General features: G+C 42.7%; 1 protein-coding gene and 1 non-coding gene across 5 annotated transcripts; both read left to right on the forward strand.

Annotated features, from left to right (window-relative positions):
* Positions 1 to 7238: 7238 nt before the first annotated feature.
* Positions 7239 to 14784, forward strand: LOC147340365 (melanoma-associated antigen D4). Of its 4 annotated transcripts, none has more exons than XM_086388739.1 (13): positions 7239 to 7292; positions 8220 to 8460; positions 8863 to 9696; positions 10064 to 10270; positions 10380 to 10443; positions 10684 to 10763; positions 11164 to 11255; positions 11908 to 11987; positions 12076 to 12118; positions 12529 to 12591; positions 13536 to 13650; positions 13963 to 14405; positions 14578 to 14784. In XM_086388739.1, the coding sequence occupies exons 2-12, from the start codon at positions 8251 to 8253 to the stop codon at positions 14395 to 14397; spliced, it is 2223 nt and encodes a 740-aa protein (XP_086244865.1). In that variant the 5' UTR covers positions 7239 to 7292; positions 8220 to 8250; the 3' UTR covers positions 14398 to 14405; positions 14578 to 14784. The 4 variants fall into 4 exon arrangements, with proteins under 4 accessions (XP_086244865.1, XP_086244863.1, XP_086244864.1 ...); XM_086388737.1 differs by having other exon boundaries at positions 13963 to 14393; XM_086388738.1 differs by having other exon boundaries at positions 8250 to 8460.
* LOC147340366 (small nucleolar RNA SNORA11) lies at positions 13163 to 13289 on the forward strand. Its single transcript, XR_015159976.1, has one exon. It is a non-coding gene; the product is annotated as a small nucleolar RNA SNORA11 (small nucleolar RNA).
* Positions 14785 to 72089: the final 57305 nt, after the last annotated feature.

Consider the following 72089-nt stretch of genomic DNA (forward strand, 5'->3'; position numbering starts at 1 on the left):
CTTCTACACTTTCCCATATTTACTTTCTTTTGCTATTTCAGTTTTAATTGTATTTGGGTTTGCTCTTGTTAATATATATTAAACTTGACTTAATTCTGACTTTAAAAATTACAAGCATTTTGTGCTATAAATTGGCTTTTAAAGACTGCTTTAAATGCATCCTACAAATTTTAGTAAGTTGTACTTTACCTTTCATTAAATTCTAATTACTTTCTAAACTTCTTTTTTCTTTCACCCATATGTTATTGAAGAGTATGCTATGTCATTTGCAAATATTTGGGGAATTTTGCAGATACATTCCTGTTATTTACATCTAATTTAATTTCATTGTTCTTCAGGAAAACCCTTTAGGTGATATTAATCCTTTTATTTGTAAGATGTATTTATGGCCCAGAATATTGTCTATCATGGTAAATTTTCATGTACATATGAAAACAATATTTTGTTGTTGTTGTTGTTCTTGGGGATTGTGTCCTTAAAATAGAGCGCAGTATGGAGGTTCCTTAAAAAATAAAATTGAACTACCACATGATCCAGCAATCCAAGTCATAGGCATAAATCCAGAGAAAAACATAATTTGAAAAGATACATGCACCCCAATGTCCATTGTAGCACTATTTACAATAGCCAGGACATGGAAGCAACCTAAATGTCCATCAACAGAGAAATGGATAAAGAAGATGTGGTACATACATACAATGGAATATTATTTAGCCTTTAAAAAAGAACAAAATAATGCCATTTACAGCAACATGGATGAGCCTAGAAATTATCATACTGAGTGAAGTAAGAAAAAGACAAATATCATGATATGGCTTATATGTGGAATCTATAAAAAGGTAAGACAATGAACTTATCTACAAAACTGAATAGAGTTACATATGTAGAAAATAAACTTATAGTTACTGGGGGGAGGTAAGGAGAAGAGGGATAAATTGGAAGATTGAGATTGACACATACATACTACTATATATAAAATAGATAGCTAATAAGGATCTATTGTTTAGGAAAGTCTACTCAATACTCTATAATGGCCTAATGAGGAAAGAATCTAGTAGATATATGTACTTGTATAACAGAGTCACTTTGCTGTACACCTGAAATTAACACAACATTGTAAATAAATTATACTCCAATAAAATTTAAATATATATATAAATTAGATTAATTTGAGTGACAGCATTTTCAAGTATTCTATACACTTACTGATTTTTTTGTCAACTTGTTCAACTGGGGAGAGAAAAGACTTAAAATCTCTGACCCTAATTGTGGATTTTCCTTTCTTTCATATATTTCTAAATTCCATTCATAGATGTATAAACATCTAGAATTTTTATGCCCTCTTGATGAATTGGCCTTATGGTAAAGAATCCGCCTGCAATGCAGGAGACCTGGGTTCAATACCTGGGTTGGGAAGATCCCCTGGAAGAAGGCATGGCAACCTACTCCAGTATTCTTGCCTGGAGAATTCCCATGGATAGAGGAGCCTGGCAGGCTACAGTCCATGGGGTCACAGAGTCGGACATGACTGAGCGACTAAGAACAGCACAGGCAATCATAAATATAGATGATCTTCTTATAAATCTTCTTATCCTTGGCATATATTTTATTATGAATTCTGCTTTATCTGATATTAATATATCCATTACAGCCCTGTTTTGATTTTTAGTAGCCTGATATATCTTTTCCCGTACTTTTATTTTTAACCTATATGTACCTTTACATTTAAAATGGGATTCATATAGCAGCATATAGCTGGAACTTTTTAAAATCCAATTTTCATGCTCCATATTGTATGTTATTAGAGAAATACAAATTTAAAAAATGAGATACCATTACACACCCATCAGGATGGCCAAAATCCAGAACACTGGCAATACCAAATGCCTGCAAAGATGTGTATCAACAGGAACTCTCCTTTCATTGTTGGTGGGAGTTCAAAACCGTACAACCACTTGGGAAGACAGTTTGAGAGTTTCTTACAAAATTAAACCTATTCTAACCCTGTAATCCAGCAGCCATGCTCCTTGGTATTTACCCAAATGAGCTGAAAATTTGTGTCCACAAAAAAACCTGCATATGAATGTTTACAGCACTTTTATTATTAATTGCCATAACTTCTGAAGCAACCAGGATGTACTTCAGTAGGCAAATGGATGAACAAACTGTGACACATCCAGATAATGGAATATAATTCAGCACTAAAAAGAAATGAGCTATCAAGCCCTAAAAAGACACTCAAGAAGCTTAAATATATTACCCAGTGAAAGAAACCAATCTGAAAATGGTACATACTGTATGATTCCAACTATATGACATTCTGGAAAAGGCAAACCTATGCAGATAAGTTTTTAAAAAACAGTGCTTGCTAGCACTTAGGAGAGAGTAGGGGATAACTATGTGGAGCACAGAGGATTTGGGAGGCAGTGAAATTAATCTGTGTGATATTATAATAGTGGCTACATATTGTTCAAACCCATGGTAAGGATAATAGTGATTCCTAATGTAAACTGTGGACTTTGGGTGATAATGATATGTCAGTATAGGTTCATTGATTGTAAGAAGTACACCCCTCTGGTGCAGGATGTTGATAGTGGGGAGGCTCTGTCTCTGTTGGGGCAGGAGGTATATGGGATGGCTCTGTAACTTCTGCTCAATTTTGATACGAACCTAAAACTGCTTTTAAAAATAAAGTCAATTAAAAGAAAAAGGAATCCAATTTCTCAACCTCTAAATTTAATTGGTATGTTTAGACAATTTGTATTTTGTTATTGATATGGTTGGATTTAAAGCTGCCATGTTTTTTTCTATTTGGTCATCTGTTGTTTCATTTTATCTCTTTAAAACATTTTAAATTAAATGAGCATTTCATGATTTCATTATCTCCCATGTAGGTTCACTAGCCATAATTCTTTCAATAGGTACATTAGTGTTTACATTTGATGCTTCTTTAGTATATCACAATCTGCATCCAAATAATATTATACCACTTCACAAGTAGATTTAGAATCTTATGTACACCCCGCCACCCCAGTCTTTGTGCTATTATTTCCCAAGAAATTAATTTCACATGACTTTTTATAAGAGTCTGACAGCAATGCAGGAGACCTGGGTTTGATCCCTGGGTCGAGAAGATCCCCTGGAGAAGGAAATGGTAACCCACTCCAGTATTCTTGCCTGGAGAATCCCATGGACACAGGAAACTGGCAGGCTACAGCCTATGGGGTTGCAAGAGTCGGACACAACTGAGTGACTAAGCGCATATATACACAGTAATAATGTATTGTTATGAATTTTTGTTTTACATCATCAATAATAGATTATTCTTAATTGTAAAAATTAATTGATTATATCTACTTTAATATCTACCATTATAGTATTGTTTACTCATTTGTGTAGACCATATTTCCATTTACAGTCATTTTTCTTGTGCATGAAGGACATCCTGTAACATCTCCTGTGGGCAAATCTATTGGTGATTAATTATTTCAGCTTGAGTATGTGTAAAACCTTTTATTTCAACATCATTTTTAAATAGATATTCATTGAGTATAAAATTCTGAGTGGATGTTTATTGTTTTATTGTTTTAAAAATGGTATGCCACTTTCTTCTGACTTATGTTGTTCCTTCTGAAGTGTCCTCTAATACTTGTCTTTGGTCTTCTTAATGAGCCTATACTTTTCTCATTTTATACTTGTCTAGGAATAAAGGTAAAACCTAAACCTTGGGGAAAGGAGATGAAAAAATATCATGAATGCTTATCGTGCATTAACTGTACATAGTGTTGACTTTAAAAAATTGCACAATGTAAAAGTTGTACATTAACTTTTATTTGGGGCAAGTTTTATTTGAGGACCATAGCCCAGGAGATAGCACCTCAGATAGCTCTGAGAAACTGCTCCAAAGAGATAGGGGGAGAAGGTCGATATACATGATTTTGGTGAAAGGGGATTTCATATAATCAAGTACTTATCTTTACAAAAGTTTTCTGCTGGTCATGAGGAGCTGATGTCAGATGAAGAGATTTAGTGCTTTTCTAGATACGAGAAGATGCAAGGATTGGTCTCATAAAATTAACTTGTGAAAATGCCTAACTATCTGAAGACCTGTTCTAGGAGTTGCAAGGGACAATTTACAGTTGACAATAGCAATTTGGATACAATATTAAAAGCATAACAATCACTGAAAAAAACTAAAAGTCAGGATGGATACTTAAACTGCCAGATATTACAAAGAATCTGATTTGCTCTGTCAACTAAATATCTATAAATCAAAAATGTTATAAAGCTTACATCATGGCTTCATGTACCACACAGAATAAGGGGTTCTCAAGATAATGGAAATTAACAAAGTCACACCAAGGAATGCATGGGGAACAAGCATTGCCATCTCTCTTGTACAACTCATAATTGTTTCTCATCAGTATGATGGAACGACAAACACTCTGGTTTCTGGATGTTTCTATTCTTGCCCCTCTACTAGTCTCTCCACTTTTCTTCAAAAAATTCTTTCTTAAAAAGTGACCATTGAAACCCAATATGACAAACCCCTGCTGAGAAATCTTGAATGGGTGTTTATTACCTTAGATGAGAAATATGATTGTCTGTCCCTGGGGGAACAGACAAGTAAAATGTCACACATGCACACTATGTGTTATTCCTGCGGGTCACGTAGACAGAATTAGACTATGCATAGCAGAGTGGATACATCTTAAAAGCATAGTTCACAGTTAAAACATTTGAACGTAAGAAAAATTTATCATGCTTCTGGCCACGATGAATTAACAGGAATCTGATTTGCTCTGCCACCTAAACATCTATAAATCAAAAATGTTATAAAGCTTTACATCATGGCACCATGAGCCACACAGGATAAGGGGTCCCCAACATAAGGGAAATTAACAAGGTGATCCCCTGGGTTGTCCGATATCCCCCAACCCCAACTTCTTGCCTGGATAGAGTTCCCAGGCTGCAGCACAGAAAGACTGAACACAAACAGAGCTCAATGAGTGAAGGAGACAGAGTTGAGAATTCCAAGAGGCCAATGTGACTAGAATATTCTGGGAGTAATGGAGGGGTGAGAGCTGCACAGAGAGGTAGTGCTGGAGAGCTGCAGAGGTCTCCCACCTGGGTGCAGTGTATGACAAAAGGGCAGCGGTGGTAGTTGACTTCCCTTTTCTGGAGTGAGTAGCTGTGTGCATCGTGGTGCCATGTACTGAGATTGTGAAGACAGGAGTTTTAAAAACAAGAGAGATGGGGGGGAATGTGAGTGTGTGGGAGGGGTGGCTATCCCAATACCACAGTGAGACAGACTCACTGTGAGGAGTCCTTGAGACACCCACGTGGAGATGTCAAGTAGTATAATGTTCAATGTCAATTACATCTCCATTAAAAAAAGAAGAAAGAAAAAATAAGAGTAAAAATAAAATAAAACAAGTGTAAAAGTCCACTATGGATTTTGTTTTTTAAAAAAAAAAAAAACAGTTTCAAAATGAGAAGGGAACACGGCATTTTCTATTAGCGCACAGCGGCTCGTCAAGACTTTCACTTCTAAGGTCTGGTCACGTCGTACAGAAACGTGTTACACAAGAAGGGCTGAGAGACACAAGCAGCTAGCTGACAGGGAAGGTTGCTATGCAACAGCTGAGGAAAGCCATCCAGCCAGGCAGAACTGATGTTGGTCACTGGAGAGTAAAAGCTCTGGTCCTAGCAACAGCTTCCATTCAGACACAGGGGTCCTAGAGAGGCTGATATAAAAACGAATATAAAAGTCCACTATGTTAGTTTGTTTAAAAAAAAAAAAAAAGAGGTGCAATTTGAAATGGGAGCATAGGACTTTCTTCAGTGATTCTGGAGCACGTGAGCCCTTGGGTGGGACCCCAGTAAGTTCTCTTTTTGCTTCCCATTTTGCATATTGAGAAACCAGGCTCAGAGATGTCCAGTGACCCGAGTGGGCTCACACAGCTAGTGACAGACTGACCCAGCACTCCGTCCCTGGAATTTGGAAGTCCAGCCGAGAGCTTCTATCCACAAGACCACAGCTGCCCCAGGCCCCAGCCATGGAAGGAACCAGGCCAAACATTTACTCTGAATCAGGGCTTGCCATGACTCAGACACACAAGTGCCTGATTGTCCTGGCCGCTCCAGCAGGCACCAGGAAGGCCTCAGGGACAGCCCATTTGTGCCACTCACAGCGAAGGGGCCTGACAGTCAGAGCGGGGAGTGGGCTCCAAGGAACAATTCGCACACCTGGATGGACCCACACAGAGCAGGCAAGGGGTGGGCCTGGGGCCCCCTACCTGCTCCCCCTGGGATGCAGAGCATGAGCTTACGTCTCAGAGAGCGGAAACCCAGTTTGTTGGGACAGATGTTCACAGGGCAGGGGAGGTGGAGTGGATCTGCTGGTCCAACTGAAGAGGGGAGGGTGCCTCGATCCCCGGGGCCAGTGCTAATGGAACACGGGTTTTGGAGTCAGGAAGACCCGAGCCCAAATGCTGCATTTTCACCTCACTGGCTCTGTGGCCTTGTCGAGTGAGTTCAGGGCAATGCGTCTGTCTGTGCCTCAGCTTCCTGATCTGTAAAATGGGGATGCTGACATCCACTACCCAGGGCTACTGTGAGAGGAAGATAATGCCCAGCACACACAAGCTGCCCGAAGAGTGGTTGGGGAAGCGGATGTTCCCAGTGTGTCTGGGGGCTCTAGACACGGATAGTGGAGAACACACAGGGAACTGGTGTCCTCTCGCCATTTCCATTTCTCCTGTTGCAGTTACCGACCGGGCTAGAGACCTCTGTATTGGTGACCTAGGGGTCATTCATGCTGGGGAAGCAGGGCTCAGTGTACTCCAGACCACACCGGAGGAGCTTAGAGGCAAGCGGGAGGGCAGGGCTGAGAAGCATTGTGCAAAGGTGGGGGGACTGAGGGTATGTGATGGATGGGTTGGAACCGCAACACAGGGCGTGCGTGCCCGCGTCCCCGGTCGGTGTCGCGGGGGCGGAGGGGTTGACGGTGAGGGGAATCTGGCGGGAGGGAGAAAACGCCCCCACCCCACCCCGCCCACCCACTGGCGGAACCGCATGCGCACAGGGGACCTGGTGGAAAAGGCTTTTGTTGGGAGAGCGGGCCGGCTGGAGGGGTCCGCGCATGCGCAGGCTGCCCAGCCGCGGGGGGTGGGGGGTGCCGGGAGAAAAGGGGCGGGGTGGTGGGAGCTGCTGTGCTGGCAGCAGTAGGCGAGGGCGCGGCTGCGGGGTTCCTGGTGCTGAGGACGGACGCCATTGGAGCCCCAGGGAAGGTAAGGATCCAGCCCTAGACAGGACCGGGAGAGGGCAAGTGGAACCGGGTACGCTGTGCCCTTCCTCCCCACCCCACCCCCGCCCCCGGATGTGAACAAAGCCCAAGCACGCAGTACTTGAACCCCGTTAGACCCGTGGTCAACAAAGGAGCCGCCCCCTACCATGACCACCAGACCCAGGCTCCCCGACTCGAGCCCTGCTTAACACCGGAGCCCACCATCTGAACACCTTTAACAGACGCGTGTGCTCCGTGCTGAGCTGCCTTAGCGCGGAGGCCCCACCCCCACTCCAACCATTCTGAGATCGGTGCAACCCAACTGACCGCTTTGCCGCCTTCCCCGAGTTGCGATCCTGGCCTTTGAGACCTCCAGCGCTTCCAGTTCGAGCCTCACCTAGTCCGGGGACCGCCCCCCGACCCGCACCCCACTCCATCCATCTTGAGCCCTCCTGTATGAGCCCAGCCTAGACCTGAATCACCTGAATCCCCTCCACTGCGACTTAGAGGGTCCCTGGGATTCATTTTCCCAGAGCTTCCAGCGGTCCCCGTTGTCTGAGCCTTCTCATGTCTTCTCCTCCCCAGCATCCTGGCCGTTAAATCGAGGCGCTTTATTTCCCCTGTCTCAAAGCATCTCTTATGGGACTCTCTGGACCCAAGCCCGCCAGTCCACCCCTTGTTCCAATCCAGCCGCTGGTCTGGGGAGCCTGTGTGACCTAAACTCCCCTTTCAGTGCCGGGTCTCCTCCGACCTCCTCTGTCCTTCTCCTAGGGCTCTGTCTCTGAGGGAATCTACCCCAGCAGCCCTCACCCCCGCCCCAACCTTACACTGCCTGGGAACCCGGTGACTGCAGCCCTCCACCTCCTGAGAGATCCCGCCTCCTGCTGGATCCCGCCCCCTCCCCCTGAAGAGGCCTCCTCATCCCTCTCAGGCTGAGCCCTGTTCTCCTTGGGACCCCCAGCATGGCAGAGGGAAGCTACCGCAAGGAATCTGAAAGGTACAACGTTGAAGACATGGACGAGGGTAGTGATGAAGTCGGGGAGGAAGACATGGTTGAAGGCAACGACTATGAAGAATTTGGTGCTTTCGGAGGCTACGGCGCCCTCACCAGCTTTGACATCCGCATCCTCAGAGCCTTTGGGAGCTTGGGTCCAGGCTTTCGCATCTTAGCGGTGAGGCCCCTCCTCGGCCACCTGCTAGCCCTGGGCCTTCTCTCTTGCGACGTCAGGGAGGATGGGAGGAGGGGGCCGATGAGGGCTGGAGTTGAAGGGGGAAGGACTGCCCAGCTTGCCCCAACCTTCCCTCTCCTACTGGGAGCAGCGGGGGGAGGGGGGAGGGGGTGCCGGGGGCGGGGGGCGGGGGTCGGGGGACGGGGGCGAGGGGGCGGGCAGTGCTGGGAGGGCCTGGGGGCTGGTCGGAGGCTGGCCAACACAAGGGGAGCTATCTGTGTAGAGCTATCTGCCTTCCCCTCCCCTCCCCTGCCATGCCCTGCCCTGCCCTGCCCTCCCCTCCCCTCTCCTCCCCTCTCCTCCCTTGCTCTGCCCTGCCCTCCCTTCCCCTCCCTGGTCTTGCAGAATGAGCCCTGGGAACTGGAAAACCCAGTGCTGGCCAGAACTCTGCTGGAGGCATTTCGGATGGATCCAGAAACACTTGCCAATGAGACGGCTGCCCGTGCTGCCAACGTAGCCCGGGCCGCCGCCTCTAACCAAGCTGCTCGGGCCGCTGCCACTGCTGCCCGTGCCACCTACAATCAGGTGGTCACTAACCACCACCCGGTGGCCACACACCAGGCGTCAGGAGGCGATACCCAGCCCATGACATCTGCTGCCCAGGCTCCGGCAGCCACCCCTGAGACAAGCGTCGCTTCTCCGCACAGCTCCCGGATGCTAGTCAATAGCGAGATGGCTGCCCCTGGGGCTCCAGCAAGGTCTCCACAGCCGCAGACATCCTCCCAGGCCCAGGAGGCTGCGGCCGAGGGCCCTAGTACGGCCTGTGCTTTCCCCCAGGCCTCGCGTGCAAGTGAGATGGATGCCACCCGGCCCAAGACAGCCTTCCTGGGTCAGAACGACGCCTTTGATTTCAGCCAGCCGGCAGGTGTCAGTGGCATGGCCTTCCCACGCCCCAAGAGACCTGCCCCGGCCCAAGAGGCTGCCACAGAGGGCCCCAGTGTTGCCTCCAGGGGCACCCAGGCAGCCTCTGCCGGGGAGGGGGCGGTCACCCGGCCCAAGACGACCAAGTCCGGGAAGGCTCTCGCCAAGACTCGCTGGGTGGAGCCTCAGAATGTTGTGGCAGCAGCTGCCGCCAAGGCCAAGATGGCCACGAGCATCCCTGAGCCTGAGAGTGCAGCTGCCACTTCTCAGCAGAGTGCGGAGCCCTGGGCCAGAATGGGAGGCAAGAGGACAAAGAAGGTGAGACCTCCCTGCTTTCTCCCACCCTCCTTGCTCCCCTGCTTTCTCTGCCCTCTCAGCTCTCTGCCTCCTCCCCTCCCTTCCTCTCCCTCTTCTCCCCCCTCTCTCTTCTCTCAGCTTGTACATGTTTCTCCAAGCCAAGTTTACCAGTTTTTAGTTTTACAAGTTTACTCCACGTAGTCCCTACCCTCGGGCCTGGAGGGAGAAGCGGTTGGCTCAGTGCCTGGCACTTAGTAAGCACTGGGCACGTGTCGTCCACGTGTCATCTACTAGCCTTATTTCCAAGTACCTGGCTCTGGCTAAGATGTGTGCCAGGCGACTCAGGGAGCCTGGTCGCCCTGAGTCTCTCCTCTGTCTAATGGTACAGTCCAAGCACCTGGATGACGAATATGAGAGCAGCGAGGAGGAGAGAGAGCCTCCTGCGGTCCCACCAACCTGGAGGGCATCGCAGCCCCTGCTGACGACTGCGCGGCCTCAGATGGCCCCTCGGCCCCCCATGGCCCTGAGGTCCCAGGTACCCTCAAGGCACGTGCTGTGCTTGCCACCCCGCAATGTGACCCTTCTGCAAGAGAGGGTAAGAAGGAAGCCTGCCCTTCCCCCTATCTCCCTCCTCTCCTCCCTTGTGGGCCAGTTCTTTGAGGTCACCCACGCTTTGATCTCCCCGTGCGCTCTTCCTTCTCCAGGCAAATAAGTTGGTGAAATATCTGATGATTAAAGACTACAAGAAGATCCCCATCAAGCGCTCAGGTGGGCAGCCTGTGCCCCCTCCCTGAACTCTGTCCTTCCCCGCTCCCACCACCCTGCCCTGTGGGCCTCCCACCAGATGCCCTCTCCCCACCACACACACACAGATCAGGCCTGGCCGATGGCTCCATTGACACGGTGTGGGGTCCTGAGCGTGCTCCCCTCAGCAGGGCTGACGGAAAGGCTGTAGCTCTGTGGCTGCTGCTCAGCCCCGGTGCTTTGCCCACCCCTCCCCTCCTGCAGACATGCTGAAGGATGTCATCCGAGAATATGACGAACACTTCCCTGAGATCATTGAACGAGCAACGTACACTCTGGAAAAGGTGGGTGTGGGGCCGGGGGCAGCTCTGTGGAGCAGGAGCAGCAGGGAACCCTTGCCCGCCTCCCCCCTCTGCATCCCCTCAAGGCCCAGGGGCCGGACTGCATGCTCTGGAGGGAAGCCCTCCCTGGCCTCTGCACCTGGGAGCTTCCTCTGCAAGCCTCCTCCCCTCCTTCCTCCCGCTCGTGCTCTCTGAGCGCCTGTGGTCTCCTGAGGTGGCTCCCGTTGTCTCAGCCAGTGGCAGTGCTCCCACAGGGCACTTCGTCCATGGCCTCTCCTCTCCCTCCTCCCCCAGGGCTTGGGGTTCCCCGCCAAGAAGGAGTTCTAACAGGGAATTGAATGACCGCCTGCAGGACACCCAGCTTGGATGTTTGATCTCACATCCCGTTTTCTCCCCACTGTAGAAGTTCGGGATCCACCTGAAGGAAATTGACAAGGAAGAGCACCTGTACATTCTCGTCTGCACACGGGATTCGTCAGCCCGCCTCCTGGGAAAGTGAGAAAGCACAGGAGGCCGGTGGTCTTCCTTGGTGGTGCCTGCCCCCTCCTCTCGAGAAACGGGAAAGTAGGGCTGGGGGGCCTAGCACGGCTCCCACCCAGAGTTAGCAGTGCTGAGCAGCTAAGGGCAGGCAGGGGCAAGTAGCTTGCGGCGAGGCTTTGCGGCTCTCTGGGTTTCAGCCCTGCCCACCCTTCCCCGCCCCTGTCTTCCTGGGAAAGCAAGCTTCTTGATCGCCTCTCTCTGCTAAGGTCCCAGCCAGGGCTTGGCAGAGTGGGCCTCGGGCAGGGGGCAGGGAAAAGAGAGAGTGGGGGGCTGGGGTCTCCAATGGAGTCATGCTCCAGATGCAGTGGGCAAAGGGCAGGGAAGGTCAGGGTGTGCCTCTGGACTCCGGGTTGCCAATTGTCTGCTCCCCCGCCTAACCCCATCCTCGACAGAGCCCTGGGAAGAGGTGTTAGCATCCACGTTTGATGGATGAAGGGCCTCAGTCTCAGGCCGAGGCAGGAATTGTCTGCACCAGGTATAGCAAGCCGTACAGAGTGGGAGGAACTGCCCTGTAGCCCAGCAGTGTGGGAGAGGCTAGTTGGGTGAGCCGGCTGTGGTCACCTGGGCAAATGGCTGCTGGACAGGATCCCTCTTTCTACGCCTTCAGGACCAAGGATACTCCCAGGCTGAGTCTCCTCTTGGTGATTCTGGGTGTCATCTTCATGAACGGCAACCGCGCCAGCGAGGGTGAGTGGCTGGACAGGCAGCTGGGGGGTTGCCGGTCGTCTCACCTCCCTCCGTCTGCTAAACTCTTGTACCTCATCTCTCCTCACAGCTGTCCTCTGGGAGGCACTCCGCAAGATGGGACTGCGCCCCGGGTATGTTTGGGGTCTCTTGGCTCCCGCTCCTCAGTGTGTCCTTGGGCACAGGAGGCCCCAGGATTGCAGTGGCCTAGCGGTCTCTGTGGGGCGTGGCATCCTAGACTAGGTAGAGTGCCAAGGGTCCACCAGGGTGCGTGGGGAAATAGTCCTGAACCCCGAGCCCTCTTCTGCCCCGTGTCCCCTCTCTGTTCCCACACGAGACCTCAGAGACACCATCGGAGCTGGGGGCTCCATCCAGCCCCTCCCTGGGGCCCTGCTGACAAGTGGCTGCCTGGCCTCTGCTGCCAGCCCAGGTGTCCATGAGGACGCCTCACAGGCTAGGAGGCCCTCAGTCCTGCTGGGAGCGCTCCTGCCCAACCCAGGCACTGCCACTCTCTCTAGTCACACATTCCTTTCCTTGCACTCAGGGTGAGGCACCCATTCCTTGGCGATCTGAGGAAACTCATTACAGAGGACTTTGTGAAGCAGAAGTGAGTATCTCTGCCCCCCATTCAGGCCTTCCTCGTGTGCTGCTCTGGCTGAGGACGCCGTTCCCCGGCCCATGTCTTAACACCAGAGGGATGGGTGTCTGGTGTGAGTGTGGGTTGGGAGGATGCGAGTGTGGGGGTTGAGGGGACAATTCCAGGGAAGCCTGGGGAAAGGGGCAGTCTGTAAACACCGGGTGGGACGGTACAGCCCCCACCTCCTTCAGCACCTGCCCTGTAGGCAGTGTCCCGGCTTTACATCTCAGGGGCCTGGGACTCCGAGAGTGGAAACCTGATCACGGCCCTGACTGGAGTAAGGCCCATCTGGGCCTGGAGCCTGGCCCTGCCGATTTTCTAGCCCAGGCTCCCCCCATCATCAGTGCTCGGAGATCTCTTGTGCCCTCACAAAGGCCCCGTGTGCATGTTCATCCATCCGCCGCCCCACAAACACACGTTCACAGATGTTTGGGAGTATGCGTGGAGTCCCCTACTCTTGGTTGACTGTTTCTTCCCATACAGTCGTTTTCTAGGATGGATTCTCCCAGGGTTCAGTCAGGTCACGGACAAGCCCCATGGTGGGTTGTGCTCAGAGCATGGAGCCTGAAGAAATGGCTCCTGCTTACACCAGACCCAACAGGAATCTGGGTTATTGTGACAAGGGGCACAAAACTCGTGGCCTTCCTCTGAACAAGTACCCTACACGTGCCTCCTGTACCTCCCCATGTCTACTGGGCAGGAGCAGTGGCCTAGGGATGTGAGTCCCTCCATTTAGGAGGCAGAAACCCTGGGAGCCGGTGTGGAAGTGGGGGCAGGGGCTGCGGGGCCAGGGCAGACCTCCTGCAGCAGCTGAGCTGCAGCCTCGGGGCTGGGAAGGAACTACCTGGGAGCCACCGGAGCAGCCACAGGTGTGCCTGTCTGGGAGCAGAGGTTGGTTGTCCTCTCTCACACAGGTACTTGGAATACAAGAAGGTCCCCAATAGCAGCCCACCCGAGTATGAGTTTCTCTGGGGTCTGCGCGCCTGCCATGAGACCAGCAAGATGAGGGTGCTGAGATTCATCGCCCAGGTAAGGCAGAGCCTGTGTTCTGGCTGCATCTTCCCATACCTGGTTTGTGTCTTGGTCCCGGCCTCCTGACGCCGTTTGTCCAGTGAGGACGCCAAGGCCCAGCAAGGTTCCCAAGTCGCTGACACCAGTTCACAGGCTGTAGGGAGTGGACGGGGTGAAATCCCAGGTCTGGCACAGAATGACGGGAGCCTGATTTCAGTCGTGTGGGTCTTTAACATGATTTCACAAAGCGCTTAAGCGAGTGAAAGGCGGGAAGCGGGTGCTGAGCGAGGTAGGGTAAGTGTGCAAACGGTTGCTGTGCTTCCATCGCAGTATCAGAACCGAGACCCCCGGGAATGGAGGGCTCATTTCTTGGAGGCTGTGGATGATGCTTTCAAGACGATGGATGTGGATATGGCCGAGGAGCATGCCAGGGCCCAGATGAGGGCCCAGATGAACATCGGGGAGGAAGCTCTGATTGGACGGTGGAGCTGGGACGATATCCAGGTGGAGCTCCTGACCTGGGATGAGGACGGAGATTTTGGCGACGCCTGGTCCAGGATCCCCTTCGCTTTCTGGGCCAGATACCATCAGTACATTCTGAATAGCAACCGTGCCAACAGGAGAGGTACCTGGAGGGCTGGTGTCAGCAGTGGCACCAATGGCGCGGCCAGCGCCAGCATGCTCGATGGCCCCAGCACCAGCTCCACCATCCGGACCAGAAACGCCGCCAGAACTAGTGCCAGCTTCTTCTCCTGGATTCAGTAAGATTGGAGGTCATTACACGGGACTCTGGAGGCTGGGGTGGGGAGGGGCTGGGAGATATCAGGGGCAGGCCTGGGGTGTCCTGGGGGAACGAGGAGAGCGGGACAAGACACTCAGTCTGTGCTTGCTGTCCCTCACATGCATTGACACCTCTACTCTGGCTTTTGTGTCTCCTGGTTCCAGGCAGCCCTGAGGAGCTGCGGCAGTCCCCCGCCGAGCCAGAGTGCCTCCGCTGCCCGGTCCCCGACAGAGCACTCCAGGCCCGCTTCTCCCCGTCCATGGAAGATGGCATGCAAGATGACACACTCTATGCCCTTCCTGCTTTCATTGTGTGCTTTTCTCGTGCTGTCGTGTTTTGGGTATCTGTGTTACATTAAAGTTGTGAAATCAGTCGGTTGTTTCCTCTTTTTCCTGGGCAGGTGTGGCTCTGAGCAGCCCGAGGATCAGGCCCTCGGGGACAGGCGGGGGCTGCCTCTGCCTAAAAGACAGGCAGGTGTGGGTGGGTCCGGTGCTGGGAAGGGCAGAGATGCCCCTGAGGGGGGGGCAACCATGAGTTTCCAAAGGCTCTGGTCCCCAGCATCATGATCTCCTACACCGTGTGCCCAGTCAAACACAGGGGCGGTTCACAGGAGCAAGGGTGGGGTGGAGGGCTGTGAGCTGGTGCCACTGTCCCTCCCACCAAGGCACAGGCTCCACAGACATCCCCCAGGACCTACCTGCCCCTCCCCATCTCTGGAGTCGCTGTCCAGGATTCCTTCCCTCATCAGCCACACAATTGTAGGACCTCATGCCTCTTCCCGAGTCCTAAGGACAGCGAGGTAGGCCTCACGGTGACATCCTCACACCTCCAGCAGGTAGAGCAGAAAGCATCATAGGCAAGACAGCCTGTTTCATGGGAGAAAGCTGCAGGTAGACCTGGACAGCCCATTGCCCATGACCATGACCCGAGACTCTTTGGGAGGCTCCAGGGTACTTCTCCATGGAAGCAGGGCTCTCCCAGTGAGGCCAAGGTCAGCCTAGGTCCCTGAGTCTTCAAGGGCTGTGTGATCCCTGAGAGGGCTGAGGCTAAATTTTCATTCCCCAGGCAGACGACAGTGAGGGCAGAGACACTTTGGAACTCTGGGAAGGATTCTGTAGCAGGAAGGGGCCATCTGGGGCTTTTCTGGGTATCTCAGTGATGTCCACAGCTTGGAGGACAAGGCTCCAGGTTAAGAGGAAAGAGAGAGTAGTGTAAAGACCGCAGCCCACCTGCCCAGCCACCCATTGCTTGCCTCTTTGCCCCAAGAACAGGTTCCACTCCCTCAACCAGACCTGCATCCTGACCCAGACCCAGCTGCATCATGTTCCAGACCCAGTGGAAAGCAAAAACACCCATCACTTGGCTCAAAAATGAGTAAGAATTCCAAGCAGGCAGCAGGAGTCCACCACTAGCGCAACCCTTCTGAGTGATGGCCTGGGCCGTACCCGCAGGAGGCAGGCTCTGTGTGTACCCCTCCCTTAAAGACAGGCTTCACGTGGGTTTCTGCCTTGTTTGTTGGTGCTTTGCTGTCTGCCTCCCTGGCTGCTGGGCTGATGCCTCGCCCCGTGGACACTCTGTGATTCTGACAGAGATTCAGTCCCCTCCCAGGTGCAGGTATCCGGTTGATGGTCGGGATTTGGGGAACCCCGCTCTGGCGTGATGAATGACACTGGACTATTTCTGGCTCCCTCAACCTGGGACCTCCCAGGACCCTACTGTGCACTCAGTAGGTACCTGCCTTCTCATGGACGAGGTCGGGGCACTCACCACAAGCCGTAGGTGTGAGTGGGAGCACTGTGCACCGCAGGCACCTGAGATAAGGCAGCTCATCTGGAAAGGAGGCGAGAGCAGCTCTCAGAGGCAGGATGCTGGGGAAGTCACCGCCTCTCCGGGCCTCCAGGCTTGCGCCTCTCTCTCCTTCCAACCCCTTCCCTATGGATATCTTCACCTGGCTCCTGCCCCTCCACACCGTGCAGGGGGCAGTGCTGAGAGCCGGGTGGGGAGTGAGGAAGTGAGCAGAGAGGCAGCCTCAGGAGCAAGGAGGAAGGCGGGTCCCAGGGATCGGGGACAGACCCTGAGTCCCCCAGAAACTGACGATTGGCACCGCAGAGGTGGCCGACCTTCAACCGCAGGGCAGACATGAGACCAAGGCAGACCTCCCTGCCACCCCCAGCGTCAGCCCTTCCACGGGGTCCCCCACCACAAAGGCCACAACAGGTCTCAGCCAGTGTTTTCTGAGGACCTACTATGCGCCAGGGCCTTGGCGGAGGTGTACATGCACCTTGGCAGCTCCCACAGATTTCTCCCCAGCCCAGGCCTGTGCCCTCTGACTCCTCAGACACTTGTTGATGGACAAGCATTCACCGATTGATTCACTTGTGTCCGGTTCCTGACGATTCGCATGCAATGGCTGGCATGGCCTTGATGTCAATCACCAGATAGCCTCAAGGGAGCAGATGATCAGGCACATTCCATGGACGGGGACCCTGAGGCTCTGAGAGGGAAGACACTTGCCGTGAGTCCCACATCCAGGAAGTGGCAGTGCTGGGACTGGAACCCAGGATGCTTTGAACCCAAATGTGTGCTCTGACCACTGCAGTCTGTTGCCACTGCCTTTGAGGGAGTCACAGTGAGTGCCATGCGGGGACACCCCCACCTCTCACACCTCTCTGCAAACACCCCCCCCCCTCCTGATCGCCCAGGAGACATATACAGCATTCCAAATCCCTTCATTGAGCCAGAACCCCACCCCTCGTGGCCTCCCTGCCCCTGAGGGTCACCCTAGGCTTTTGAGGCCTGCCACTGCCCACCAACCTCCTGGCACATCCTCACTCCTGCGGCCTGGAGAGGCCAACACTTCAACATCCTGGTCAGAAATGGACTCTCACACCTGAGGGGGACACAACAGTCCCTTTCCAGGCCAGTTGCCCTAGTGTGCGGTTAAGCAAACACATTCAATTTATTTTGAGACAGTCGACTTTCCAGGGGTTAAAAATTTCGAGAAGTGAAAAGGGGTGTACATTCCCAATGAACACATGAAAGTCGAAGATGCAAAAGGCAGTGGATGCTAAGAGCTGAGGGGAGTGTGGAGCAAATGAACTCCCGTACACTGTCCAGAGAAGTCTTCATTTGTACGAGGCCCCTGGAAAACAGGAGGGATCCATCCGTTGGTTCGTGGAAAAAGCAAGAGAGTTCCAGAAAAACATCTATTTCTGCTTCATTGACTATGCCAAAGGCTTTGACTGTGTGGATCACCACAAACTGTGGAAATTCTTAAAGAGGTGGGCATACCAGACCACCTGACCTGCCTCTTGAGAAATCTGTATACAGGTCAGGAAGCAATAGTTAGAACTGGCCATGGAACAACAGACTGGTAGCAAATAGGGAAAGGAGTACGTCAAGGCTTGTATATCGTCACCCTGCTTATTTAACTTATATGCAGAGTACATCATGAGAAACGCTGGGCTGGATGAAGCACAAGCTGGAATCAAGATTGCCGGGAGAAATATCAATAACCTCAGATATGCCGATGACACCACCCTTATGGCAGAAAGCGAAGAAGAACTAAAGAGCCTCTTGATGAAAGTGAAAGAGGGGAGTGAAAAAGTTGGCCTCAAGCTCAACATTCCGAACACTAAGATCATGGCATCCGGTCCCATCACTTCATGGCAAATAGATGGGGAAACAGTGGAAACAGTGACAGACTTTATTTTGGGGGGCTCCAAAATCACTGCAGATGGCGACTGCAGCCATGAAATTAAAAGACGCTTACTCCTCGGAAGAGAAGTTATGACCAACGTAGACAGCGTATTATACAGCAGAGATATTACTTTGCCAGCAAAGGTCCATGTAGTCAAGGCTATGGTTTTTCCAGTAGTCATGTATGGATGTGAGAGGTGGACTATAAAGAAAGCTGAGCTCAGGAGAACTGATGCTTTTGAACTGTGGTGTTGGAGAAGACTCTTGAGAGTCCCTTGGACTGCAAGGAGATCCAACCAGTCCATCCTAAAGGAAATCAGTCCTGAATATTCATTGAAAGGACTAATGCTGAAGCTGAAACTCCAATCCTTGGGCCACCTGATGCGAAGAGCTGACTCATTTGAAAAGACCCCGATGCTGGGAAAGATTGAAAGCGGGAGAAGGGGACGACAGAGGATGAGATGGTTGGATGGACACCATCACCATCATGGCCACTCAATGGACATGAGTTTGAGTAAACTCCGGAAGTTGGTGATGGACAGGGAGCCCTGGTGTGCTGCAGTCCATGGGGTCTCAAAGAGTCGGACACGAGTGAGCGACTGAGCTGAACTAAGCTGAAAGCTTGAGGCTACTTGAGGCCACCTGGATGGAGGAGGCATGAGACATCAGCTCTAGGTGAAAGTGAGCCTTCTGAAAGCAAGGAAGGAAGACATTGGAAGATGAAGCTTCACTATGAGCAGTGCGCCGCTTTTAGCCAGGAATCTGAGCGAGCTGAGATCCTGACAATCGTGTACCTTTCAGGAAGGCAACATCTACAAATTAGCTTCTCTCTGAAGCTCTCTAGGACACTGTGGTGTCCTGGCGCCCAGAGTGGGGAGGCAGAGGAGGGGTCCTAGAATCAGGCCACCCTGACAAATCTCCTCTTCCTTCCTTCCCCAACACGGGGGAGGAAATGGGCCCTAGGCCCAAGGTTCGGACTGCAGGAGGGACGAGGGCAGCAAGGGCAAGAATCAGCGCAGAAGGCTGTTCCCAGGAAATGGTGTCCAACCTCAGCTGTAGTTTCACATTCTTGCCCAAAGTACACTGTGCTCTTCTGTGTGTGGGCGGGTTTCGGAAGACTGCAGAGCCTGGCGAGAGTCCCCTGCTTGCTGCCCACAAAGAGAACATTGCGTGACTGATAAAGCCCTGAAGATTTTCATTATCAGAGGTCCACGGTTTGGATGTTGCTTATTTGCAACCCGAATTCCTCCAAATACTCAAAGATTCTCTTCATCAGTTGTACTGGGGTTTCATTGTCCAGCAAAAAAATGTGTCCATTTAAATGTACAGGTCCAAGGCCTTTGATAAATCTACCATGTAACTAGCACCTCAGTCAAGAAAGAGAACATTTCCATCACCTAATAAAGTTCCCTTCTGCTCCCTCCCAGTGAATCCCTACCATCCACGTGCAGCCTTAGGCAACCACTGATCTCCTTTCTATTTCGCTTATAGGTTAGAATGCTCTTCACTAGAGCCTGTAATACACATCAATGTGCAACATATAATCTTCTCGGTCTGCCTGCTTTCCCCTCTGCCTCAACGCTTTGGAAATTCAACCATGCTGTGGCACAAATCAGCAGACTAAATTAAAATTGTTCCAATTCACAAGCTGATTATCTCTGTTGAAACGACGCAGATATCACACAATCTCCCAGAACTAGTAAGTGAATTTACCTAGAGTGCAGGATACAAGATTAGAACAAAATCAACCACATTTCTATATCCTAGCAAAGAAGTGTCGGAAAATGAAACTGAAGAGAGTGCTACCACGTACCACTCACAAATACCGGCGATTCTGCGTCGTGAATCTAACAAATGACACACGGTATTTGTATGCCGTAAACCGCAAAACAGTGAACAAAGAAATTGAAAATAGCCTAAGTAAATAGAAGAATATGCCACGATCATGGATTGGCATGTTTACCACAGAAAAGATGAATGTTCTCCCCTCAATTTATCTATAGATTTAATGCAAGTCTAATAAAACCCTGGCACCAAGTTTAGCAGGTGTAGACAAGTTGATTCTAAAGCTTATGAAAAAAGCAAAAGAAACTAAACTAACCCAAACACTGTGAAAGGAAGAATAAAATGGAAGGAGTCATATTATCTCATTTAAAACGTACTAACCCACACAGAAATTGCTTGCATTCCTGCACATTAACAATGAAAGATGAGAAATACAAATCAGGAATACAATCTCATTTACCACTGCAACGGAAAGAATAAGATACCTAGGAATAAACCTGCCTAAAAAGTCAAAGACCTGTGCTCATTAGAACTATAAGACACTGATGAAAGAAGTCAAAGAAGACACAATCAGATGGAGTGATATAGTCAGACGGGAAAGCGTCTGCCTACAATGCGGGAGACCCGAGTTCAATCCCTGGGTCGGGAAGATCTCCTGGAGAAGGAAATGGCAACCCACTCCAGTATTCTTGCCTGGAAAATGCCATGGACAGAGAAGTCTGGTAGGATACAGTCCATGGGGTCGCAAAGAGTCAGATACGACTGAGCGACTTCACTTTTTCTCATACACACACACACACAATGTTCTTGGACTGGAAGAATCAATATTGTGAAAATGACTATTTAACCCAAAGCAAGTTACTGATTCAATGAAATCCCTATCAAATTACCAATGACATTTTTCACTGATTAGAAGAAAAAATTTTACATTTTCCACAAAACATGAAAGACCCCCAAATAGCCAACAGAATCTTTAGAATGAAAAATAGAGCTAGAGCAATCAACCTTCCTGACTTCAGACTACACTACAAAGCGACAGTTATCAAGAAAGTATGGTACTGTCACTTAAACAGAAATAAAGATCAGTGGAACAGGATAGAAAGCCCAGAGATAAACCTACGCACCTATGGTCACCTAATCTTTGACAGAGAGGTGAAAATACACAATGGAGAAAAGACAGCCTCTTTAATAAGCGGTGCTCGGATAACTGCACAGCTACATGTGAAAACAGCAAAATTCTGTAAAGCAATTATCCTTCAATAAAAAATTAATTAATTCAAAAAGAATGAAATTAGAACACTCCCTAAAACCATACACAAAAATAAACTCAAAATGGATTAAAGACTTAAATGTAAGCTCAGACACTATAAACTCTTAGAGGAGCGACTTCCCTAGTGGTCCAGGGGCTAAGACTCCATGCTCCCATTGGAGTGGACCAGGGTTTGTTCCCTGGTAAGGGAACTAGATGTCACATTCCACAGCTAAGTTCCCACATGCCGCAACTAAGGCCCTGAGCAGTGGAAATAAATAAATAAATAAATATTGTTTCAAGTAAATTATAAAAAGACTCTTAGAAGCAAACATAGACAGAACTCTCTCTGACATATCACAGGGAAGATCTTTTATGACCCACCACCTAGAGTAATGAAAACAAAAACAAAAATGAACAAATGGGACCTAATTAAATCAAAAGGCAAAGGCAACCATAAACAAGACAAAGAGACAACCCACAGAACGGGAGAAAATATGTGTAAACGTGGCAACCGACCAGGGATTCATCTTTTAAATATACAAACAGCTCGTGTAGCTCAATGTATAAAAAGAGAAACAAACAATCCAATCAAAAAATGGGCCAAATACCTAAGTAAACATTTCTCCAAAGAAGACATACAGATGGCCAACAAACACAGGAAGAGATGCTGAACTTCACTAATTAGTAGAGAAATGCAAAGCAAAACAACAATGGGTGTATAACCTCATACCAGAATGACCATTATCAAAATATCTGTTGTTGCTCAATCACTCAATCATGTCTAACACTGCGACCCCATGGACTGTAGCCCACCAGGCTCCTCTGTCCACAGGATTTCCCAGGCAAGCATGCCGTAGTACATTGCCTTTTCCTTCTCCAGGGGAGCTTCCCAACCCAGGGATCAAACCCGTGTCTCATGCATTGGCAGATGGATTCTTTACCACTGTGCCACCAGGAAAGCCCTTCAAAACAACAATCAGGTATCACTTTCACACTGGTCAGGATGGCCAACATCTAAAAATCTACCGATGATAAACATTGTAGTACTGGGGAGAAAAGGACACTCTCCTACCCTGTTGATGGGAATGCAAATTGGTGCAGCCACATGGAGAACAATAGGGATGTTCCTTAAAAACTAAAAGTAGAACTACTATGAGACCCAGCACTCCCATTCCTGGGCATATACCCCCCCGAGAACAGCATGATTCCAAAAGATACATGCACCCCAGTGTTCATTGCCACAATACTTACAATAGGAACCTAAATGTCTATCGACAGAGGAATGGGTAGAGAAGAGGTGATCCATATATACAGTGAAGTATTACTCAGCCATAAAAATGAACATAACTGGGCCACTTTCAGAGACGTGGATGGACCTAGAGACTGTCGTACTGGGTGAAGAAAGTCAGAAAGAGAAAAACAGATTATCTTATAATAGCACTTATGTGTGGAATCTAGAGACATGACCAGATGAACTTATTTGCAAAGCAGAAATAGAGATACAGAGGCAGAGAACAAACATATAGATATCCACAGGGATGATTGGAAGATTGGGATTAACACATATACTCTACACTGCATAAGACAGATAACTAATGAGAACCTACTATATCACACAGGGAACTCTACTTAATTCTCTGCTGGCATAAATGTGAAGGAAATCCAAAAAAAGAGGGGATATGTATATACATATGGCAGATTCCCTTTGCTATACAGCAAACCCTAACACAAAAATTGTAAAACAACCATCCTCCAATAACAATTAATAAAAAATCTTATAAAGGGGGCTCCAAGCAAAAAATAATAATAATAATCCTTATAAAACTACAGTAAACAAAAGTCAGTGTGACAATGGTGAAGGAACAGACACACGAATAAATAAATCAGAGGGAAGACTCCAGAACTAGCTTCTTCAAATATAGCCAATTCGTTCTGGACAAAGTTGCAAAAGCGACTGAATGAAGAAAGAATTGTCTTATCAGAATATATGTGTGAAGAATGGGATGTCCATCTGAAAGAGAGCCTCATACCTTATCCTAAAACCCACTAAAAATGAATCTTAGATATAAACCAGGAGCATGAAACTGTGAGACATTTAAAAGAAAATAACACACAATCTTCAGCCTCGAGTTTGGCAACAATGTTTTAGCTATGACTCCAAAAAAAAACCAACCAACCAACCAAACAAACAAACAAAAAAAACGCCTTCCTCTGTGAAAGATAATGTCAGGAGTTTGAGAAGACAAATCACAGGCTGGGAGAATGTATTTTAAAATTACATAGCCAACAAAAGTCTTGTATCCAGAACATATAAAGAAAAGTCAAAAGTCAACAGAAAGAAAATAGTGGAAAAAATATTTGAAGAGATACTTCAATGAAAAGAATACACAGGGGCAACTGAGCACGTGAACGAACGTATGTTCAACTTCCCGGGCTCTCAGGCAAGTGCAAATTAAAACTAAGGTGAAATACCAGTCTTCCTATCTTAAAATTGCCAAAACACAACAAAACTAAGCAAAATGAACAAAGAAACAAACAAGAAAACATCAGACAATACCAAATGATGCTAAGGATGGGCAGCGAGTGGACTGGCCACAGGTTACTGGTGGGAATGCAGGGTGGCACAGGCACTGTGGACAGAGATTTATTGCTTCTCATGAAGTTAAACTTATGCTTAGCCACGTGACCAACAACTTCACCCGAAAGTATTTCCCCTAGGGAAGTTTAACGTGAGTGCACACAAACCCTGTTCAGGAATGTTATAGCAATAGCTGTGTTCATAATCAACAAAACAGAGCAACAACCCAAACAAATGTCCTTCAGCAAAGTGCATCATTTTCATTTTGGAAAGGAAAGTGAAGTCGCTCAGTCGTATCCGACTCTTTGCGACCCCATGGAGTGTAGCCAACAGGCTCCTCTGTCCATGGGATTTGCCAGGCAATAGTACTGGAGTGGCTTGCCACTTCCTTCTGCAGGGGATCTTCCCGACCCAGGGATCGAACCCAGGTCTCCCGCATTGTAGACAGACGCTTTACCGTCTGAGCCACCAGGGAAGTCCTCATTTTCATATTGTTGAATACTATTCAGCCCTAGAAAGGAAAGAACTATTGATACAGTCAACAATGTGGATGAAACTCAGTAATATTACGCTGAGTGATAGAAGCCAGCCTCAAGTTACTTTTAAATGGCTTGATACGTAGGATGGTCTTGAAAAGACAAATGTGTATTGTCACAGACAGCAAATTGGCGGTGCCTTGGTTAAGTGTGGGAGTAGAGCATGGCTGCAAAAGGATAGCACTGGGGACGTCTTGGGGGTTGCAGAAATGTTCTGTATACTGATTGTGATGGTGGTTACAAGAAGGTTCAGAAGTGCTAAAATTCCTAAAATTGGATGTCCAGAAGATGATGATGCCACCAAACATTAATTTAAAAATAAAGTTAAAGAAATAATGATAAAACAGTCCTTCAACGAACAAACAAACAAAAAGCTTTCATAATTCTCCAGCAGTGGCCTGCACCATAGAAAATACCGAATGTATTTATTTAGGATAAGTGAAAACCACGTCAAATATGAGCACAGATCAACACAAAGGAGCAAACATCTATACCCATGCTAAATATGTGGGGGGACTGGGAGGGGAATGGTTTCTAAAAGATTAAGGCAACTGAATGTTTCCAAGAGCAATAACAATGCATTATCTGGGATATAATATATGTTTTAAGAATTGTTTGGAAACAAAAGCAAATGGACAGGATCGTAAAAATAAAGGTGTTGGTGTGGGTAAAGAATCTTATTCTTTGAAAGTGAAAAGTCTACATTTAAATATATATAGCGTATTCTCTACAGGAACCACTTACATATAAAACAAAAGGAATACGTAATAAATATGTACATTAAAATGGAATACTGAGAACTACATCAGCAGTACAGAAGATGGCAAGGGAATTGGGTGAAAGGAAGAAAGGAAAAACTGAAGGAAATATGGAAAGAAAGAAGGGTAGAAGAAAGAGAGAGAAAGAAAAGGAGGAATGAAGGAAAGAAAGAAAAGAGGGAAAGAAATTGACTTGAAATAAGATGACAGATTTAAAGCCAATACTATTTCTACTTAAACTATATGTAAATATCCTGAACTTTCCAAGTAAAAGGTTGAGATTTCTAGATAGAATAGGTGCACGATTCCATAATTTGTTGTTAAATAGAAACTCATTTTAGTTTAGAGACAGAGGCAGGTTAAATGGAAAAGGGTTGGAAAAAATAGGCCATATGTAACGGTAAACTGTAAGACAAAATGAGAAGGTATGATAAAGGATAAGGTCGATTGTAGGATCAGGAGTACTAATCAGTGATAAATAAGCATATTTAATAACGGGGGGAAAGGGGCTAATTACTCAGGAAAACACAACAGTCCTCAATGCACTGGACAATTGAACTTTAAATTACATAAGGGGAAAACAGACTGAACTTGAAAGAGATCTAGATAGACAAATGCATTTAACATTTGGGACATTCAAACATTTTTTCTGAGATTTTGGTAGAGTAAGTAGGCAGAAGGCCAGTAGTTATAAAGAGAACTTTAACAACATTCTCAACTACTTAGACCTAATTATAGTACATTCCTCTCAATAGCAGCAGAAAACACATCCTCTTCAAAGGCACATGGGACGTGCACCAAGAAAGAGCCTCTCATCGGATTAGAAAACAATACTCCATCAATTAAGAAGGATTAAAGTCATGTAGAGGAAGTCCTCTGGGCACAGTGGAATCAATCGAGAAATTCATAGCAAGAAGTTTTCTAGAGAATCCCCAGACTTTGTAATTTAACAAAGATTTCAAAATAACACACGATCAGAGAGACACTAGGGAAATCTGAAAGTATTATCAACTAAAGGGAAATGTAAACACAACATATCAACTTTGGTGTGATTAAGTTAAAGCCTTGGTTAGAGAGAAATTTGCTCTTTGCGTGATTGTATTTAGAAAGAGGAAAGGGCTAACATCAAGGAACTACAAAACTGAGATGCCTCCAAAAGAAGTCAAAATTAATCTGAGAGGAAGTAGAAGGAAACAATAAAGATAGCAATGAAATGGAAAACAAAAAAGTCATAGAGAAAATACAATGGAGTCAGCAGCTGATCCATTCAAAACATTTATACAATGTGTAAACTGGATGTAGACTAATCAAGAAAAGAAAGTCACTAAGACACAAGTGGCCAGTGTAAGAAGCCACAGAATGGACATGACTTCAGAGTGCAAAAATGCTAAAATGACAGTAAGGGACTAATTAGAAAAACTGTAATAGAAAGACAACATAGAAAAAAAAAAAAAAACACAACCAATTGTTAGAAAGACACAGTTTTTCAAAGCACACTCAAGAAGACAGAGAATACCTTAGTATCCTTATATCTCTTAAAGAAATGGAATTTTTGGCTAAAATCTTCCCACAAAGGAAACTCCAGGCACAGTTGGCCTCGCTGGTCTGGTCTATGGACCATTTCAGGAAGAAATAGCACCAATTTATACAATCCTGTCAGAAAAATGAAGAGAATGTGACACTTGGCAATTCTCTCTCTGAAGCTATGATCCTTATACCAAACTATCCCTATACCAAAACCAGACCAAGACATTACAAGAAAATATAACTGCAAACCAATATTCCTCAAGAAGATAGACACAAACATTTGTAACAAAAGGTTAGTAAATAAAAAACAACAGACATAAAAGAAACTTTCTGACCAAATGGGGTAACTCTCAGAGTGAAAGTCCTCTTGAATATTTGGAAATCAATATATGAAATCAAGCATATTAATCTCTCCAAAAGAGAGCCATGCCATCATCTCAAATGATGCACATCCTAGGCAGAACAATGGCACCCAAGTGCAGTAATCTCCGTAGCCTGTGAATATGTTACTTTACATGGCAGAAAATACTCTGCAGATGTCATTAAGTTGAGGATCTTGAGATGTGGAGATTATCCTGGATGATCTGGGTGGACCAATGTAATCACAAAGGTCCTATTTATAAGGGGTGGCAGGAAAATGAGACTGAAGAGTAGGAGATGTGATGTCAGAAGCAGAGGTCAGAGAGGAGGGAAGCTGGAAGATGCTAGGCTGCTGCCTTTGAACATGGAGAAAGGGGCAGGATCCAAGGAGTAGAGGTGGCCTCTAACATAGGAAAGGCATGGGACAGATTCTTCCCTAGTAGCCTCAGAGGAACATAACACTGTGGACACGTTGACTTTGGCCCTGTTAAAACCCATTTCACACTTCTGACCTCCAGAATGGTAAGATAACAAAATTGTGTTGTACTAAGCCAAGCATGTGGTAATTTGTTGTAGCTGCAGGAGAATGCTAATATAATTCAGAAAAAGGACTTAACAGAATGTAACATTCTACTCGGGCTCACATGGTAAAGAATCGACCTGCAATGCCGGAGAGCTGGGTTCAATCCCTGGGTGGGGAAGATCCCCTGGAGAATCGCCTGGCAACCCAGTGCAGTATTCTTGCCTAGAGAATTCCATGGACAGAGGAGCCTGGTGGGCTACAATCTCAACACACACACATACACATTGTACATACATAAAATGGAGGTGTTAACTGACCTTATGGTGGTAATCACTTCACAGTACATACATGTATGAAATCATCATGTTGTATCCCTTAAGCTCACACAGTGTTATATGTCAACAATGTATCAGTAAACCTGTAAATAATTTTAAATTGCAATGTAAGCATAAACATCCATTGATGATAAAAATACTCAGGAAATTAAGAATAAGAGGGAACTGTCTTAGTCTAAGAGGAATACTTTTTTTTAACTTTCAGTTTTTTAAATTACGAAAATATGATAACACATTTACCAGCGACTTGGAAAATACAGAACAAGGTTACATAAAGTTCCACAATATATTGCAATTACTTTTTTAGCCTAAAAATATTAGGATTTTCAGTTGGTGTTTCAATATCAAACTCTCAAAAATCAATATTTTGGCCACCTGATGTGAAGCTCCAATACTTTGGCCAACTGATGAGAAGAACTGACTCTTTGGAAAAGACCCTGATTCTGTGAAAATTGAAGGCAGGAGATGAGAGGGATGACAGAGGATGAGATGGTTGGATGGCATTGCTGAGTCAATGGTCATGAGTTTGAGCAAGCTCTGGGAGTTGGTGATGGACAGGGAGGCCTGGCGTGCTGCAGTCCATGAGGTCACAAAGAGTCGGACACAACTGAGCAACTGAACTGAAAAATTAATAGAATGAATATATAGACAAGTAGAATATTGTCAACCTGAAAAGCACTGTGAACTGATTGAATATAATTAAGATTTATACAATGTTCACACAACAGTAGGATACAAATTCTACTCAAGTTCACCTAGACTATAAAGTAGGAGACACTGGAACATATCCAGGGACAGCAAACAAGGTGCAAAAATTTCATGGTCTAAAGGTTTTGAAATCATACAGAGTCTGTTCTCTTATTATTCACATACTGTGGATTATGTTAGAAATAAATATGAAAAGATATTTGAAAATAGCCTAAATATTTTCAAGTGCAATGTGACATTTACCAAGAGAGATTTTCAACTTAGCCATTGAAAGCCTCAATGAAGTTAGACTGAAAAAACAGAGGGTCATTGCTGAGAAGACAGAATATCTTTTAAAGGCCTGCAAAATCACCTCACTTAGTGATGAAATGTTGAAACTGTCCCCTCTGAGATCATGAAAAAGACCAGGCTATCCATTATCATACAGACATTGCCACAGAAGCAATAGAAGTGATCTCGCAAGTACAGCCTTTAAGGAATCAGAGGACATAGACATGAATGTTCACTACAGTAACATTTTCAATACTTCAGGACTGCAAACTACTGAAATGTCTATTGTAAATAGAAGGTATTGGGCTTCCCTGGTGACTCAGTGGTAAAGAGTCCGACTGCCAATGCAGGAGACTCAGGTTGGATCTTGATCTGGGAAGATCCCACATGCTGCAGAGCAACTAAGCCCATGTGCCACAACTATTGAGCCTGTGTTCCAGAGCCCAGAAGCTGTAGCCACTGAGTCCAGGTGCCACAACTACTGAAGCCTGTGTGCCCTAGATCCCATGCTCCATGACAAGAGAAGCCACCACAATGAGAAGCCATGCACTGCAGCTAGAGAGTAGCCCCCACTTGCCACAACTAGATAAAAGCCCACACAGCAATGAAGACTCAATCCATCCAAAAATAACTCAATAAAATTTATAACAAAAAAGAAATAGAAGGCATTACTAAGTTGTGGTATGGTCATACATATTTATACTATTCAGTAATGGAAATCAATGAATCACAACTATGCATGCATGCTAAGGCTCTTCAGTTATGTTCGACTCTTTGCTACCCTATGGACGATAGTCCCCCAGGCTCCTCTGTCCACAGAATTCTCCAGGCAAGAATACTGGAGTGGGTTGCCATTCCCTTCTCCAGGGGATCTTCCTGACCCAGGGATTAAACCCATGTCTCTTATGTCTCCTGCGTTGGCAGGCAGATTCTTTACCACTAGTGCCACCTGGTAAACTAACACCATGAAAAAGCAAATAGCAATATATAAAAATATATTAAAAGCAGAGACATTACTTTGCTGACAAAGGTCCATCTAGTTAAATCTATGGTTTTCCAGTAGTCATGTATGGATGTGAGAGTTGGACCATAAAGAAAGCTGAACGCTGAAGAATCGATGCTTTTGAACTGCAGTGTTTGGGAAGACTCTTGAGAGTCCTAGAGGAAATCAATACTGATATTCATTGGAAGGACTGATGCTGAAGCTGAAGCTCCAATACTTTGGCCACCTGAGGAAAAGAGCTGACTCATGAGAAAAGATCCTGATGCTGGGAAAGATTGAAGGCAGGAGGAGAAGGGGACAACAGAAGATGAGATGGTTGGATGGCATCACTGACTTGATGGACATGAGTTTGAGCAAGCTCTGAGAGTTGGTGATAGACAGGGAAGCTTAGTGTGCTGCAATCCATGGGGTCACAAAAAGTGACTGAACTGAACTGAACTGAATGTATAAAAATATAATGTTGTCAAAATCAGGTAGATTATAAGAATATATGTTTAGCAAGTGTTGGAGGGATAAATTAGCAGTTCAGGATTTCCAGATACAAATGTCTCCATATAAAATAGATAAGCAACAAGGTCATAATGTATAGCACAGGGAACTCTTTTTAGTGTCCTTTAATAAGCCATAATGGAAAAGAATATGAAATGTATATATATACCTATATATATATATATACACACACATATATATATATACATGTAGATTGAATTATTTGCTGTACAGTAGAAACTAACCCAACATTATAAATCAGCTGTATTTCAACAAAATTTTTTAAAAGAATAAATATTTATTATGGGTGTGTTCATGCATGCATAGTCGCTTCAGTCATGTCTGACTCTTTGAAATCCTTGACTGTAGCCAAGTAGGCACCTTTGTTCATGGGATTCTCCAGGCAAGAATACTGACATGGGTTACCATGCCCTCTTCCAGGGGATCTTCCTGACCCAGGGGTCCAACATGCTTCTCTTGTGGCTCTTGCACTGCAAACAGATAATGTACCCCTGAGCCACCAGGAAAGCCCATTTATTGGGTTCAATATTTCACAAACAGTCAAAATTAAGGTGCTAAAACCCAAATACTGGTTAGATTTGCTGAGGTGGAAGATGGTAGTGAGAAAGTAGAGGCTTCAATTTGCCGGCAATGCCAAACCTCCTGACCTGGGTGCAGTTTCCCAGTCATTTGTAATGTAAGAATTTACAGATCAGAACATTTATGTTTTGTGCAATTCCATTTTTTTGTTGTATTCCATGGAAAAGTTAATAAAGATATTCATATAAATAGACTTCCAGGAGGATAAAAAGAATAGATTCTTTGGTGATTTTTTGACCACTATCAACCATAAAATGCCATTTAAAGTATACATTGGTAACAGATATGATGGTAAACAAAGATGTGCCTCCAAAATAACCTATGTCTTGAAGAAAGAAGCATTGAAATTAGAAATTATTTTGAGCTAATATGGAAAACTTGGAGACCATTGCCCACTCTAACTATGAAATCTCTACTCTTGGGATGGTTTGATTATCCAGGAAGAACCTCCTGCATCCATGGGGAAAACGCAAGGTGCCAGCACTCTGTCTCACAAATTGGGCATGAGATTGAGGATAGAAATTTTATGTACAGTACATTTTCTACTTAAATCCCTGTGTTGGGTTTGGATGCCTGCTTTCACCTGATCCTGAGGTCCCATGTCCATAAATCTGCTGATTCACTCCCTCCAGATTGTTAAGTCTCTTCTCTGACTCCCTAGTGTTTGGGGAAATTAATTTGCTGAGAGGGGCTCTGGTGTCTAAATGTTTCTTAACTAACCTAAAAACAATCATGCAATTTACAACCCCCCACCCCTAATTTGTAGGGGTACTGGCCATTGCCAATCTTGCAGACAGTTGAAAGGTCTGCTTGGGACTTTCCTCACTGTTGGGCTCTAAATCCACCAAGTCATATAGCACTCAATTGTCTGTTTTCCACCTTCTAATACTTGATAATTATTATTGTCTCCTTGTCCATCCTTTTTGTCCTTGTGAGGTTAGGACTCTAAGAAAAAAGATCTGGCAAGGCCAGAGGGACAAGGAAGAGATGGAAGAAGAAAGAATGAGCAAGAGAATGGATGAAGGGCATGAACAAAGGTGCCTCTGGGGAACTTGGAAGCAGGAACAAGGATGCAGTGACAAGATGAAACAGCTCCTTACCTTTTTTGATCTGTTTGTTAGTCAGATTCAAAGAAGTAGACATCCCATTAGATTTATTGTTCCCACCTTCAAGTGTGCTGGACACCTTATGTGAAGGTCCCACCATGCTGCAAAGGAGGGTAGTGACCCCAACATGAAACAGAAGACAGTAAAACCTATAGAGGCAATAAGGTGATGCTCGGTGGCAAATGTTGATGGCATTTCCTTCACAGAGCTCCCCAGGGAAATTAGGTCCCCTATTGTTCACATTTATAGCTTCTTGTTCTTTAATTCTGGAGAAGGCAGTGGCACCCCACTCCAGTACCTCTTGTCTGGAAAATCCCATGGATGCAGGAGCCTGGTAGGCTGCAGTCCATGGGGTCGCACAGAGTCGGACACGACTGAGTGTCTTCACTTTCACTTTTCACTTTCATGCATTGGAGAAGGAAATGGCAACCCACTCCAGTGTTCTTGCCTGGAGAATCCCAGGGACGAGGGAACCTGGTGGGCTGCCGTCTATGGGGTCGCACAGAGTCGGACACGACTGGGGCGACTTAGCAGCAGCAGTTCTTTAATTCCATATCACTTATCCTAATTTGCAGTGCAACAATGAAGTCGGTCCAATGAGTTTGGAAGCTCAAAATACATGGCCCATATTAGGCCAATCATTACTGAGTGAATGAATTATTATTCACTTCATACATAGGGGCAGGGGAGGGGGGGTGAGAGGAAGAGCAAAATATAAAGAGAAGGAGGAAGGACAACGAGCAAGACACAATGAAATACCAGAATGAAAAACTGAGGAGGGGAAGAAGAGATGAGGGATGGGGAAGGCAGAGTGGGGAGAAACTGAAAGACAATCAAGTAGGAGAGAGAGAGACAGGAGAGGAGAGATGAGAGGGAGATGACATATGTTGACGGGGTCATAGCCCAGATAAGCCCACAAGAATCCCTGGACCAGCCAGCATGATGTGGGGAATGATATCTGTATTCATGTGCATATGCATGTATGTGCATGCACCTTTGCGTTTTCTGTGTCATAATTGCAGGGATCCTCATACCTGTAGAAATTGGAATTGCTTTGCTCATATTGAAAAAATTTGCTCAAATCTCTACTCCCAAGAGCCTTTATATCAAGACCACCTTTGCTTTCCACCCACACTGTAATGCATCACTCAGCTCCGGTTTCCATGGTAACCAAGGTATTGTTTCCTGTCACGTCTAGGAACTAAGCATGAAACAAAGAGAAAAGCAGAGAAATGTACGCACTCTCTCTTCCTCTGAGGTACACAAGCTACTATTTAGGGATTAAAAAAGCACATGGTATTTAATTCTACCTTGCCCTGCCCCTACTTCCTGGGGAAGAAGATAGAAGTTTTAGAGCAGCACAATATAAATCTAGGATTTCTACCTGTCCATAATGTACTTACATAGTTGGCAGACATCAGTTTCCTTGGCCTTTAGCCACCTTCTTGCCAACAATTTTTTGTTACCTCCAAACCACGCCCACAGATTCCAGGACTCCTGCTACCCAACTCACTCTCCCTGTTCTCACCTTGTAACCTCTGTTTCATGATATAGGTTTCCAGTAGCCCCAATTTTCTAGCAGAGAACTTGCTTCTAGCCAGAATTCAGATATACTACTCCCAGAAAAGTTCTATGATCCCCAGTAGGGAAGTCACTCAGGATAGATGACTCCCTCCTCTCCTCTTTATTCTGGGAGACTGCTATCCAGACCATGAGACTAGTTGATTGAGCTCCCACTTCCTGCCTCAGCCCTGTTCCACCAGGGCTTTGTGGAGACTGAGAGGACAGGGGTCTCTGCTAGCCTCCTGAATTTGAAAAGCAGCAGAACTAAGCAAGCCTCTCTTCCCTACCCACTTATCCCAAAGTAGCCTATTATCTGCTTTGCATTTTCCCCTCATTTCAGAGACTGGACAACCAGGCTCCCAGGCAGGATGTGAGATGTTTCAGGGCACCAGTTTGGGAAGAAAGAGAGCACAAAATCTGAGATATGTCCCCATCTACCACTCCCTTATCTCACAGTTTGTAGGATGTGTCTAGAAGTCCATTTGTACAGCCCTACTATCATTTCCAGGGTCCCAGCTGCCCACCACTTTCTGTGTTTTACAACAACTCAGTCTAATGTCTTCCACTGGAGAAGGGAATGGCTAACCACTTCAGCATTCTTGCCTTGAGAACCCCATGAGCAGATTGAAAAGACAAAAAGATAAGACACTGCAAATGAATTACCCAGGTTAGTAGGTGCCTGATATGCTACTGGAGAAGAGCAGAGAAACTGCTCCAGAAGGAACGAAGAAGTTGAGCCAAACCGAAAACAATGCCCAGGTGTGGATGTGTCTGGTGGTAAAGTAAAGTCTGATGCTGTAAAGAACAATATTGCATATGAACCTGGAGTGTTAGATCCATGGGCCAAGGTAATTTGGAAGTGGTCAATCAGGAGACAGCAAGAGTGAACATAGATATTTTAGGAATCAGTGAACTAAAATGGATGGGAATGGTGAATTTGATTCATATAACCATTATATCTACTACTTTGTGCAAGCATCCCTTAGAAGAAATGGAGTAGCCATCATAGTCAAAAAGAGTCTGAAATGCAGTACTTGGGTGCAATCTCAAAAAAAACCAAAAAACAAACAAACAAAAACAGAATTATCTCTGTTCGTTTCCAAGGTAAACTATTCAATATCACAGTAATCCACATCTATGCCACTAATGCTGAAGACGCTGAAGTTGAATGGTTCTATGAAGACCTACAAGACCTTCTAGAACTAATACCAAAAAAAGATGTCCTTTTCATCATGGGAGATTGGAATGCAAAAGTAGGAAGTCAGGAGATACCTGGAGTAACAGACAAATTTGGCCTTGGAGTGCAAAATAGAGCAAAAGCTAACAGAGTTTTGCCAAGAGAATGCACTGGTCATAGCAAACACCCTCTTCCAACAACCCAAGAGATGACTCTATACATGGACATCACCAGATGGCCAACACCAAAATCAGATTGATTATATTATTTGTAGCCAAAGATGTTGAAGCTCTATACAGTCACCAAAAACAAGACAGAGAGCTGACTGTGACTCAGATCATGAACTCTTGATTGCAAAAATTCAGACTTTAATTGAAGAAAGTAGGGAAAACCACCAGACCATTCAGGTATGATCTAAATCAAATCCCTTACGATTATTGTGGAAGTGACAAATAGATTCAGGTGATTAGATCTGATAGACAGAGTGCCTGAAGAACTATGGGTGGAGGTTCATAACATTGTACAGGCTGCTGCTACTGCTGCTGCTAAGTCGCTTGAGTTGTGTCCGACTCTGTGCGACCCCATAGATGGCAGCTCACCAGGCTTCCTCGTCCCTGGGATTCTCCAGGCAAGAACACTGGAGTGGGTTGCCATTTCCTTCTCCAATGCATGAAAGTGAAAAGTGAAAGTGAAATCGCTTAGTCCTGTCCTACTCTTAGCAACCCCATGGACTGCAGACTACCAGGCTCCTCCATCCATGGGATTTTCCAGGCAAGAGTACTGGAGTGGGGTGCCATTGCCTTCTCTGACATTGTACAGGAGGTGTTGTTAAAAATCATCCTGAAGAAAAAGAAATGCAAAAAAGCAAAATGGTTGTCTGAGGAGTTCTCAGCTTTACCAATGGCTGAGAAAAGAAGAGAAATGAAAAAGCAAAGGAGAAAAGAAAAGATAAATCCATCTGAATGCAGAATTGCAAAGAATAGCAAGGAGAGATAAGAAAGCCTTCCTAACTGAACAATGCAAAGAAATAGAGAAAAACAATAGAATGGGGAAGACTAAAGATCTCTTCTAGAAAATTAGAGATACCAAGGGAACATTTCTTCCAAAGATGGGCCAATAAAGGACAAAAACAGTATGGACCTAACAAAAGCAGTTAGATATTAAGAAGAGGGTGGCAAGAATACACAGAATAACTATACAAAAAAGATCTAAATGACGCAGACAACCACGATGGAGTGATCATTAACCTAGAGCCAGACATCCTTGAATGCAAAGTTGAGTGGGCCTTAGGAAGCATCAGTGGAAACAAAGCTAGTAGAGGTGATGAAATTCATATGAGCTGTTTCAAATCCTAAAAGGTGATGCTGTTAAAACCTGGCACTCAATATGCCAGCAAATTTGGAAAACTCAGCAGTGGCCACAGGGCTGGAAAAGATCAACTTTCATTCTAACCCCAAAGAAAGGCAATACCAAAGAATGTTCAAACTACTGCACAATTGCCCTCATTTCACATGGTAGCAAGGTAGTGCTCCAAATCCTTCAAGCTAGGCTTCAATGTTATGTGAACTGAGGATTTCCAGATGTACAAGCTGGATATAGAAAAGGCAGAGGAACCAGAGATCCAGAGATCAAATTGCCATCATCCGTTGAATCATAGAAAAAGCAATAGAATTCCAGAAAAACATCTACTTCTGCTTCACTGACTATGCTAAATCCTTGGACTGTGGGATTGCAACAAACTGTGGAAAATTCTTTTTTTTTTTTTTTGGAAAATTCTTAAAGCGATGGGAATACCAGACCATCTGACTTCCCTCCTTAGAAACCTGTATGCTGGTCAAGAAGCAACAGTTAGAACTGGACATGAAACAGTGGACTGGTTCAAAATTGGGAAAGGAGTACATCAAGGCTGTATATTGCCACCCTTCTCATTTAACTTATATGCTGAGTACATCATGTGAAATGCCATGCTGGATGAAGCACAAGCTGGAATCAAGATTGCTGGGAGAACTATCAGTAACCTCAGATATGCTGATGACACTACCCTTATGGCAGAAGGTGAAGAAGCAATAAATAGCTTCTTGATGAAGGTGAAAGAGGAGAGTGAAAAATGTGGCTTAAAACTCAGCATTCAAAAAATAATGATTATGGTATCCGGTCCCATCACTTCAAGGCAAATAGATGAGGAAACAGACTTTATTTTCTTGGGCTCAAAAATCACTGTGGATGGTTACTGCAGCCGTGAAATTAAAAGACCCTCTGCTCCGTGGAAGAAAAACAATGACAAACCCAGACAGCGTATTAAAAAGCAGAGACATTACTTTGCTGACAAAGGCCCATATAGTCAAAGGTGTGGTTTTTCTAGTAGTCATGTATGAATGTGACAGTTGGACCATAAAGAAAAGTGAGCACCAAAGAACTGATGCTTTCGAACTATAATGCTGGAGAAGACTTTTGAAAGTCCCTTGGACAGCAAGGAGATCAAACCAGTCCATTTTAAATGAAATCAATCCTGAATATACATTTTAAGGCTTGATGCTGAAGCTGAAGCTCCAGTACTTTGGCCACCTGATGCCAAGAGCTAACTCATTGGAAAAGATGCTGATGCTGGGAAAGACTGAAGGCAGGAGGAGACGGGCATGACAGAGGATGAGATAGATGGTTGCATAGCATCACCAACTCAATGGACATGAGTTTGAGCAAACTCCGGGAGATGGTGAAGGACAGTGAAACCTGGTGTCCATGGGGTTGCAAAGAGTCAAACATAGCTGAGCGACAGAACAACAAGAAGCATAGAGTGTCTAAGGAATCTCATTTCTATTCCAATTGAACAACCCACACTTTACAGAACCCAAAGGCTTGCCCATGCTCCTGACCCCAGGGTGTTTTTCAGATGTCTATTTGTTTTTGGAGAGGGAATTTTTGCCTCATATTCACTCTCAATATCCACTTGCCAGCCACTTCTTTGTGTCACATCTCTTTCAGAGGATCCCAGATCTGCCTGGATGCTGATCTGCCTGGATGTCTGGGAGGGGAGTCCCTTGGAGATGGACCAAAGAGAAAAAGTAATGCAAGCAAGTAGTGTTTTTCCTGGGATGTCCTTTTCCTTAAATCCCTCTAAACACCACTCTGGACTGTATGATACAAGCAGATTTTTATAACAGGTGAAAGGTAACAAAGGGAAAGATAATTTGGACCAAAACTACTAGGAAATCATGGCTAAACATAAATGTTCATAAAGTCCAGTGAAAATCATGCATCTCCCACTTCTTCCCAAAATTTAAAGCCTTTAGGGGAAGATTCCTTTCTGGGTTGATCTCTGTTCCTAGCTTTTCTTGAAGACTGCCCTTTTCTCCCCCTTGAAAAGGAAAAAGTCACCTCCATTAATATCCTTCATTGTAACAACTTCTCATTCTCCAAGCAGTGGGATCTGTCCACCTTTCACCTCCTCTGAGTATGCACACACAGACACATGCCATAGAACTATCAGTGGTGCACAATAATTCCTAACTCATGCATTTCTTAGAATTGAAATTTGTCGATCTAGATTAACCATCAGAACTCAGTCTGGATCTCTTGGACTTCAAACCGTATTTCCTCATCTTCTGGCCATTCCTGGTGCACTAATCACTCATTCTCAATTTGGCCTTCCTTGGGGATGTAGGTCCCTGGAGAAGGAAATGGCAACCCACTCCAGTACTCTTGCCTAGAAAATCCCATGGATGGAGGAGCCTGGTATCCATGGGGATGTAGGTATCAGCACATCTTTAAGTAAAAGTACAAATCATGGGGCACGTGGGTCATAATTTTAACAAAGTCAGTGTCTCCAGGTGATCCAATCTTTACTCTCATCTTTTGAAAGATTTAACCCTTGCATATAACCACTGTTTCTCTTGCATGTCTATCTTCCCCTGCTCTAGCAGTTATTCCCACCAGCATACAATCAAGCTCCATTGTCCTCCATTTTAAACAATACCTTCCCTTGGTGACACTTCTCTGTTAATTCTTGTTCCGTACATCTGTTGCCTTTCACAGCAAAACTTTCATTATAAATTGTCTCCACTTCCACACTACCCGCTAATGGTGATACTTTTGGACTGAGATGTGTAAATTTTCTTTCTCTAGGCTATCTTCTCACATGATAATGATATGGTGACATCAGCTATCAGTAGAATAAGGGACAAATGAATAATGAGGATCAGACATCACCTTACAAATCTATTATCTCACAACTTCTCCCTTCACCTTTCTATCTTCTATCAAAGTTTACATCTACCACAATGAACTCAAAGATGTTTGAGAAATTTTAGATAAGATAACAAGCCCTATAAGATGATTTCTGAAACTCAAATATTTTTAGAGTATATAGTTTGATTTAACAATGTTATATAAGGTTCTATTCATCTCCTGCCCAGTAAAAAGTGGTATTTAGTCTTTAAAGTAAATAATGAGTCTTTGAGTCTTGAGATTGGAACCTGTGGGAAGGACGAGGCTTAACTGAGGTTCAAACACTGTGGTGATCTACAGAACTGAGTGATAGTAGAAGGGCTTTGGGGCTCTAGGAGCAGATGGCTAAAGAATCATATGGAACACAAAGTGGATGATCAAGCTCCCTCATACTACAGGAATTCCAAGTTTGGTTTACAAAATAAGATCAAACTCATGACATTATTAAAGGAAAAAAGAATGCTAGAGAAGTTAAAGAACTTTCACAAAGATGAACTTGAAATAATTACTGCTATGAAAAATTCAGAGTCTGGTTGAGTAAACAGGCTTCAGAGCAATACCACAGTACCTCTCTGATAGAGGTATAGACAATAATTAATGGGACCAGAGAGGAGGAAGCAACTTCCTAAAGGAGTCAGGAGTACTTGCATCTTGTTTGTAAGGATGACTTGGAGCTTATAAGTATCAAAGCTGTGGGAATAACATTCGAAGAAGGAATAGGATTTGCAAAGATGCAGGAGAATTTATTTGACAAATGTTTATTGAGAACTCTGTGTTTTCTAAATACTATTCAAGATTCTGAGGCTATAGGGGGTGTGAATATGACATCTATCCAGATCATTAGTGAATTTATGCACCCTGTTCTGGAAAGGAAAAGTCACAAATCAGTTCTAATCATTTAAAAACACACAAGTCAAAGGACATATGAGGAAGGCCATCTTATCACCCAGTCAGTTTCTCATAGGGGAAGTTAATACCTTGGCATATTCACCATTATTCACAGCTTCATATGCCTGGAAATTAAGTTTTATCCATATTAGCCTCTAATTAAAATAAATAAATTTAAATTTTAAAAAATAAAAATAAAAGTTTACATTAAAAAAATAAAATCCTAAAAAAAAAAAAAAGAAATTGGGTTACAGATGAATCCCTCACATTGACAAAAATCTACCAAACTTTCACCCAGATGATCAGAGGTACATTTGAATGAACCATTGAAAAAATTTAACACATATTAAGTCATTTTAAAGCAAATTATTCATTTTACTTCACTAAAATTTTGTTTTTATGGCCACTTGCCAGTTTTGACAGTGATATGGGATTTCCACCATGGTAGTGACAGAAAGTTTTATTCAAAAATACACTTACTGATGTATAATGATTTATCAAAGGAAGATATTGTCTTCTAAACACAGCAAATTAAAATTCTTAGCAAAGATATAGTACATGAAAGTGCAATATTTATGTAGATTGGAGGTATTCAGCATTAGAATAGCACTTACCGTGATCAAATATGGCAAACGAGGAAAGTTGGCAAACAGATGATTACTGAATTTCAGGAAACACTGGCCTAGTCATTATGAGTGAAGTTGCTGTCAGAACTAGAACAAAAAGAATTTAAAATTTGTATGGAAACACAAAAGATCCCAAATAGCCAAAATAATCACAAAAAAGAAAAACAGAGCTGGAAGAATCAGGCTACCTGACTTCAGACCACACAACAAAGTTACAGTAATTGAAAAGGTATAATACTGGCACAAAGCAGACACATAGATCTATGGAACTGGATAGAATGCCCAGAACTAGACCAATGCACCTATGATCAATAAATATATGACAAAGGGGAGAACATACAATGGAGAAAGACAGTCTCTTGTATAAGTGGTGATTGGAAAACTGGACAGTTACATATAAAAGAATGAAACTGGAACATTCTCTAACACCATATAGAATAAGAAAGACTAGAGATATCGATCTCTAAAACAAAATTAGAGATACCAAAGGAACACTTCATGCAAAGATAAGCACAATAAAGGACAGAAGTGGCATGTATCTAAAAGAAGCAGAAAATATTAAGAAGAGTTGGCAAGAATACATAGAAAAACTACACGGAAAAGATCGTAATGACCCAGACAACCACAATAGTGTGGTCACTCACCTAGAGCCAGACATCCTGGAGTGTGAAGTCAAGTGGGCCTTAGGAATTATCACTATGAACAAAGCTAGTGAAGGTGGTGGAATTCCAGCTGAGCTATTTCAAATCGTAGATGATGATGCTATTAAAGTGTTGCACTCAATATGCCAGGAAATTTGGGAAACTCAGCAGTACTGGAAAGGGTCAGTTTTCTTTCCAAACCCAAAGAAGGACAATGCCAAAGAATGTTCAAACTACCACACAATTGCACTCATTTCACATGCTAGCAAGTAATGCTCAAAATTCTCCAAGCCAATCCCAGGGATGCAAGGATTCTTCAATATCCGCAAATCAATCAATGTAATACACCACATTAACAAATTGAAAAATAAAAACCATATGATTATCTCAATAGATGCAGAGAAAGCCTGGACAAAATTCAACATACATTTATGATAAAAACTCTCCAGAAAGCGGGAATAGAAGGAACATACCTCAACATAATAAAAGCTATATATGACAAACCCACAGCAAACATTATCCTCAATGGTGAAAAATTGAAAGCATTTCCTCTAAAGTCAGGAACAAGACAAGGGTGCCCACTTTCACCATTACTATTCAACATAGTTTTGGAAGTTCTGGCCACAGCAATCAGAGCAGAAAAAGGAATAAAAGGAATCCAAATTGGAAAAGAAGAAGTAAAACTCTCACTATTTGCAGATGACATGATCCTCTACATAGAAAACCCTAAAGACTCCACCAGAAAATTACTAGAACTAATCAATGATTATAGTAAAGTTGCAGGATATAAAATCAACACACAGAAATCCCTTGCATTCCTATACACTAATAATGAGAAAATAGAAAGAGAAATTAAGGAAACAATTCCATTGACCATTGCAACGGAAAGAATAAAATACTTAGGAATGTATCTACCTAAAAAAACTAAAGACCTATATATAGAAAACTATAAAACACTGGTGAAAGAAATCAAAGAGGACACTAATAGATGGAGAAATATACCATATTCATGGATTGGAAGAATCAATATACTGAAAATGAGTATACTACCCAAAGCAATTTATAGATTCAATGCAATCCCTATCAAGCTACCAACGGTATTCTTCACAGAGCTAGAACAAATAATTTCACAATTTGTATGGAAATACAAAAAACCTCGAATAGCCAAAGCTATCTTGAGAAAGAAGAATGGAACTGGAGGAATCAACCTACTTGACTTCAGGCTCTACTACAAAGCCACAGTCATCAAGACAGTATGGTACTGGCACAAAGACAGAAATATAGATCAATGGAACAAAATAGAAAGCCCAGAGATAAATCCACGCACATATGGACACCTTATCTTTGACAAAGGAGGCAGGAATATACAATGGATTAAAGACAATCTCTTTAACAAGTGATGCTGGGAAAACTGGTCAGCCACTTGCAAAAGAATGAAACTAGAACACTTTCTAACACCATACACAAAAATAAACTCAAAATGGATTAAAGATCTCAACATATGACCAGAAACTATAAAACTCCTAGAGGAGAACATAGGCAAAACACTCTCCGACATACATCACAGCAGGATCCTCTATGACCCACCTCCCAGAATATTGGAAATAAAAGCAAAAATAAACAAATGGGACCTAATTAAACTTAAAAGCTTCTGCACAACAAAGGAAACTATTAGCAAGGTGAAAAGGCAGCCTTCAGAATGGGAGAAAATAATAGCAAATGAAGCAATGGACGAACAACAAATCTCAAAAATATACAAGCAACTCCTATAGCTCAATTCCAGAAAAATAAATGACCCAATCAAAAAATGGGCCAAAGAACTAAATAGACATTTCTCCAAAGAAGACATACAGATGGCTAACAAACACATGAAAAGATGCTCAACATCACTCATTATCAGAGAAATGCAAATCAAAACCACTATGAGGTACCATTTCACACCAGTTAGAATGGCTGTGATCCAAAAGTCTACAAGCAATAAATGCTGGAGAGGGTGTGGAGAAAAGGGAACCCTCTTACACTGTTGGTGGGAATGCAAACTAGTACAGCCACTATGGAGAACAGTGTGGAGATTCCTTAAAAAACTGGTAATAGAACTGCCTTATGATCCAGCAATCCCACTGCTGGGCATACACACTGAGGAAACCAGAAGGGAAAGAGACACATGTACCCCAATGTTCATCACAGCACTGTTTATAATAGCCAGGACATGGAAGCAACCTAGATGCCCATCAGCAGATGAATGGATAAGAAAGCTGTGGTACATATACACAATGGAGTATTACTCAGCCATTAAAAAGAATACATTTGAATCAGTTCTAATGAGGTGATTGAAACTGGAGCCTATTATACAGAGTGAAGCAAGCCAGAAAGAAAAACACCAATACAGTATACTAATGCATATATATGGAATTTAGAAAGATGGTAACAATAACCCTGTGTACGAGACAGAAAAAGAGACACTGATGTATAGAAGAGTCTTATGGACTCTGTGGGAGAGGGAGAGGGTGGGAAGATTTGGGAGAATGGCATTGAAACATGTATAATATCATGTATGAAACGAGTCACCAGTCCAGGTTCGATGCACTATATTGGATGCTTGGGGCTGGTGCACTGGGACGACCCAGAGGGATGGTATGGGGAGGGAGGAGGGAGGAGGGTTCAGGATGGGGAACACATGTATACCTGTGGCGGATTCATTTCGATATTTGGCAAAACTAATACAATATTTTAAAGTTTAAAAATAAAATAATTACAAATAAGAAAAAAAAAAATTATCCAAGCCAGGCTTCAACAGTACATGAATGGAGAACTTCCAGATGTTCAAGCTGGATTTAGAAAAGGCAGAGGAACCAGAGATCAAATTGTCAACATCCTTTGGATCATACAAAAAGCAAGAGAATTCCAAAACATATGCTTCTGCTTTGTTGACTGACTAGGCTAAAGTCTCTGACTGTGTGGATCACAACAAACTGTGGGAAATTCTCAAGGAGAGGGGAATACTGGACCACCTTACCCGTCTCCTGAGAAACCTGTATTCAGGTCAGGAAGCAACAATTAGAACCGAACTTGAAACAACAGACTGGTTCAAAATTGGGAAAGAAGTATTTTAAGACTGTATATTGTCACCCTGCTTATTTAACTTATATGCAGAGTACATCATGTGAAATACCAGGCTGGATGAAGAACAAGATGGAATCAAGATTGCTGGGAGCAATATCAGTAACCTCAGATATGCAGATGACACCACCCTTATGGCAGAAAGCAAAGAGGAACTAAAGAGCCTCTTGATGAAGATGAAAGGGGACAGTGAAAAAGCTGACTTAAAATTCAACATTCAGAAAACTCAGATCATGGCATCCAGTCCCATCACTTCATGGCAAATAGATGAGGAAACAATGAAGACAGTGACAGACTTTATTTTGGAAGGCTCCAAAATCACTGCAGATGGTGACCATGCCACAAAATTAAAAGATGTTTGCTGCTTGCAAAGAAAACTTTGATGAACCTGCTGCTAAGTCGCTTCAGTCGTGTCCAACTCTGTGCGACCCCATAGACGGCAGCCCACCAGGCTCCTCCGTCCCTGGGATTCTCCAGGCAAGAACACTGGAGTGGGTTGCCATTTCCTTCTCCAATGCATGATGAAGAACGCATTGATGAACCTAGACAGTGTATTAAAAGCAGAGACATCACTTTGCTGACAAAGGTCTGTCTAGTCAAAGCTATGGTTTTTTTCAGCCATCATGTATGAATGTGAGATTTGGACAATAAACAAGGCTGAGCACCAAAGAATTCATGCTCTTGAACTGTGGTGTTGGAGAAGGAAGAGAGTTCCTTGGACTGCAAAGAGATAAAGTCAGTCAATCCTAAAGGAAATCAATCCTGAATATTCATTGCAAAGACTGATGATGAAGATGAAGCTCCAATACTTAGGCCACCTGATGTGAAGAGCTGACTCATTAGAAAAGACCCTGATGCTGGGAAAGATTGAAGGCAGGAGGAGAAGGGGACGACAGAGAATGAAATGATTGGATGGCATCACTGACTCAATGGACATGAGTTTGAGCAAACTCGGGGAGATGGCGAAGGACATGAAAGCCTGGCATACTGCAGTTAATGGGTTCGCAGAGTCGGACATGACTGAGTAACTGAACAATAACAACAACTACCACTGTATACAAAAATAATCTCTAAATGAATTAAAGACCTGAAGACTGGGACCAAAGCTCATAGAGGAAAATAGGGTATCTATCTATCTATCCAGAAATATGTATAACTGAATCACTTTACTGTACCCCTGAAACATGATAAATCAATTATACTTCAAAAGAGGGTGGGCTTCCCTGGTGGCTCGGTGGTAAAGAATTCACCTGCCAATGCAAGAGACACGGGGTCAATCCTGGATCCAGGAAGATCCCACATGCCTCGGAGTAACTAAGCCCATGTGCCACAACTATTGAGGCAGTGCTCTAGGGTCGAGGAGCTAAAACTCCAGAGGCCAGCATGCCCTAGAGCCTCTGTGATGCAGCAGGAGAAGTCTCTGTAATGAGAAGCCTGTGCACCACAGCTAGATAGCAGCCCCTGCTTGCCGCAACTAGAGAAAGCCCTCACAGCAGTGAGGATCCAGCACAGCCAAAAATAAAATACATAAATTATTTAACAGCAACAAAGAGGGTGCTGGGAATAGAACTGGGTCCAAACCCTAAATGTCCCATTTTCTGCCATGTGACCTTAAGAGAACTGCATCAGTCTTTTCAATTCCAGAGGCTTTCTCTGTGAAATTTCAATAATAATCTCACTCACAGTGTGGTTGGGAGAATTAAAGGAGAGGATCCATGTAAAACACTTACCAAAATTCCTGACACATAGGAAGCAATCATTAAGTGTTAGTTATTATTAGTCATTATTTATTGCTTCTAGTAACCATCTCTTCTCAGATCAGTGTTCCCTCTTTTGTCATAGTAACCCAGATCCCAGGAAGACCTTGGAGGAAGGGGTTGTTATTAAGTGGGAGGTGTCACAGGGTGGTGAGGCTGGTCCAGATTCTCATGGTTTCCTTGCCATGTTTCCCGTTCATTTCTTGTAAGGACTGTTGGGGAAGGCATTAGCCTTATAAATTCCCTTTGAGATATCATGATGTACCCACTACTTTCTTCATAGTGTCATCCTGAAAGGTCATTAATTTTCAGGATTTGTGGCACTTAGGTATTTCGTGAAGGCTCCTGATATTTTAAGCTTCATTACTATGGCATTGTAATGAGTCAACAACTCCTGGAGTTCACCCAAACCCATGTCAAGTCATTGCCTGGTGACAGGGAGAGCAGATTTCACTGGGAATGAAGTCACTGCCTGGTGACAGGGAGAGCAGATTTCACTGGGAATGAAGCTGATGTGTGTCAAGATAGATGAGCCAGGTGTAAACCCTGTTTATTTCTCACACTAGAGCTGGCTACCTGGCACTGGCCCATCTTGTCCCTCTGTATTTTGGAACTGCTTCCACCTGATAAAGACCTATAAAACAGCATTGAAGTCCACACGTGGAGTGATATGTGGACTACAGTACCAACATTCACCAGGTCATGGCAGCAATTTGAAGGCAATATTCTTCATGCCAGAAAGCCCAAAAGTCCCCTCATGAGCTAGAAGTCTGAATTTGATATCACCTTTCCATCATACTGGGACAAACAGGAGAGGCAGAGGGACAAACAACACTGTGAAAGGTGAGGTGTGGGTGGGAGATAAAGCACATGTCCATTCATACTCTTTCTCTCTCTTATATCACATCAGAAATGAATTGATAAGATATTTGATGTAAAAGAAATTTGAGTCTATTATCACTTCATTTAATGCCATGCAAATTGAGGAAATTATTTTCAAATTTTCTGGGCTCCAAAATCACTGCAGATGGTGATTGCAGCCATGAAATTAAAAGACGCTTACTCCTTGGAGGGAAAGTTATGACCAACCTAGACCATATATTAAAAAAGCAGAGACATTACTTTGCCAACAAAGGTCCATCCAGTCAAGGCTATGGTTTTTCCAGTGGTCATGTACGGATGTGAGAGTTGGACTATAAAGAAAGCTGAGTGCTGAAGAATTGATGCCTTTAAACTGTGGTGTTGGAGAAAACTCTTGAGAGTCACTTGGACTACAAGGAGATCCAACCAGTCTATCCTAAAGGAGATCAGTCCTGGGTGTTCATTGGAAGGACTGATGTTGAAGCTGAAGCTCCAATACTTTGGCCACCTGATGCAAAGAGCTGACTCATTTGAAAAGACCCTGATGCTAGGAAAGATTGAGAGCAGGAGGAGAAGAGGACACCAGGGGATGAGATGGTTGGATGGCATCACCGACTCTCTGGACATGGGTTTGGGTGAACTCCAGGAGTTGGTGATGGCCAGGGAGGCCTGGCGTGCTGCAGTTCATGGGATTGCAAAGAGTCAGGCACGACTGAGGGACTGAGGTGAACTGAACTGATTTTCAAAATTTTTAAATATATAAAAGGTTTGTGCATCAAGAATGATCACTGGGACGACCCAGAGGGATGGTATGGGGAGGGAGGAGGGAGGAGGGTTCAGGATGGGGAACACATGTATACCTGTGGTGGATTCATTTTGATATATGGCAAAACCAATACAACATTGTAAAGTTAAAAAATAAAATAAAATTTAAAAAAAAAGAAAAAAATTAAAAAAAAAGAATGATCACTAATATCAGTGTAGTCAGAAAACTTTGAAAACCCTCTCTTTACCACTGACTTTGCGACCTTGAGCAAGTTATTAAACAATCCTCGAAGATTCACATGGGTCACTGGTGATAGTTGTGATGGTGAGGGTCAGAGAAGAGAGGAGACTTGGGCATTTTTTTTTCTCCAGTTTTTCAGCTAATTTCAACAGTTCAGATCTCTTGAGGTCAGTTTCTATTCATTGCTGTTTTTGCTGATTCTGGTTCACTTTTTCCTGCTTCTTGGTATGTGTAGGACCTTTGTTTGATGCAGAAGATTTGTGCATTGTTTGAAATCTGGACTGTGTCATAGTCTATAAAGTTTGTTCAGTTTTGTTCTGGCAAGTATTTAAGTTACTGTTGGGTACTTTATGGCTTGTCAGGCTTGCTTATTTTCTTTGTTAAGGTGGGCATGTATCAGTTTTGAACTCAGTTGTAGGGCAGAGTATTTTCTTTCTAATATCTAGCTTATCTGTCATCTGAACTGAGTGCTCACAATGTTCAGCAATATCTCTGCACTCAACTCCACTGCACCTGCTCTGTCATAAACTTCTTGAAGTCTTGCCCTCATCCTCTGACAAAAACAGCTCTCTCTACTCCACATGAGACCTGCAAGCTTCAAGTGCTTCAGCAGCTGGCAATTCCAATCTTTCATCTCATCCAAATGGCTGCCTGTTGTTTAGGTTCTACCTTCTTGTTCCACCCTCTGGAACGTGGCCCCTGGCAGCATGTTTGTGGCAAACATTGGTTTCATTTCATCAATGCCCCTCTCTCAAGGATCACAATTCTGCACTACCTATTGTTCAATAGGGACAACATAAATTGTCCTCATAAAGTCTCCTCATAAATTTTAAACAGATTGATAGTTATTTATACTTTAAGTGCATGTCAGGGAAATTGCTATATTATAGACAGCTATTATCATAGTTTCTCAAATCTCAGTGACCATTCTCTTTTTAAAGTCTTTATTGAGTTTGTTACAATATTTTTTCTGTTTTCTGTTCTGGATTTTTGGCCGTAAGGGATGTGGGAGCTTAGCTTCCCAACCAGAGAATGTTTGGACTACTAGGCAAGTCCCTGTCACCATTCTATTGAGAAGCAAGAATTGAATGTCCAACTAGACTTGAGAAATTTTAAATTGCTTTTGTAGAATACAGGTTGATTTAGGGGAAAAAAAAAAAAAACACATGAACTCTACGATAAAGGAGTAAGTCTCTGGTGTAAGGGAAAGAATCTTTGAGTCCATAGAGTAGAATTGTGTTAAGGTAGTGCCCATACTGAGGCCTCTCAATAGCACATGATCAACCTTCTAATGTGAAGGAGGTGGGAGTAGCTATCATTTCTGGCTTCCTTGTGGCAGTGAATGGATGACTGATTTTATAGTGCAAATACAGAAGAGTATAAAGAAATATGGAAGGAAAATTCAGTTAATATTGCAAAATATGGCCCTGCTTCAAGTTGTAAAGTTCCTTATGTACTTTGCACAGTTCATAAACTGGAACTAAGCATTTACCCTTCTGCCTGACCCGGGATGGCCTAGTTAGTACTGACCATGAAATGTTAATCACTTGAAAGGACCTACTGGACATTGATAAGAATCTGGTTGCACCAAAGGCCGATGACCTTTACAATGGCAAAGACAGGCTCCTCTTGTAGCATGGAATTGGCTGGAGGTTGAGGAGATTATATAGAAATTTCAACCACAAGCTTAACAACCTGGTTAAGGTTGTCCACCTGCATCCCACACAAACACTGCAGTATTGTTATAGCTTCCCCTGGTTTATTTGGAGAGTTATATTGCTCATGTTGACCTCAGAAACTGAATCAAAATATGTCAGTCCTCTCTTCTGTGGAAATAGTAAAAAAAAGAAAAGCAAGTCAGCAGTATTGTTTTGTGAATGTTACTAACAGAGAAATATTCTAATCTATGAGATAAGAAGCTAGCTTATCTTATCCAGGAGACAGTGGGCATGGAGAGGGTAAAGGATGGAGAAATGAACTCACCTTTTATCCATTACATACATCGTTCTCAGGGAAATGCCATCACCCGCCTGATACCATGACATAATCTGTGTACTCCAACACCTTTCACCGAGGATTGAAGAACCTCAGAGAATGCATGAAAAATTAGAAACACAACACCAAACCCACAGGTCTGGGAGGAATTCTTATTAAAACATAAGGAGCAGACTGGGAAAGTTTTCAGCTTAGGAAGTTCCTGATAAATTCCTCTATAATTTGAGAGCATCCAGATTCCCTAAGGTAGTAAATTTGCGGGATATAGGTATAATGTTTCTGACAACAGGGAAATAAGGGAAAGTCTAGTGGTCAGCTCTCAATCCTGCCCAGAGCTGCACCAGTAGGCCAAAGGGCTTCCTTTCTTTTCTGACTTAAATACAAGACCATTCTTCCCCACAGGATACAGGAGGAACAATCCTAAAGTACTGAAAAGTTAGGACAGCCAATCACTAAACTGTAGAGGTTTCAAGGAAGACAAAACAAGTCACAAAAACTAAGACACAGTTCAGGATATTTTTCAAAGGATGCATCAGTGACTTAGAAAAGAGAGAGTTCTTTAGCTCTGTTCAGTTCAGTCTCTCAGTCATGTCTGACTCTTTGTGACCCCATGAACCACAGCACGCCAGGCCTGCCTGTCCATCACCAACTCCCGGAGTCCACCCAAACCCGTGTCCATTGAGTCAGTGATGCCATCCAACCATCTCATCCTCTGTCGTCCCCTTCTCCTCCTGCCCTCAATCTTTCCCAGCATCAGGGTCTTTTCAAATGAGTCAGCTCTTCACATCAGGTGGCCAAAGTATTGGAGTTTCAGCTTCAACGTCAGGCCTTCCAATGAACACCCAGGACTGATCTCATTTAGGATGGACTGGTTGGATCTCCTTGCAGTCCAAGGGACTCTCAAGAGTCTTCTCCAAAACCACACTTCAAAAGCATCCATTCTTCGGCACTCAGCTTTCTTTATAGTACAACTCTCACATCCATACATGACCACTGGAAAAACCATAGCCTTGACTAGACGGACCTTTGTTAACAGAGTAATGTCTCTGCTTTTTAATATGCTGTCTAGGTTGGTCACAACTTTCCTTCCAAGGAGTAAGCGTCTTTTAATTTCATGGCTGCAATCACCACGTGCAGTGATTTTGGAGCCCCAAAATAAAGTCAGGCACTGTTTCCCCATCTATTTGCCATGAAGTGATGGGACCGGATGCCATGATTTTCGTTTTCTGAATGTTGAGCTTTAAGCCAACTTTTTCACTCTTCTCTTTCACTTTCATCAAGAGGCTCTTTAGTTCTTCTTCACTTTCTGCCATAAAGATGGTGTCATCTGCATATCTGAGGTTATTGATATTTCTCCTGGCAATCTTCCTTCCAGCTTGTGCTTCTTCCAGCCCAGCGGTTCTCATGATGTACTCTGCATAGAAGTTAAATAAGCAGGGTGACAATATACAAGCTTTGACATACTCCTTTTCCTATTTGGAACCAGTCTGTTGTTCCATGTCCAGTTCAAACTGTTGCTTCCTGAGCTGCATACAGATTTCTCAAGAGGCAGGTCAGGTGGTCTGGTATTCCCATCTCTTGAAGAATTTTCCACAGTTTATTGTGATCCACACAGTCAAAGGCTTTGTCATAGTCAATAAAGCAGAAATAAATGTTTCTCTGAAACTCTCTTGCTTTTATTGATGATCCAGTGGATGTTGGTAATTTGATCTCTGGATCCTCTGCCTTTTCTAAAACCAGGTTGAACATCTGGAAGTTCACGGTCCATGTATTGCTGAAGCCTGGCTTGGAGAATTTTGAGTATTACATTACTAGTGTGTGAGATGAGTGCAATTGTGCAGTAGTTTGTGGGTACCAGTTAAAAGGGGAGAAGTAAATCTCAGTGGGATAGGATGAGAGGTGGGCCTGCTATGGTAGATTGGTACAAGTATAGAAAATCTATAAATGTAATATGGCCCAAAGTCTTGGGCTTGTAAGTGCTAGTTGAAAGAATTACCCTGTAAGTGATAGTTTAAAGAATTTTAACAGGAGTGAATTTTTATTGAATTTCTAAAGTGGTACTGTAAGGGACAGACAAGAGTGGCGGAAGCTTCCTTTCTCACATAGCAAGTAACAAACTCCTGAATTTGTCACTGTTAAAACAGTTTCTCTTGGGAATTCTTTAAATATTTCACAATGAAGTACCCATGTCTCTTTCTAGGACACTCGGACATTAAGCCTCTTTCTTAGCAAAATTACTCATGCTGGTATTTTTAATTTGTTAAATAAAAATAAATCTACTAAATAGGGAATTTATATTCAGGAAGATAAATGATCTTTTATTTACTTCATACTCATAAATATTATCAACTATGACCATTAAACACTAAGGTAAGTTTTGTAAAAAGTTATATTATTAATGTTTTTCAAGTTATGTTATATAATAATTCACACATAATAATAATAATTCCCCATGAGCAAAATGTTTAACATAGGTTGATATGGAGATTTTTTTAGCCAAGATTATTACTATTCAGATGAACACAAATGGAAAAAGCATTCCCCAATCCTGAAACTATTTTACCTCATCAATCTTAATTTTTCCATAAGGTCTTCCTTTCTCTTTTCCTGAGCATGTGTTAGGAAATACTTAGCTGATGATGATTCCACTAGGGCTCAATTTGAGTGATGGCACCATGTGATAAGGGTGAGATCTTAGTAAGTGGGTTTATTTTGGGACACAGAGGAATGCAACTTTACCAAAGCCTATGGGAACAGAGGATTGATTTTCCACTGTTGGACGAAAAGTTGTGGAACAAGCACTTTTGGATGGATTATAGAGGCTATAGAATAGACTCCACCTGCCCCTGTGGAGACATATTTGGAAACTGACCACCAAAGATAAACTTATCCTACTTTGACCCTGCATATATTAACAACTGACATGTGCCTGTGAGTCTGAAAATTTCTGTACAAGTGAAATAGCATATATTGTTAATTGGTAGTGATTCTGTAGGACATCTGGGTTACCTGTGAAAAACTTAAATTACGAATATTTAGCTTCAGTTCAGTTCAGTCTCTCAGTCATGTCTGATTTTTTGTGACTCCATGGACTGCAGCATGCCAGGCTTCCCTGTCCATCACCAACTCCCGGAGCTTGCTCAAACTCATGTACATCAAGTCAGTGATGCCATCCAGCCATCTCATCCTCTGTCATCCACTTCTCCTCCTGTCTTCCATCTTTCCCAGCATCAGGGTATTTTCCAATAAGTCAGTTCTTCACATTAGGTGGCCAAAGTATTGGAGCTTCAGTTTCAGCATCAGTCCTTCCAATGAGTATACAGCTTAGTGATGGCTGAAACGTATTTTAAGAAGAAAAACAGTGATATGTGCTATTTCAAGCCAATTGTTAAATGTAAGATACATACTTAACATTGTGTACAAAGAAAATAATTTGTTAGATATGTGGGAATAGTTCCTGAAGATGACTTGGAATGTCCAATTTTAAATGAGAAATATCAGAAAGCAGTGAGTTGGCCGTGAAACATGTTTAAACTTTGGATAGTCTAAAGGTCAAGACCAAAGTGCTGAAAGATAATACGAGGTCTAAATAAGGACAACATGCTACAGTGGGTCCAGGTTAGGAACAAGAACACTGGCTTCACAGTACTTGACACTGATGTATGAGGCCCTGATGGAAAGCAGGTATGGGGGAACCACTGGAATTCAGGAGGCCTTAACCTATCAACAGACAATTGCCTTATCATTTTATGAGTTGAATCCACTACTATGTCTGCAAACACCAAGTGCTGGCCTCTGGCTGAGAGCTTGGCAACACCTGAGGGCATGTCTATTTGAATGGGTACCTGTGACATTTCAGCATGGGTTATGACATTTGGGTTGGTGTGTTCAGCATCTGTAGAGTGAGAGATGTGACGATATAGAGTTACTGGTGAGAATCTGACAGTATGGGGCCAGTGTTCTGAGGACACAGCGCCCTCCTCCTACCAGATACAGCCACTCTGCCTTCTCTCAGGGCCTTCTCTAAAGGAGACAGACACAAAGGAATCTGGAATATCCTTCACTGGGCCAGTTCCCAGTGCCCCTCAGTGTAGCACCTTCTGGTGGAGTTGGGGTGAAGCACAGGCTGAAGCCGTATATCTTTGACTCTAATTCTACCTCTTACCACCAGCTGACAACTAATGTGCAAGGATGACTGAACCCAAATCTCCAGTAAGAAGGAAGGAATAAGAGTCATGTGGTAGCACCTAGCCTTCACAAGTAGGCACTGGCTCAGCTTATCTACCTCATGGTATTGTAAGAGAGGGAAGGGTGTGGACATGTTCTCGATCCGTGGGTGTCCCATCCCAGTGCACAGTTGTACTGCTCACAGTGCTCCAGGATCTGGCCCATCACACCAGTCTCCTCTCTAAGGGAAGAGTGGGGAAAGGACTTGGGAAGAGGGGGTTTTCTCTACAGTAGTAGTGGAAAGAAAATTAGATCACCTCCAGGGATCTAAAACGGTTGATAGAAACTGATTTGATCACAGAAAAAGTAAGTCATGTATAAAAATTGATTTTGCTGTTAAAATTCTCCAATGTATCAAGCAACCTAGATGGCCATTGGCAGATGAATGGATAAGGAAGTTGTGGTACATATACACAATGGAATATTACTCAGCTATAAAAAAGAACACATTTGAGTCAGTTCTAATGAGGTGGACGGAACTGGAGCCTATTATACAGAGTGAAGTAAGTCAGAAAGAGAAACACCAATACAGTATCTTAACACATATATATGGAATTTAGAAAGATGGTAACAATGACTTTATATGCAAGACAGCAAAAGAGACACAGATGTAAAGAAGAGACTTTTGGACTATGTGGAAGAAGGTGAGGGTGGGATGATATGAGAGAATAGCATTGAAACATGTATATTACCATATGTAAAATAGGTGACCAGTGCAAGTTTGATGTATGAAGCAGGGCACCCAAAGATGGTGCTCTGGGACAACCCAGAGGGGTGGGGTGGGGAGGGAGGAGGGTGGAAAGCTCAGGATTGGGGGACACATGTACTCCTATGGCTGATTCATGTTGATGTATGGCAAAAACCACTACAATATTGTAAAGTAATTAGCCTCCAACTAAAATAAATTAATTAAAAAACAAAAAACAAAAATAATTAGCCTCCAATTAAAATAAATAAATTAATTCAAAATAAAAAACAAAACAATTCTCCAATGTACCAAATCTGAAAGCTGTTAGTGTAAACCTGTTTACAAAAACAAATGTAAATTTTGAAAAAGTAAATTTTCACTAAAAAATTAAATAATGTGACATATCACAGTGCTAATTGACCCTATGGTTTGAATGATAACATATAGATACATTTATAAAATATAACAGTGTGAATTATATGCAAATTTTTTTAAAAAGGTTAGCTACTTCATACTTGTACCATATTAAGTTCATGGTTAAAAAATCAAGGGCTTCCCTGGTAGCTCAGCTGGTAAAGAATCCACCTGCAAAGCAGGAGACCCCGGTTTGATTCCTGAGTTGGGAAAATCCTCCGGAGAAGGGATAGACCACCCACTCCAGTATTCTTGGGCTTCCCTGGTGGTTCAGATGGTAAAGAATCTGACTGCAATGTGGGAGACCTGGGTTCGATCCCTGGGTTGGGAAGGTTCCCTGGAGGAGGACATGGCAACCCACTCCAGTATTCTTGCCTGGACAATCCCCATGGACAGAGGAGCCTGGTGGGCCACAGTCCATGAGGTGGCAAAAAGTCAGACATGACTGAGCAACTAAGCACAGCACAGCATATGTGAAAATATGGAGGCGAATTCAATAAATCATCAGAAATTGAAACATTGAGCTAGTTCTAACACTGGGTCATAATCACTACAAACATCTCTCTATTCACTTATGAAATGAGAGGATAGGTTAGTAAGTAAAAAGCCAAAAAAAAAAAAAAGAGAGAGAGACAGAGAGAGAGAGAGAGCTCTACAGAAATGAATTTTTACAATGATGAGCTTATGCCACACATGCTATTCAAAATAAAAATATATTAGGTTATGTTTTAGTGAAAGTGAAGTGAAGTCGCTCAGTTGTGTCCAACTCTTTGCGACCCCATGGACTGTAGCCTACCAAACACACATCACTAACGTTGAACTGTGCATTCATCAGATCAGATCAGTCTCTCAGTCGTGTCTGACTCTTTGCGACCCCACGAATTGCAGCACGCCAGGACTCCCTGTCCCTCACCAACTCCCGGAATTCACTCAGACTCACGTCCATTGAGTCAGTGATGCCATCCAGCCATCTCATCCTCTGTCGTCCCCTTCTCCTCCTGCCCCCAATCCTTCCCAGCATCAGAGTCTTTTCCAATGAGTCAACTCTTCGCATGAAGTGGCCAAAGTATTGGAGTTTCAGCTTTAGCATCATTCCTTCCAAAGAAATCCCAGGGCTGATCTCCTTCAGAATGGACTGGTTGGATCTCCTTGCAGTCCAAGGGACTCTCAAGAGTCTTCTCCAACACCACAGTTCAAAAGCATCAATTCTTCAGTGCTCAGCCTTCTTCACAGTCCAACTCTCACATCCATACATGACCACAGGAAAAACCATAGCCTTGACTAGGCGGACCTTTGTTGGCAAAGTAATGTCTCTGCTTTTGAATATGCTATCTAGGTTGGTCATAACTTTCCTTCCAAGGAGTAAGTGTCTTTTAATTTCATGGCTGCAGTCACCATCTGTAGTGATTTTGGAGCCCAGAAAAGTAAAGTCTGACACTGTTTCCACTGTTTCCTCATCTATTTCCTATGAAGTGGTGGGACCGGATGCAGTTGCTCAGTCGTGTCTGACTCTGTGTGACCCTAAGGACTGTAGCCCTCCAGGATCCTTTGTCTATGGGATTCTCCAGGCAAGAATACTGGAGTGGGTTGCTGTTTCCTTCTCCAGGGGATCTTCCTTCCCTACCCAGGGATCCAACCTGGGTCTCCAGCACTTCAAGCAGATTCTTTACCATCTGAGCCATCAGGGAATATATATATACATATATATATATAGATGTGTATATATATATATCTAACTAACACTTTCATATATATATATATATATATATATATATATAACTGATGTGCATTGCTGTACAGCAGAAACCAACAAGACATTGTAAAGGAATTATCTTCCAATTTAAAATTTTAAAATATTGTCCTTCCAAATCAGTATTGCTTTCGAAAGTCTATTTCTTTAATCTTGGAGGAATCTTCCAAGAGTATCTCTTCTTTGGAAAAAAGAAAAAAAACCTTTAACAAAGATTCACCTCTTTCTCGTTCCCCTTCCCATTATTTTAGAGTGATCTAAAATTAAAAAAAAATATATATATATATTATTTATATATATTACATATATATATATATGTATCCACTCCCTCTTGATCCTCCCTCCCCCTTCCTATTCCACCCCTCTAGGTCTTCACAGGCTGGGGTCCCTGTGTTATATAGCAGATTTCCACTAGCTATCTAGTTTACACAGGATAGTGTATATATGTCAATGCTACTTTCTCAATTCATCCTACCCTCCCCTTCCCCACTGTGGACACAAGTTCATTCTCTATGTCTGTGTCTCCATTTGGAATGATAATTACTTTTAATGACATGGTTCTATCATATGAATGTAGAAAGTTTTATTCATTATTTCTATTCATTATTGACATTTGGGTAGTTTTTAATCTGGAATATTACATATTATGCTTCACCACAACCTTGTGCACATTTTTGGTAATAAATGCATTCATATGTGTGTATTTCTCTAAGTATTTGCCCAGCAGTGGAAGTACTAGGTCATAGGACACTGCATATATTCAGATGTATTATATGCTACCAAAGAGATTTCTAAAGTGGTCATGTGAATTTTTTTTTTATACTACCCAAAGCAATTTATAAATTCAATGCAATCCCTACCAAGCTACCAATGGTATTCTTCACAGAGCTAGGACAAATAATTTCACAATTTGTATGGAAATACAAAAAACCTCAAATAGCCAAAGCAATCTTGAGAAAGAAGAATGGAAGTGGAGGAATCAACCTGCCTGACTTCAGGCTCTACTACAAAGCCACAGTCATCAAGAAAGTGTGGTACTGGCACAAAGACAGAAATATAGATCAATGGAACAAAATAGAAAGCCCAGAGATAAATCCACGCACATATGGACACCTGATCTATAACAAAGGAGGCAAGAATATACAATGGATCAAAGACAATCTCTTTGACAAGTGGTGCTGGGAAAACTGGTCAGCCACTTGTAAAAGAATGAAACTAGAACACTTTCTAACACCATACACAAAAATAAACTCAAAATGGATTAAAGATCTAAACGTAAGACCAGAAACTATAAAACTCCTAGAGGAGAACATAGGCAAAACACTCTCCGACATACATCACAGCAGGATCCTCTATGACCCACCTCCCAGAATATTGGAAATAAAAGCAAAAATAAACAAATGGGACCTAATTAAACTTAAAAGCTTCTGCACAACAAAGGAAACTCTAAGCAAGGTGAAAAGACAGCCTTCAGAATGGGAGAAAATAATAGCAAATGAAGCAACTGACAAACAACTAATCTCAAAAATATACAAGCAACTCCTACAGCTCAATTCCAGAAAAATAAATGACCCAATCAAAAAATGGGCCAAAGAACTAAATAGACATTTCTCCAAAGAAGACATACAGATGGCTAACAAACACATGAAAAGATGTTCAACATCACTCATTATCAGAGAAATGCAAATCAAAACCACTATGAGGTACCATTTCACACCAGTTAGAATGGCTGTGATCCAAAAGTCTACAAGCAATAAATGCTGGAGAGGGTGTGGAGAAAAGGGAACCCTCTTACACTGTTGGTGGGAATGCAAACTAGTACAGCCACTATGGAGAACAGTGTGGAGATTCCTTAAAAAACTGGTAATAGAACTGCCTTATGATCCAGCAATCCCACTGCTGGGCATACACACTGAGGAAACCAGAAGGGAAAGAGACACATGTACCCCAATGTTCATCACAGCACTGTTTATAATAGCCAGGACATGGAAGCAACCTAGATGTCCATCAGCAGATGAATGGATAAGAAAGCTGTGGTACATATACACAATGGAGTATTACTCAGCCATTAAAAAGAATACATTTGAATCAGTTCTAATGAGGTGGATGAAACTGGAGCCTATAATACAGAGTGAAGTAAGCCAGAAAGAAAAACACCAATACAGTATACTAACGCATATATATTGAATTTAGAAAGATGGTAACAATAACCCTGTATATGAGACAGCAAAAGAGACACTGATGTATAGAACAGTCTTTTGGACTCTGTAGGAGAGGGAGAGGGTGGGATGATTTGGGAGAATGGCATTGAAACATGTATAATATCATATATGAAACGAGTCGCCAGTCCAGGTTCCATGCACGATACTGGATGCTTGGGGCTGGTTCACTGGGACGACCCAGAGGGATGGTACGGGGAGGGAGGAGGGAGGAGGGTTCAGGATGGGGAACACATGTATACTTGTGGCGGATTCATGTTGATATATGGCAAAACCAATACAATATTGTAAAGTTAAAAAATAAAATAAAATTTTTTTAAAAAATAAAAAACTTGAACAAATGATAAGACTCCATTTGTTTTTTTTAAATATTCATCATTATAAAGCTATTTCTCTAAATTAATAGATTTCAACCAATCTCAAAAAAATGTTAAGAATTTTTATAGAGCTAGACAACTTGATATCAATATCATATTGAAAAGTAAACATACAAGAAAACACTAAAAATGAAGCCTCTAATGGAAACAAGTCCTTTAAAACTCTTATGACATTGAAACATAGTTTAAGCTTATATGATTAAAACTGTAGTGCTAAAATAGAAGTAGAATAGAAGTACTAAAATATGAATAGATAGCTCATTAGAAGAGAAAATCCATAAATAAGTAAAAGTATGTGTAGAACTTTAATATGTAGTGAAGTTGGCACTTCAAATGCCTTGATAAAAACAAAACTGTGCTGGGACAAATCGTTATGCCATTTGGAAAAAACTGACAATGAGATCCATACCTGAAGCTGTATCCAAGAACAGATTCTAAATGCAACAAAAGTTCTTTCAGTAAAGAATGAAACCATACAAATACCAGAATATGAGTACATTCCTCTTTAACTTGTGATGAAAGGATTTCTAACTATGACTTGAAACCCAGAGACTATAGAAAATTGATTAATTTAAATATACAGAACTCAAGGCCCATAGAGGAGATTTTATATCAACATTAGTTGCTGGAATTTGTTACTTTGTGATTATGTGACACAGCCTCCTTGTTCCTAAGGTACAAAATATTTAGGTGTTAAAAAAAAAACCATCATTTCTGCAATGTACGCTCAAAGGCTTTAGAAAATAATTATGCAATGGAAATATAATTAAAGAGAGAGAATAAGGAAAAGAACATGAAAGGCAAGTATTGTACATAGGAATTCTTTGTTTTGTTTTTACAACTTCCCTTTATACCAAAGTATGTCAAAATAAAACAAATAAAAATTATTTTAAGATATTTCAGAGCTGGAGACTCTGAGGCTCAGTGGTAAAGAACCCATCTGCCAATGTGGGAGACGTGGGTTCAATCCCTGAATCGGGATGATATCACATGCTGTAGAGCAACAAAGCCAGTGCACCCACTACTGAGCCTGCGCTCTAGAGCCCAGGAGCTGCAACTACTGAGCCCACGTGCCACCACTACTAAAGCCTGAGTGCCCTAGGGCCCATGCTCTGCAACAAGAGAAGCCACTGCAATGAGAAGCCCCTACACCGCAACTGGAGAGTAGCCCCTGCTTGCCACAAGTAGAGAAAAACCTGCACAGCAAGGCCCACACAGCCAAAAATAAATAAATAGAGAATTATTTTAAAAATTGATATTCTAAAGTCATGAAAATTCTTGTCTGTTTTCTTCTAAAATATTTATTGTTTTACCTTTCACATTTGGACCAAAAATAGTTCTGAAACTGATTACTTTTATGATATTTTGTATTGAAGGAGTTAAGATTAATTTTTTCTATTCACAAAGTACTATTAGAAAGACCATCTTTTACCCACTGGAGTGCATGGTTCGGTTCAGTTCAGTTCACTCATTCAGTCGTGTCCAACTCTTTGCGACCCCATGGACTGCAGCACACCAGGCTTTCCTGTCCATCACCAACTCCCAGAGAGTACTCAAACTCATGTCCATCGAGTCAGTGATGCCATCCAGCCATCTCATACTCTGTCGTCCCCTTCTCCTCCTGCCTTCAATCTTTCCCAGCATCAGGGTCTTTTCCAATGAGTCAGCTCTTCTAATCATGTGGTCAAAGTATTGGAGTTTCTGCTTCAGCATCAGTTCTTCCAATGAATGTTCAGGACTGATTTCCTTTGGGATGGACTGGTTGGATCTCCTTGCAGTCCAAGGGACTCTCGAGTTTTCTCCAACACCGCAGTTCAAAACCATCAATTCTTCGGTGCTCAGCTTCCTTTATAGTCCAACTCTCACATCCATACATGACTACCGGAAAAACCATAGCTTTGACTAGACAGACCTTTGTTGGCAAAGTAATGTCTCTGCTTTTTAGTATGCTGTCTAGGTTGGTCATAGCTTTTCTTTCAAGGAGCAAGTGTCTTTTAATTTCATGGCTGCAGTCACCATCTGCAGTGATTTTGGAGCCCCCCCCAAAATAAAGTCTGTCACTGTTTCCATTGTTTCCCCATCTATTTACCATGAAGTGATGGGACTGGATGCCATGATCTTAGTTTTCTGAATGTTGAGTTTTAAGCTAGCATTTTCACTCTCTTTTTTCACTTTCATCAAGAGGCTCTTTAGTTCTTCTTCGCTTTCTGCCATAAGGGTGGTGTCATCTGCATATCTGAGGTCATTGATACTTCTCACCTTGTCATAAATCAAGTGACCATATAGGTGCACATGTAATTCTGTACTCCCTTGTCTGTTCATTTGGTCTCTTTTTATCCTTACAAGAGTAACACAGTTAGTTTTCTAATAACTATAACTTTATAATAAGTTTTGTTACATTTAGTAGTATGATATAATCTTTTGATATGGATATCTTTTATCTATATATAGATCTCTTTGTCTATATATAATCTCTTGTTTATCTGTAGTAGTGTGACTCTCTCAGCTTTGTTATTATTCTTCAAGTTTGTCTTGGCATTCTTTTCCCTTAGTATTTCTAAGTCAATTTTAGAATCATCTTGCCAGTTTTCACTAAGAAAAAAATAACTGCTATAATTTTTATTGGAATTGTATAGAATTTGTAGGGAGAATCTGGAGAATATTTACATCTTTATAATTGAAACTTCCAATCTAAGAACATGACTTTTATTTTATTTGGAAATTCTTATATTTTTCTGAATAATATTCTGTACATTAGTGTGCAGAAATCTTGCACTTGTTTCATTAAATTCATTGCTTTTTATTTGGTTGTTGTTTTTGTTTAGCCGCTAAGTCATATCCGACTCTTTGTGATGCTATGGACTATAGTTTGCCAGGCTCTTCTCTTCATAGGATTTTCCAGGCAAGAATACTGAAGTGGGTTGTCATTTCCTTCTCCAGGGGATCTTTCCAACCCAGAGATCAAACCCACGCCTCCTGCATTGGCAGGCACTGACTTTTATTCTGTTTTATATGGTGTGGTTTTAATTTTTCCCAATTATTGGTTGCTGATCTACAGAAAAGTGACAATCTTATATATTAACCCTGACTCAGTGACCTTTCTAAACTCATTTATTCTAAGAGCTTTGTAGGTTCTTTGGGATTGTGTATCTACATAAATGGGCTTCCCTGGTGGTTCAGTGGTAAAGTATATGCCCACAATGCAGGAGACCCAGATTCAATTCCTAGGTCAGGACGATCCCCTGGAGAAGGGAATGGCTATCCACTCCAGTATTCTTGCCTGGAGAATTCCATGGACAGAGGAGCCTGGCAGGCTACAGTCCATGGGGTTGCAAAGAGTTGGACACGACTGAGCGACTGACCAATGGACCAGTGTACATAAATATGTCATCTGTGAATAAAAACATTTTAATTCCTTCAATTGCAATCCAATTTAGTTTCATTTAAGAACAAGGATTATCTTGTAATTTTCTTTTCATGTAATGTCCTTGCCATTTGTGCTCTTTTGGAGGGACAATAAATTCTGTAGAAACTTATCAGAGTTGATCATTATAAGACGAATCTCCTATACAATTTGACAATAAGACAAAAGCCATTAACCTGGCAGCACAACTTCTTGAAATTAATGTTAATCAGATATGAATAAGAAGTTTATATATAGCACACCTGTTAAAACTGTATATTGAAAATGAAATATTACCAACTAATTGTCTATGTAAGACTTTCCAATTGTTCCCCTTCAACCATCTATGGATAAATCAATCATCTTTGGCAGCAGCAAGTGTCAAGAAGAGCAGTTAAGACAGCAGACTGCCATAATGGCTAACATCTCCCACCAAATCAAAGGAACCACCAAGAGGCATGCTATCTTCTCCCAAGTTAGGTTCTCATCTAATAATAACAGAAATATGAAATTATAGGCTTATAAAATCTGGCTATGTTACTTTGATCCTTCTCATGAAGACACAACTAGGATAAGAAGAAATCAGTAGAACTTTAAATGGCCACGTACAGTGGCATGACTGGTGTTTGTAAGAAGCCCAGACAATGAAGTAGTGATAAGTTAAGGATGCGTGTGAAGTTTAATAGGAGTTAAGGATCCAATTTCTTTTTCATATGTTTAGAATTGATCCAGCATTATCTGATACTGGGAAAGATTGAAGGCAAGAGGAGAAGGGGGTGGCAGAGGATGAGATGGTAATATAGCATCTCTGAATCAATGAACACTAATGTGAGCAAACTAAGGGAGATAGTGAAGAACAGGGGAGTCTGGCACGCTGCACTTCTGGGGATGCAAGGAGTCAGACAGGACTTAGCGACTGGACAACAATGAATTTTGAACTGATCCAGCATTATTTGTTAAAAAAGACTTTCTTAAGGACTTTAGGTTTGAGATGCACAGAGCTAGAAGGAGCATCATTCCTACCCATAAAACAAGACAATGAACAGGGAAAAGTTCAAAATAATTACCTTTTGAGAACTCTTCTGAAAACAGAGTTCTCATGGGAAATTTCTACCACAAAACCTAGTGATAGACAGGTGCTATCAGGTAGAAAGAGAACCTGTGCATTTACCTACCTAGGACAGACACTGCCCAAATACCAAATAAGCCAGTAGAAAAATTAAATTAGAAATTTGTAGCACATTGCTAAATGCAGAGTGGGGGCCACGAGCAGAGTATGAGGCCCATTGGACATCCCACACTGTATAATGACGTTTTCTCTAAGGTGCCCACAAGGAATATCTGGCAGAATCCTTAGAAAATTCATCCTTAACACCACCTCCTTGAATCCCTACTACATGCTACAAAACCTGGAATAAAAACAACAATGGAAACAGTTGGGAGAACTGCAAGAGATAGAATCTCTCTGGAGAGTAGCACAAAAGGAAGAGACAAAGAAAGGGGGACAAGACAAAATCAAGTTATCAACATAGCAAATTTAAGTTTCTGGTTCACATAGAATAACTAGAGAAACAACAAACTTCAAACACAGTAAACATTGAAATTTTAGGAATCAGTGAACTAAAATGGATGAAAATGGGCTAATTTAATTCATATGACCATTATATCTATTACTGTGGGCAAGAATCCCATAGAATAAATGGAGTAGCCCTCATAATCAACAAGAGAGTCTGAAATGTAATACTTGTGTGCAATCTCAAAAACAACAGAATGATCTCAGTTCATTTCCAAGGCAAACCATTCAACATCACACTAATCCAAGTCTATGCCCCAACCACTGATGTCAAAGAAGTTGAAGTTGACCAGTTCTATGAAGACTTATAAGACCTTCTAGAACTAATGCCAAAAAAGATGTTCATCATAGGAGATTGGAATGCAAACATAGGAAGTCCAAAAGACTGTTCTATACATCTGTGTCTCTTTTGCTGTCTGATGTATGGCAAAACCAATACAATATTGTAAAGTAATTAGCCTCTAATTAAAATAAATAAATTTAAATTTTAAAAAAAAGTAGGAAGTCAATACATACCTGGAGTAACAGGCAAGTTTGGCCTTGGAGTACAAAATGGAGGAGGGCAAAAGTTAACAGAATTATGCCCGGAAAACACACTGGTCATAGAAAACAGCCTTTTCCAACAACACAAGAGATGACTTTACACATGAATGTCACCAAATCGTCAATACTGAAATCAGATTGACTACATTTCTTTGCAGCCAAAGATAGAGAAGATCTATACAGTCAGCAAAAACAAGACCAGGAGCTGACTGTAGCTCAGAAAATCAGCTCCTTATTGCAAAATTCAGGCTCAAATTGAAGAAAGTAGGGAAAACCACTAGGCCGTTCAGTTATGACTTATATCAATTCCCTTATGATTATACAGTGGAGGTGATGAATAGATTTAAGGGATTAGATCTGGTAGACAGAGTACCTGAAGAACTATGGACAGAGATGCGAAACATTGTACAGAAGGTACTAATAAAAGCCATCCCAAGGAAAAAGAAATGCAAGAAGGCAAAGTGGTTGTCTGAGGAGGCTTTACAAATAAAGGAAAGAAGAGAAGTGAAAAGAAATGGAGAAAGGAAAAGGTATACACAACTGAATGCAGAGCTCCAGAGAGTAGCAAGGAGAGACAAGAGGGCCTTAACGAACAACGCAAAGAAACAGAGGAAAGCAATAGAACGGGGAAGACTAGACATCACTTCAGTAAAATTGGAGATATCAAAAGAACATTTCATGCAAAGATGGGCTCAATAAAGGGAAAATAAAACAGCAGAAGAGATCAAGAAGACATGGCAAGAATACACAGAAGAACGATACAAAAAGGTCTTAATGACCCAGATAACCACAACGGTGTGGTCACTCACCTAGAACCAGACATCCTATAGTAGGAAGCCAAGTGGCCTTAGGAAGCATTGCTGCCAATAAAGCTAGTGGAGGTGATGAAATTCCAGTTGAGGGATTTCAGATCCTAAAAGATGATGCTGTTGAAGTGCTTCACTCAATATGTCAGCAAATTTGGAAAACCCAGCAGTAGCCACAGGACTGGAAAAAGTCAATCTTTGTCCCAATTCCCAAGAAGGACAGTGCTAAAGAATGTTCAAACTACCAGACAATTGCACTCAGCACTCACTTCCCATGCTAGTAAGGTTGTGCTCAAAATCTTTTAAGCTAGGCTTTAGCAGTATTTGAATCAAGAACTTTCAGATGTACAAGCTGGGTTTAGAAAAGGCAGAGGAACCAGAGATCAAATTGTCAACATTTGTTGCATCATAGAGAAATCAAGGGAATTCCAGAAAAACATCTACTTCTGTTTCACTGACTACACTAAAGCCTTTGACTGTGTGAATTACAACAAACTAGAACATTCTTAAAGAGACTGGAACACCAAACCATCTTACTTGTCTCCTGAGAAACCTGTATGTGGGTCAAGAAGCAGCATTAGAACTTTATATGAAACAATTGATTGGTTCAAAATTGAGAAAGGAGTACAACAAGGCTGTATACCGTCACATTGTTTATTTAATTTATATGCAGAGTTTGTCATTGAAATGCTGGGCTGGATGAGTTACAAGCTAGAATTAAGATTGTCAGGAGAAATATCAACAACTTCAGATATGCAGATGATACCACTCTAACGGCAGAAAGCAAAGAGGAGCTACAGAGCCTCTTGATGAAGGTGAAAAAGTAGGCTTAAAACTCAGTGTTGAAAAAAACCAAGATAGTGGCATCCAGTCAAATCACTTCATGGCAAATAGAAGGGGGAAGGGTGGCAGCAGTGATAGATTTTCTCTTCTTGGGCTCTAAAATCACTGCAGATGGTGACTGCAGTCATGAAATTAGATGATGATTGCTTCTTGGAAGGAAAGCTATGGCAAACCTAGACAGTATATTAAAAAGCAAATTCATCACTTTGACGACAAAGGTCCGTATAGTCAAAGCTATGGTTTTCCCAGTAGTCACATGCAGATGTGAGAATTGGACAATAAAGAAGGCTGAATGCCAAAGAATTAATGCTTTCAAATTGTGGTGCTGGAGAAGATCATTGAGAGTCCCTTGGACAGTAAGGAGATAAGCCAGTCAACCCTAAAAGAAATCAACCCTGAATAGTCATTGGAAGGAGTGATGTTGATGCTGAAGTTCCAATACTTTGGCTACCTGATACAAAGAGCTGACTCACTGAAAAAGACCCTGATGCTGGGAAAGATTGAGGGCTGAAGGAGAAGAGGGTGACAAAGGATGAGATGGTTAGATAGCATCACCGATTCAATGGACATGAACTTGGACAAACTCCAGGAGATAGTGAAGGACGGGGAGGCCTGGTGTGCTGCAGTCCATAGGGTTGCAAAGAGTCAGACAAGGCTTAGTGACTGAACAACAACAAAGAATTAATTAAAAAGCTTAGCAAGATCACAGGATACAAAGTCATATACCAAAAGTGAACTATTTAGTAACAATGAATAATTGTAATTCAAAATTAAAATACAATATATAATGGCACTAAAAATAGTAAGATATTGATACTCAGAAATTTAACAAATACTTGGATGATTCAAATGCTGAAAACTAGAAAACACTGATGAGGGAAATATTTTAAAGATATAACTAAATGTAGAGATATAATGTAGACTTGGATTGTTGTTGTTCAGTTGCTAAGTCGTATCTGACTCTTTGTGACCTCATGGACTGCAGCACTCCAGGCTTCCCTGTCCTTCACTATCTCTTGGCGTTTTCTCAAACTCATGTCCATAGAGTCATTGAAGCCACCTAACCACTTCATCCTCTGTCACCCCCTTCTCCTCCTGCCTTCATTCTGGATATGGATTAGATGATGCCATATTGTTAATGTGTTAGTTAAACTCAATGTATTTATAGATTCAGTGCAATCTTGATTAAAATCCCAGGAAGAATTTTATAGATAGTGACAAGCTGATTCTAAAGTTTGCACAGACATGATCCTCCTTCACAATGATGGAGTAGAAGGACGTGTGCTCACCCCTTCTTATGAGAACACTGGCTGAAAAACCTTCGACCAAAAAACAAACAAACAAAAACAAACCCCAAACTGCTAAAACTTACCAAAAAAGATACCCTACATCGAAAGATAAAAATGAAGACACAATGAGACAGAAGGAGGTGCGTAATTATGATATAATCAAATCCTATACATGCCAGGGTAAAGTGAAAGTTAAAGTGTTAGTCATTCAGTTGTGTCCACCTCTTTGAACCTCATGGACTGTAGCCTGCCAGGCTGCTTTGTCTATGGGATTCTCCAGGTAGGATACTGGTGTGGGTTGTCATTCCGTTCTCCAACAGGATCTTTCCAACCCAGGGATCGAACCTGGGTCTTCTGCATTGCAGGCAGGTTCTTTACCAACTGAGCCACCATCCCACAAACTGGACAGCAATTATACCACAGAAGCTCTCCCTCCCACAGGAATGAAAGGAAGGAGGAAGATTTTCAGAGTTCTAGCTTTGAAGGCCTGAGTGATTTAATTGCAGGACTTTCATTGGACTGCTTCCCAGGTGGCACTAGTGGTAAAGAACCCACTTGCCAATGTTGGGAAGATCCCCTGGAAGAGCACATGGCAACCCACTCCAGTATTCTTGCCTGGAGAATCCCATGAACAGAGGAACCTGGCAGGCTATGGTCCATAGGGTTGCAGAGAGTAAGACACAACTGAAGCAATTTAGCATGCATGCCATAGGACTGGGGAAAACAGAAACTCCACTTTTGGAGCACAAGCACAAAGTCCTGTGTGGACCAGGACCCACGGGAAAAAAGCAGTGACCCCATAAGAGACTGGATCAAACCTACCTGCTAGTATTGGAAGGTTTCCTGCAGAGGTGGGGTTTGGCTGTGGCTCACTGTGGGGACAAAGACATTGAAAGCAGCAATTCTTGGAAGTATTCATTGGTGTGAGCCCTCCTGGGGGCTGCCATTAGCCCCACTAAATAGCTTATAGGCCCCAGTTCTGGGTTATCTCAGGCCAAACAACCAAAAAGGAGGGAAAACAACCTCACCCATCAGCAGAAAAGCAGTTTAAAGTTTTGCTTAGCATGGCCCTGCCCACAAGAGGGACAAGGCCCAGTTCTATCCACCACCAGACCCTTGCACAAGTCTCTTAGACAGCCTCATCTACCACAGGACAGACAGTTGAAGCAAGAACTACAATCCTATAGCATGCAGAACAGAAAACACAACCATAGAAAGTTAGATAAAATGAAACAGAAAATTATGTCCCAGATGAAGGAACAAAATGAAACCCCAGAAAAACAACTAAGGGAAGTGGAGATAGGCAACCTTCTAGAAAAAGAATTCAGAATAATGATACTGAAAATGTTTCAGGATCTCAGAATAAGAATGGAGGCATGGATTGAGAATATGCAATAAATGTTTAACAAGAACCTAGAAGAACTAAAGAACAAACAATGAGTGATGATTACTATTTTGGCTCTTCTGTGTTTCCGCAAGAAATTAAAAATTTTTGTTCTAATTCTGTGGAAAATGTCATTGGCAATTTGATAAGGATTGCATTGAATCTGTAGATTACTTTGGGTAGAAAAGTCATTTTCATAACAGTGATTCTTTTAATCCAAGAACATCATGTATCTCTCTGTTTGTGTCATCTTTGATTTTATTCTTCTTATAGTTGTCAGAGTACAGGTCTTTTGCCTCCTTATGTAGGTTCATTCCTAGGTATTATATTCTTTTTGATGCAGTGGTAAATGGGATTGTTTCCTCAAATTCTCTTTCTGATTTTTTGTTATTAGTTGTAGATTTACAACAGATTTGTGTGTATTAATTTTGTATCTTTCAGCTTTACTAAATTCATTGGTGAGCTTTAAAAGGATACGAATGAACTTATTTATAAAACATAAAAAGATTCACACACATAGAAAACAAGCTTATGATTACCAAAAGGGAGGGGAGAGAAGGATAAATTAGGAGTTTGGGATTAAAATATACACACTACTGTATATAAAGTAGATAACCAACAAAAACTTACTGTATAGTACAAGTAACCATAGTCAATATCTTGTAATAACCTATAATGGAAGAGAATGCAAGAGAAGAATATATATAACTGAATCACTTTACTGTACACCTGAAACTAATACAGCATTGTAAATAAAATATATTTCAATAAAAATTAAACTAACAAAAGGAGCCACACCCATGAATGTAGGTGAAAGTTTCCTCAACAAAATATTAGCAGTGTGAATTCTATAACATTGAAGGAAGAAACTTTCACATATTAAGTTAGAGGGAAGTCATTATGGCTTATACATGATTTAAATTGTACTTGAGGCTAACCAAAACAGCTGTCTGTGTCCTGTCAAACATGCATTATACCTCTGCTTTAATCATTGAGGGAAATTCATTTTAAAATAAAAATGAAGTAACTATCAAAAATCAGGCATTCAGAATAGAACTGGGTGGCCATTGTAGATGTAGTTTCAGACATGTTCCTGTATCAAGAACTTGAATTTTCTGAACTGAAGGGCACCACCAACTATTTTCAAAACAATGTCTGCTAGTTGCCAACTGCATCCTTATAGTGCCAAGATCTACCGTTGTAAATATGCAACCATTTCAGACTCCAAACAAGCCTTGCTTAACAAGCACTCTTACTACTTGCCAGCTCCAATTATAATACTTGACAAACATGCAATTTTGTGGGGTTTGCTTTTATAAGCCTCCCCCATTTCGTAGTCAGGTGGAAAACAATTCAAGTGCTTCTTGAACTTGTGTCTCCTGGTCTATACAGTTTGGCTCAAATGAAATTATATTCTATTCCTATTATACATTGGTTTGTTGATTATTTCCATTGTAAGATGTAACTCAGGAATTCAAGGTAAGTTTGCAATCCCAAATCTATTGATATACAGTCCATGTTAATAGAATAAAGGACAAAAACAAAACGGTGGCATCAACTCACGTGGAGAAAGTACTTGGGAAACATAACACCCATTCCAAATTCTTAAAAAGTCCTAGAAAATTCAAAGTAGAATGTTAACTTGCCCAATCTGAAAAAAAGAATAAAGAACTTTATAGAAAACTTTAAAGGAACATTGTACTTAGAAGGGAAAGATTGCATGCTTTCCCCACAAGATTGGGAGCAAGATGAGGATATATGTTTTCAACTGTTCTGTTCAACATTGTGTCAGAAATTCTAGTCAATGAAAGCAGAAAAGAAAAAGATTTAAATGATATCTTGATTGAAAAGAAAGATGGAAAACTTTTTATCTACAGACAATGTGATCTAGTTGTTGTTCTTCAGTTGCTAAGTTGTATCCAACTCATTGCTACTCCATGGACTGCTCAAGTCCGTGTCCAATGAGTCAGTGATGCTACTTAACCATCTCATCTTCTGCTGCCGTCTTATTCTTTTGCCTTCAATCTTTCCCAGCATCAGGATCTTTTCCAGTGAGTTGGCTGTTTGCATCAGGTGGCCAAAGTTTTGGAGCTTCAGCTTCAGCATTAGTTCTTCCAATGTGTATTCAGAGTTGATTTCCTTTAGGATTGACTAGTTTGATCTCCTTGCTGTCCAAGGGACTCTCAAGAATCTTCTCCAGCAGCACAATTTGAAAGCATTAATTCTTGGGCACTCTGCTTTCTTTATGGTCCAACTCTTACATCCATACATAACTACTGGGAAGACTATAGCTTTGACTATACAGACCTTTGTCGACAAAGTGATGTCTTTATTTTTTAATGCACTGCCTAGGTTTGTCATAGCTTTCCTTCCAAAGCAAGTATCTTTTGATTTCATGGATGCATCCTCCATCTGCAGTGATTTTGGAACCCAAGAAGAGAACATCTGTCACTGCTTCCACTTTTTCTCCTTCTACTTGCCAGGAAGTGATGGGACTGGATGTCATGATTTTAGTTTTTTTCAATATTGAGTTTTAAGCCAGCTTTTTCACTCTCCTTTTTCACTCCCGGCAACAGTCTCTTTATTTCCTCTTTGTTTTCTGCCATTAGAGTGGTATCACCTGCATATCTGAAATTGTTGATATTTCTCCTGGCAATCTTGATTCTATCTTGTAAGTCAATCAGCCCAGCATTTTGCATGAGGTACTCTACATATAAGTTAAATAAGCAGAGTGACAATATACAGCCTTGACATACTCCTTTCCCAGTTTTGA

Source organism: Bos grunniens, chromosome X, assembly GCF_055505025.1.
Source record: "Bos grunniens cultivar Pamir isolate PY7600 chromosome X, Bosgru_T2T1.0, whole genome shotgun sequence".
In the NCBI taxonomy this organism is placed as follows: Eukaryota; Metazoa; Chordata; class Mammalia; order Artiodactyla; family Bovidae; genus Bos; species Bos grunniens.

What these genes read in the sequence shown, in the direction of transcription:
- LOC147340365 (XM_086388737.1), top strand. Translation starts at nt 8,251, where the DNA reads ATGGCAGAGGGAAGCTACCGCAAGGAATCTGAAAGGTACAACGTTGAA. An exon ending in TGACCCTTCTGCAAGAGAGG is followed by an intron (nt 10,271 to 10,379) that starts GTAAGAAGGAAG and finishes TTCCTTCTCCAG; the next exon opens with GCAAATAAGTTGGTGAAATA. An exon ending in CGGCAACCGCGCCAGCGAGG is followed by an intron (nt 11,988 to 12,075) that starts GTGAGTGGCTGG and finishes CTCTCCTCACAG; the next exon opens with CTGTCCTCTGGGAGGCACTC.